Here is a 72,089-nt window from a genome sequence, read left to right on the forward strand (position 1 = left end):
GCAGGCCAAGTCATTGGATATATTTAAAGCAGAGTTTGATAGGCTGTTGATTACTAAGAGTGTCAAAGGTTATGGAGTAACGGCAGGGGAATGGGATTGAAAGGGAGTAATAAATCAGCCATGATTGAACGATGGAGCAGACCCGATGAGTCGAAAGACCTAAATCTTCTCCAATGTCTTATGGTCTTGTGCTCTAAAATGAACTGAGAAAATAGATTCAAAGTTGGCTGCCATTTAAGGAGATATTTCAAATCTGTATTCCACTGAGGAAGACTAGCTCCAGAGGAAGCATGTACCATTTGTGACATCCTAAACAAGTTAAGGATGATACCAAATTAAAAGAAAAGCTAAATAAAATTGCCGAGAATAATGATGGGTCAGAGGATTGGAAACTTCTCTGAAGCCAACAGACAATGACCAAAGCATTTACAAAGAAGAAGGACAATAATAAGAATTAATATTATCAGACAATAAAAGATCCCGCAGGTAAGCAAAAATTGAGAATGTACTTCAAGTAAATATTGACCCTTGAAGGATGGACTGAAGAATTAATAATGGGAAATAAAGATAACCACTGAAAATCTAAGCAATTAATGCAGACACGAGGAAATATGAAGATGCTGGAATTTCAAGCAACACACACAAAATGCTGGTGGAACACAGCAGGCCAGTCAGCATCTATAGGGAGAAGCACTGTCGACGTTTCGGGCTGAGACCAATTAATGCAGATTAGTCTTTCTAGTAGAAGACACTGAAGGTAGGAAAACCACAAAGGTAATTCCCCATTCAGGGAAAGAGAGAGGTGGAATGCAGGAAATCAGAGGCTTTTGGGGAAATGGCGGACTTTATTATTTATGCGGAGCTAATAGCATATTTAGAACATCATAATTCAACCAAGTAGAGCCAATTAGATAAAGAACAGGAAATTATGTTTCAGCAACTTGTAACTCGGGTACCATTAGGACACAGAAAAGGAAATATGAGTTGGAAGGGATGAAGAGACTGAATAAGACAAACCGTGGTAAGGCAAGCTGAGAGAGGAATGTGAAGACTTGTTAATTGCCGGTCACCTGAAACATTAACAAGTCTGACCTGATGGGTGTTTCCAATATTTTGTGTTTTTAATTTTATATAAATAAAATTAAGTCTTAACACATGCAATTGGGAAGAAAGCACATCAGTGCCTTTGCTTCCTTAGGAGACTGTGGAGATTCAGCATGACATCTAAAACTTTAACAAATTTTTTTATATGCGTAGTGGAGAATGTGTTGACTGGCTGCAGAATGTCCAGGTACGGAAATACCAATGCCCTTGTATGGAAAATCAAACGAAAGGTAGTGGATTCAGACCAGTACATCACAGTAAAGTTCTTCCAACCATTGAGCACATCTATATGAAACATCAGAGATCCCCACCACCCAGATCACTTGTTCATCATGCTGCTGCCTTCAGGTCAAAGGTACAAGAGCCTCAGGACTCACACAAGAACAGTTACTACCCCACAACCATCAGGCTCTTGAATAAATGTGGATAACTACACTCATTTGCCCATCCATTGAGATGTTCTCACAACCAATGATCTTACTTTAAGGACTCTTTATAATGTTATCTCATTACTTATTGCTATCTATTTATATTTGCATTTGCACAGTTTGTTGTCCTCTGCACTCTGACTGATCTTTCATTGATCCCGTTATAGTTACTATTCTATACATATGCTGAGCATGCCCGCAGGAAAATTAATCTCAGAGTTGTATATGGTGACATTATATACATACTTTCATAATACATTTACTTTGAACTTAGAACTTTAAAGTAAAAACCGACCAGGTTGTGTCATGCTTTGAAAATGCTTTATTGTTCCACTTCTTAATTACAGCTAATATATTTCTTTGCAACAAATTAATGGAAATAGAGCAAACGGACAAGTAAATTTAGTTAAAATTTGTGTTCCAGTTGGGAATTATAATAAACGACATACATTCATAAATAATCTCAAGAACCAAGTTAATTGCTTAGGATAAACTTAGAGGTAACTTTGATCATCTTTTGACATTCGTGCAAGTATGGTTGCTGTATAATTAGTTCGGAGTGTTCTGGATCTAATCAGGTCGACAATCAATTAAAAGCAGCACTTCACAGTAGAATTCCACATAAAATGTAAAAGATGTTCATGAAAACATTTTTTTTTGCAGATTCCTGAATTATTCTACCACAATGGCATCCAGTGGTGAAACAACTCCAAACAGAGCCAGCAGAGGCAGGATAAATGGTAAATTGGATTGGATATTTGTCTATTCAGCCTTGTCCGCATCTTTTCCAGATCTGAAAGACATTACAATTTAGTACTTCCAAGGCCGTATCTATGCAAAAGGAAAAGCTGCTCAGAAAATACCATGTTTGGCTCACCTGAATTTTCATAATATCATTAATCTCCTTTGAGTTCAATTGGTCCCAACATTACATCAATATTTCCCTTAGATGAAGCTGTGGCCCTCTTTTGCCGAGACATGCACCCACGGTAGCAGCGCGAGGAGTAATCATAAGCTTCACATATTACAAGTTTACAGCGCAGGTAAACCGAGGAATATGTGTTCAGGAATTTAAAGGCACTGAACTGGAATCGTGCGATGTCGTTGGTTGGTGAGGGCAATGTGTCATATGTCTCATCCCTCACACACCTATAAAACAAATATTTCAGGATTAGTTCCTTTAATGAACTCAGGCCAAAGCAGAGTTCAAGATTCAGGATTTAAGATTGTCATTCTTCGGTACGTAAGTGTAAAGGAGAACGAGATAATAGTTACTCCAGATCTGATGCAGCATAACAACATAATAAGCATAAAGAACACTTTACAAAAGGGGGCAGAGTACAGTGTCATGATATACCTTTACAAAATTGTCCACTTCTCCCCTAACCGATTCTTTCTTCTCCAGCCCTTGATCTTTCCCATCCACTTGGCTTCACTTATCATCTTCCAGCTAGCCAATGTCCCACCCCCACCCCCCAAATTTTATTCAGGCATCTTCCCTCCTTCCTTCTCAGTCTTGGCTTGAAACGCTGACTGCCTATTTATTTCCAGAGATGCTGCCTGACCTGCTGAGCTTTCTAGAATTGTGTGTGTGTTGCTTTGGATTTCCAGCATCTGAAAACCTTTTCATGTCTATAGAATACTAACTTGGTTTGAGCTGTAGGAACATGACTCAATTCTGAAAAGATGTAAGGATTAGGAAAGGATGCAGAAGAGATTTATTTAATTGATTCCGGGTATGAAGGACGTGTGTTCTGAGGATATTCAGGAGATAGCAAGGTTGTTCACCTTGAACAGAGTGGAGGAGGCTGCAAAGACATCTGCCGACTAACTAACAACATATGTGCACAGTGGTCACCTTGTTATAATTTGTCGCCTTTGATAATGAGGCAGGAAGATTAATTCTTAAAGTTTAGCCAAGCTTACCCATTCTTGATGAGATAATAGGTTACTGATGTCCAGTTGAAATTATAGGGCGATGCGGTGCAGGTATCCACAAAAACTTTAAGATGGGCATCAGAGCTGTTCAAGTTAACCTGTACAAAAAGACTCTGCAGGAGATCCACGTAGTAAGGTGAATCTGACACCGGTGTGGCAAAGTGTGATGATTCATAAAAATTCATGTTGGCTCTAAAGTTGCCATATTCTGTTATATTATGAAGTATTTCAAGTGCTGAGTTTTCATTTACCAAATACATGGCCTTAACCATTGTATCCTGTTGCATTTCACAGCCAATATTAATCTGCAGGTATTGCGTACGGACTATAGTGGAGTTAGAAGCTGAAGATCGGATGGTATTGGAATAAAAGATGGTGTCATTGTTTACCTAAGAGAGCAAAATGAAGATTAGAATTCAAATATTTTGTATGATGAAGTTTTTTCTATAATATCAACAAACTAGTTTTCTTCATTTAAGAAATAATATAATTATGGCAAAATACAATTTATCAAGGAGGAAAAACAGCTGTTCCATGTGACTAAACACACAATTTCAAAACTGAGATACTTTAAGGAGGACAACGATGTGTAGAATCTTGTATTTGTGATTTATATGTAGCAATAAAAAATAGAAGGGCACCAATATAGTAGCAAACGAGAGAAAAAACTAAACAATTTGTGAACGTGACTACTGACAATGCTTTTTCAATTATCCTGTCCAAGTGTGGAAGTGCAGTTCAAGAAAAGTATTCCTAAATATTTGACAGTCCAGAATTGAGTAAGCCTAGGTCTTAACTGGACTTAAAATATTCATGTAAACCGCTAGAATGAAAAATAATCTCCTTTTCTTGCCTCAGCAAAAAGGTAGAAACAAGAAACAAGACACCAACACATTAAAATTAGAACAGAATAGTAGAATTGTCAAAGAAATTTTTTTTGGATCTAATGGCTATTTTATAATGTATGTGTTTGAAGTGAAAATATGAAAGAATACATATCCATTCTACTGAGCAAAGAAAAACAAGTTATTGAGAGTGTGAATGTAATAAAAATTGATTTTTCTGAGGAAGTAGATGAATGTGGAGTTGAATAAAAAGAATAAGAGTAGGGGGAATGCATTGATGTAAAGAAGCACTGAAGACCACTAACACAACACCCATAAATTGCTGGAAGAACTCATTAGACCAGGCAGCATCTATGGAAAAGAATAAATAGTCAACATTTTGAGCCGAAACCCTTCATCAGTCCTGAGGAAGGATTTCAGCACAGAATGCTGACTGTCTACTCTTTTCCATCAATGACGTCTGGCCTGCTGAGTTCCTCCAGCATTTTGTGTGTGTTGCTTTGGATTTTCAGTATTTGCAGATCTTCATGAGTTTGAGACCACTAACACAATGGGATCAATGGAAAACAAGTCAAAGAATAACTAATTTTTGCCAAGAGATAGATAGATTTCAATAAAAGTGGTCAAGATCAGAGCTAGGAGAACATTATCTGAGAAGGTTTGGCACAGTCACATCTGCAGACATTCAAATAATTTAATTCAAAAATTCACCTTAGTCTGAGAGCAGAAAGGTCATGCCAAGATCAAAAGTAACAATTAATTTCAATGTTACCAATTGAATATACACTCAGTGGCCACTTTCTTAGGGTTAGGGGAGGAACCTGGTGTGGTCTTCTGCTGCTGTAGCCCATCCGCCACAAGATTTGATGTGTTTGCATTCAGAGATGCTTTCCTGCACACCACTGTAGTAATGCATGGTTAATTGAGTTACTGTCGCCTTCCTGTCGGTGTGAATCAGTCTGGCCATTCTCCCCTGACCTCTCTGATTAACAAGGCGCTTTTGTCCACAGAGCTGTACCATTCTCTGTAAATTCTAAAGACTGTTTTGTGTGAACACCCCAGCAGATCAACACTTTCTGAGATACTCATTCCACAATCACTTAGATCACATTTCTTCCCCATTCTGATGTCTGGTTTGAACAACAACTGAACCTCCTGACCATGTCTGCATGCTTTTTTATGCAAATAAGTTCTTGCCACACGATCGACTTCTTAGACATTTGCATTAATGAGCAGGTGTACCTATTAAAATGGCCACCCTGTATATTACTTCAGAATTTAATCAAAGGCAAAAGTGTGGCATTGAATGAATACAAGAGATGACCTTAAATACTTCTACAAGTATTTTGTCATGAAGAATGGAAAGTTTGTTGTATTTGTTTTGGAACCAATCTTGCCACAATTTTTTTTCTTTACCTCCCGTATTGTACCACATTGATCAAGTTGTATCTTGAATTCCACTTTATCATCTGCTACTATTGGCGTGCAGCTTTGGTCATTCAAGTGGAGACTGGACTCATCAAAACCCAGTTTGCTGAGATACGATCTATCAATTTTTGCATCCATATAATTTGTTGTACAGGTTAAAATTGCTAGAAAAATTAAAAAAGGTGAAGTTTAATCTCATGGATCCTACAAATTAGTTATACAAGTCATTTATTTATTTATTTATTTATTTATTGACATACAGCGCAGAATAGACCCTTCTGGCCCTTTGATCCACGCCATCCAGCAAACCCTCGATTTAATCCTAGCCCAATCCCGGGATAATTTACAATGACCAATTATCTGACCAATCGGTATGTCTTTGGACTGTAGGAGGAAACCAGGGCACCTGGAGGAAACCCATGCAGTCATGGGAAGAACGTACAAACTCCTTACAGGCAGCGGAGGGAATTAAACCCAGGTCATTGTTACTGTAAAGCGTTGTGCTAACTATTACGCTACTGTGCCACCCGTTTTCCCATGTCTTTCAACTCTTTCTGCCTCATCTGCACAGAGTACTTAAGTACCTGAGGTGGACCATAGCTCTCAATTATGAATAGCAAATGGATTTCCAATGTATAAATGATTTCAAATGTATAAAAATAGTACATAATGTGGTAAATTTCCAACTGGCTATTTTTAAACTTTATAGCTTTGTTTGTTGTAAGTGCTTGTTAAGATAATTTAAATGCCTAATATCCTTCAATTCCTAATTTCTCCAGTAATGCAATTTTGAGACAAATATTTTAATAAAGCTAACCGTAATTGCTGGGCAGAGTGTGGTAGTTTGCACTGAAGCCACGTCTGGTTACACTGCCATCTGTCCGGAAATAAACTGTCATACTGTTGGATGATGATGTGAAAGCTCCATTTAGCTCACGACAAAACTTGGCAAGCAAAGGAGAATTTCTTGTAGGTCCATCATACACAGCAATAAAATCATATGGGCAATTTGATGGAGCCTCAAGCCTGTCAAGAAAATAACCAGAGTTAATAAGTGAGGCAAAATAGTTATAAAAGAGCATAAGAAAAAAAACTGGCTAGAGTTTGATACCCAGTCCATTCCTTAGGTATATTTGTATTAACAAAAATTTTAACATTTTCGCTTGCAAAATCACTTTTCTAATGCTTCAAGATGAATCAGCATTTGCCAGAATATTATCCAGCTTCTCCTCTGATTACTTACCACAGCCTTCTTCCTTCCCAAATATTAATATTGTGCTCCTTAGCTTTCTACTCTCAAATCAGATTAAATAGCTTCTTTATAGACTGAATATGCCTCCTGATATTAACTCCAACTTTGTGACATAACCAAGCATAGAATAACTAAGGCTACATATGTGGATAGTAAGGTTCATGCCAGCTGGGTATGCAGCAGTCCAGTTAGTTCCAATCCTCCCCACTTCCCCTTATGCCTGCAATTCTCTTTCTCGCCTGGCTGTCCAATTCCCTTATGAAAGCCTGCCTTGACTCACTTTCCACCAGTGAGCTCAGAATCTAAAACACACGTTTGTTAAAAAATATATCTTTACTTCACATACTCACTGCAACTATTACCCATCAATCTCTATATCTGAATCATTCCCTTAAGAGATCAATTTTGTTTGATTTGAAGGGGGGGGGCTTCGGGGCTTCAATGTTTCTATCACTCAATTTATGGGGTTCTTGTTTTGTGATATCTGTGAATTTCAGGATGTTTACTGTATACATTTGCTAATATTAAATATTGAGCCTTTAATATATCCAAACCAACTGTAATCTTTATTCTAGATTTATTTCATCCAATGAATTCTCTAGTTACCATTATCCTCTCAACCTCATCTCACCACCTCATTGGTCCAAAACACCCCCCACCCCAGAGAATAGTCCAGTAACTTAGCATTCATGCTACCATACCACTCCTGACTGGGTTATCCTCAAATCCAGTAGTTTTCTAGGTAAAGAACATCCATATTCAATGAACAGTTACCACATTCAAATCAGTTTGCTTTAGAAAGGGAGGGTGACATGAAAATCAAAACTACAGGACAGTGTACTTAACACTAGTCATATGGTAAAGGCTAAAACCTCTAGCTAAAGATATTTTGGCGGCGCAATTAGACACATTCAGAGAAATCAAACACAGTCAATATGCTTTGTAAAAGTTGAGAGTCATAAGCTCCAGCATAGCTTCTTTTGCACACAAATTCAAATGATTCATCCCATGTTCAGAAATAGTTACTACCCCTCAACCATCAGGCTCTTGAACCAAATGAGATAACATCACTCAACTTCATTTATCCATCACTGAAGTGTTCCCACAACCAAGGGACTAATGTTTAAGGACTCTTCATCTCATGTTCTCAATATTTAATGCTTATTTATTTATTATTATTATTTATTTCTTTTTGTATTTGCACAGTTCGTTGTCTTCTGCACTCTGGTTGAATACCCAAACTGATATGGTCCTTTGTTGATTCTGTAAATGGTTATTATTCTATAGAGTGATTGATTATGCCCGCAAGAAAATGAATCTCAGGGTTGTATATGGTGACATATATGTAGATTGATAATAAATTGACTTTGAACTTCATAAAATAAAAAAATTATAAAAAGAAGGTGACAGCAACTTCACTTACTCTAAGTCAGTGATCCGCAAATATATTACTTCTGAGCTGTTTGTTCTTATGTACCAAGTGCATTCTACACTATTTGGATACAAGTTTGGATAATTAGGACTCATAATGGATCCAAAGGGTTCATCAAGGAAACCTCCACACGAGTAACCTGTGACCAATAAGGAAATAGATATGTATAGGTAAGAAAATACAGCAAAAATATTTGTTCTTTGTCTTTCCCCTAAAACTTTCATTAATTTCATTGTTCAATTCAATTACTCTTCATTGCAATAATTTTCTAAAGCAGCCAGTCAGTATGTCCTACTGGTGATTAGCTGAACCTTGACAATGACAATAAAGAGTCTCAATGAATTGTTAGATTGCATCCCTTCTAATCTGGATGCTGTGGCCAATTATAACACCCTTTCCTCTGCCCTTCCAGAGTGAAGGTACTTCAAAAGGGTATAGACTCTGGAAATTTCCTACCTTAAAATCACACTTACTGACTGGATGGGATAAACTTGCCACAATGTAACTTATAAACACAAAAAACTTGTACATTGCAACCTTCCCTCAATTTTTTACAGCTGCATGAACCAACCATTGCTCCGAGCAGGATTTTTTTTTACACACAGCCTGAAAACTACATAGCACTTTAAATGATTTTTTTTTTGTTACATGCATATCGAACAAACAAACCGCAATTCACAACACAAAGTATGTACGTCAAGCAAACAAAACAACTGACAGGCATAATGGCAAAAATAAAATGTTTTGACTAGATGGCACTGGCATTCAGCAGGCTGGTGGTTTACTAACTATGAACTATCAGCTTCCATTCAGTGTTTACTAATACAATTTGTAATTGTGTTGTAACGTGAAACAATGGCAATGCAAATACGTTGAAGCTCTAAAATGTTTCAAAGTTAAGGACATTGTACATTTATTATTTATAAAATTTGTGGATTAGATTCATTACCACATAGTTACAGGGTATTTCACAATTATATTAACATAGATTTCAAAATTTAAAATGTGCATGATTTAAAAATTATATTAACATTATATTAAAGTCCCTCTAAGCTGTTTGGGAGCAAATGCTTTGAGCACAAGAGCATTTCAGTTACTGCATAGCTATGCAGCTTAGAGGGAACAGTGATTGTAAGATGTTTAGAATTAACAAAATAAGGTACATGTAGTGTTGGCTCTTTGTCTTATGGTAATTAACATCAAATGTCCTGTGTCCTTCTATTGTGTGCACCCCATATGTACAATGAATCACATTACAACCTCCTATAGTACACCATGACCACCCTCCTCTCCTGTCATATTCATTCTTCTCCAGCCCTTGACCTTTCCCACCCTCCTGGTCCCACCCATCACCCTCCAACTAGCTTCTTCCCCCCCCCCCCACCCTTTTCATTTCCGCATCTTCCCCCTTCCTTTTCAGTCCCGAAGAAGGGTCTTGGCCTGAAACATCAAATCTCTGACCTGATAGAGGTGTACAAGGTGATGAGAGGCATTGATCGTGTGGGTAGTCAGAGCGGTTTTCCCCAGGGCGGAAGTGGCTAGCACGAGAGGGCCCAGTTTTAAGGTGCTTGGAAGCTGGTACAGAGGAGATGTCAGGGGTAAGTTTTTTTATGCAGAAAGTGGTGAGTGCATGGAATGGGCTGCCGCCGACGGTGGTTGAGGCGTATACGACAGGGTCTAAGAGACTCCTAGATAGGTACAGGGAGCTTAGTAAAATAGAGGGCTATGGGTAACCCCAGGTAATTTCTAAGTTAAAGACATGTTCAGCAGAGCTTTGCGGTCTGAAGGGCCTGTATTGTGCAGTAGGTTTTCTATGTTTCTATGTCTCTTCATTTCCATAGAAGCTGCCTGATCTGTTGAGTTCCTCCAGCATCTTATGTGTCTTAAGATCTTAAAGCACATTAGGCATTTGCAAGATTCTTGTTTTATAATTTCTGCAGTTATCTCTTTTCTGAATTTTTGGATTTTTTGAATTCAAAACAATTTAGGTTATATCATGATCCATTTCCTAATCTTTCTAGTATGGAACTTTGAACAAGTAATTTCAGAAAGCTCACCGTTATTGATGGGCAGAGAGCGGTAACTTGCAGCGAAACCACGCCGAGTTACACTAGAATCTGTTCGAAAATGGACTGTCATACTGTTGGATGTTGATGTAAATGTTTCACTTGAAGCATGGCAGAGTTTTTCAAGCAAGTTATAAGATGTAGAAGGTCCGTCATATATTGCAACATAATCAAATCCACAAGTTGGTGAAACTTCCAAGCTATTAAGACAATGATCACAGTTTGAAAATGAATTTCACAATAATTGTCATTTATCTATTTGTTTATTTATTTATTAACTTTTTTTAAAAAATCAGGCAATGATGGATGCTTCTACTTTTAAAACAATTGCAAAAATTATTTGAGTAACTCAGCAAAAGATATAAAATGATAGAGCACTACAGCACAGAGACAGGCCCATCTAGTCCATGCCAATCTGCTTTTTGCCTGGTCCCATTGACCTGCACCTGGACCATAGCTCTCCCAGTCTCCCATCTACGTACTACTCTTAAATGATGTAATCGAACCCACATCTACCACTTCCACCGTCAGCTCATTCCACTTGCCTCAATGAAGAAGATCCTCCCATAGGTTCTCCTTAAGTATTTCTCCTTCACCCTAAACTTACATCCTGTAGATCTAGTCTAGGCTCAAAGGGCTGAATGGTCTACTTCTGTACCTATTGTCTATTGTCTATAGTCTCACCCAACCTCAGTGAGAAAAGTCTGCTTGCATTTACCCTACCTATACCCCTCACAATGTTGTATACCTCTAGTATGTCTTCCTTCATTCTCCTGCCTTCCAGTGAATAAAATTAAACGTTTTCATATGACTCAGGTCTTCAAGACCCGGCAAAATCCGTGTGAGTTTTCGCTGTGCTTTTTCAATCTTATTGATATCTTTCCTCTAGGTAGGTGACTAGAACTGCACACAATATAGGTCCCACCAATACAACCTCAACATAAAAACGCAACTCTTGTATTCAGTACCCTGAGTTATGAAGGCTAAGGCCATAAGAAAATACTGGACTACTCTTAGATATCTATACCTTCTGGGCCATGCATTATGATACCATTTATCTTCTGACAAAATCTAACAAACTTATTCATAAAATCAATCACCTGACTTCCCACGTTTATAAAGCATATACTCAACTGGAGACCTGATTTCAACTCACATTATACACACAGTTGTAGTTGTTCCTATGCACATCTTGTGGCTCATTGGGTGGCAACCTTGTTGTTACTTTAGCATTTTGTCTGTTTTGTACACCGCTGAGTTGCTGGCTTGATGATCAATCCAGCACAGATGGAAAGCCTGTAAAGGGCCACCAGTTTCAAACTCAGGACCACTTGCCTCAAAGTCCAGTGCAGATGCCATTATGTCACCGGCTGGCTAATCCAACACAGTCCCCACACTCAATAGCTTTGCATTCATGGTAAATTCCTATTATTCAAATAAGTCTGCTTCTTCTCTGCATGGAATAAAATTATTCCATGTGTGTCCTTCAATTTTCTACTCTTAATTGAAAATACATAGCTTCCTTACACACTAAAGATGCCTTGTAATATTTACTTCATCTTTTGAGATGCATCCTGGCATTTAAAGAAGAAAGAATTGTTATGGTCCAGGTTCATGTCAGTCATTCAATTCCTTTGCACTTTTCCCCTCTTTATCTATTCCTGCAGTTTATTTTTCTTGTTCTGAAAGCTGAGATTGACTCAGTTTCCAATACCTTTATAATATATCTGAAACAAGGCACTCTGCATAAAAAACTTTGACCTCACAAACTTGGTATAACTATTGTTCCATTATTCTGAATTTACTGTATATTCCTGAATCATCCCCTTTTGGGATTAGGCTTTCTCAATTTACAATGTCTAAGACCATCAAAATCTTTATTCCAGGTTTATTTCGTTCCGTGAATTGCTCAGCTGACATTTGTAAAGTTTTAATGCTCATTTCCGACATACTTGTAACTAAGCTACCACAACATCGTTGATTTCACTCTTCAGTCCCTTCACTTTCAAGGAATACCCATAACCAAGAGTATTTCTTTTGCATTTCAGAATAGATTTTCACATTGTTTTCAGAAAGAAGAGGATGGAACCAAGCAGGAAAATACAGACTCAAGAAAATCTGCACACGCTGGAAATCCAAAGCAACACACACACGCGCACGCACATGCACACAAATTGCTGGAGGAACTCAGTCAGCCAGGCTGCATCTATAAAAAGGAGTAATTAGTCAACGTACAGTATTGGGCCAAGACGCTTCATCAGGACTGGAAAGGAAGGGGAGAAATCCGATAAGAAGGTGGGGGGAGGGGAGGAAGAATTACAAGGTGGCAAGTGATAGGTGAAACTGAGAAGGGGTGTTGAAGTAAAGATCTGGGGAGTTGATTGTTTAACAAGATAAAGGGCTGTAGAAAGGGGGAAATACAGATCAGTTATTAATATCTATCATAGGGAAAATGTGAAAAGCTCTTATAAAAGTGTTTGGGCAATGCCCGTGAAAAAATTCAAGAAAATCAAGCAAAGTTAACATGGTTTTATGAAAAGCAATAAACATATGATTCGACACAGCTTCAAAAGATTGATGGCATGAATCCATTGAGGTAATCTGAAGCAGTCAGGACACGATAGTTATTTGACAACATGAACCTTGAAAGTACACACTTATATAATTAAAAATGAGGGTGAAATCATTTTCACTTACTCAATGTCAGTAAACCACAGATCTATTATATAGCTATGGCTCACTCTTATGTACCAGATGCAGTTTTCATAATTTGAATAGCTGTATGGGTAGCCAGGACTGAGAAAAGATCCATCATGATTATTGAGATAACCTCCACATACACCTATGAACAACAAGGAAATGCATACGTTTAGATGAGACAATATCTAGTAAAAATAAACAACTTATTTGTCTCTTTGTCAGTATTTGCCACCAATTTTCATTTCAACTGTGTTCAGGCAAACTGCCATTCATTAAATAAGCTTCTGCAACTGCCCGTCCACCCTTGCTACATGTTGATCTAATCCTGAACGTTTATGTCCTTCCAATGAGTGTTCCTGGTCTCAAGTAATCCTTATTTTATCTCTCTTTCTAATCTGGACATTGTGGTCAATTCTAGAGCACGTACATTTGCCCTGCTGGAGTTGGGTTGATTGAAAAGAAAGTCACATATGATTTTCATTTTTTAAAATGTCAGCAACTGGTAGGACAAGACAAACTTGCCACATTGTAAGACATTTACAAGTGATAAAACAATAATTTCCATCTGTTACACTGGTCATGTGTGTATTGAAGGAACCCACAAGACATTTTGCAGATGCTGGATACTTTGAGAGAATAGGGCAGTGTTTGCACGATGGTATTGCAGAGCCAGGCATCAGAGTTTGAAGTTCAGTTCCAGCATTCTTTGGTCAGAGTCAGTACATCCCTCCTGTGGAGTGCGTGAGTTTTCAGCGGGTGCTCCCGTTCCCTCCCAGTCTAAAGACGTAGCATTAGGTAGCTTAAGTGTTCATTGTATGTTGTCCAATGATTAGTGTAGGGTTGAATTTGGGTTTCTAGGACCGTGCAGCTCAATGGGCAGAATGGCAACGGAGTACCGCATTGTTTCTCTAAATGGCCGGGTAAGGATATATCCATTCTTTGGGAATGTGTGTACTGACGATGGAAGAATGCCAGTCTGATCTCTGTATCCCTAGGAAGCGTAAGAGGGAGATGCCACAGTCTGCTTATGTCTGTTGGTCAATTCAGTTCCTTAACTGCAAATGTTGTATTAAATAATTGACTGGCTCGTAATAATTGATTTTGCAAAAGTAAAGATTTTTAGAGGGGCTTAAGGATCAGTGGGTGGTTGGAAATATTTCTGAGAAGGTGATGGAAACAGTGACTTTATTACATTCAACAAGCATTTAGATGATTTTGTTAAGTGCCAGGATGTAGAAGACTACTGGGATTGGGATGATTTAGATTAGTACTTGACAATCAGTTATAATGGGTTTAGTCCGAGATTCATGGTCCTATAATACTACAGCACAGAATCAGGACCATCAACCTATCCGGTCCACGCCAGATCATTTAAACAGCCTAATTCCATCGAACTGCACCCGGACCATACCCTCCATTCCTCTCCCATCATAACTTCCCTGAAACGTTGAAATAGAAATTGCAAGCACCACTTGTGCTGGCAGCTCATTCCACACTCACACCAGTCTCTGAGTGAAGCGGTTTCCCCTCATGTTTCCCCAAAATTTTTAATCTTTCATCCATTACCCATGACCTCCAGTCATAGTCACAGAGTTATTTGATGCCATTGGGCTGTGACTTCATGAATAATTATTGCAAAATTTTTATCAGTAAATGTAGATACCTTCTTAAATCACAGTTTCCCTTCAGTAGCAAAGCTGGCCTAATAATCTCTGATGACTGATGTGGTTTACGTAATCAGAGTGAGCAAGATGCTCAGTTAAATTGCACTGAAACAGCAAAGTGAAGAACGAACGATTCTGCTTGGGGAATGATTGCAGTGTATAGGTAGCAATATACACGATTATTCAAACTGAAAAGTCAAATTTTCAATGGTTCAATAGTTCTATTTTATGTCAGAGAATGTATACAGTATACAAACTGAAATTCTTACTCTTCACAGACATACACATAACAGATGTAAAACCCCAAAGAATGTATGACAGAAAAATATTGGAACCCCAAATTCCCCTCCCCACTCCCAATCGTAATCAGCAGGAAAGCATCATCCCTCCCCCTCTCACTCCCTCCTCTTGTTTCAGCAGAACCAATCAGTCTCCCCCCCACCCCCCACACCGCCCATCATGCAGGCAAAAGCAAAGCTCACAGGGAGACCGTGATCTAGAGTCCATCAAAAACCTCTCTTCATCCCAATACCTCGACTCCCACAAACTCTCTCTCACTAACGAGGGAGAGAGAGGTATCACTCCTGCAACAGCGAGAGAGAAGACCAACAGCTCGCTGTCTCGATGTTACAGGCTGCATCTTCACTTAAATTTTCAGGTTCTCACAACTCGAGATCAGCAGTAAACTCTCTCACACTATCGAGGACACACATTGTGAACATTCATTGAATAACAAAGTTTCTGTCAAGGTGTAAAATAACAAATTCAAAAAGCAGTTTGAACTTAAATATCACTGACCTGGTCCAGTGGTGGTAAGACCACAGTATCCTATAAATAAAGATAAAGACATCAGTCATTTGCTGCCTTCAGTCCTTTTTGTCATTCAGTTTCCAGTCATATTCAAAAATATTAATTAAACACACAATAGAAAGGAAATGATCACCTTCAGCTATGATCACGTTATGTACTGCCGAGAAATTTCTCACATCCACTGTGCCTTACTATTCATTGATAAGGTTCTATTATCTGAAAAATTACTGATTTCCCAAGTGTTTCAATTGGGGGAGTGCTTCATCTAGCAACTTCGCTCCATCTGCCAAATGTGGCACATTTCGGTGGCCAGAGGTTTGAATTACCATTCCCCGTCCAACATGTTCACCCATGGCCTCCTCTAGTGCCAAGATGAGGCCACTCTCAGGGTGCAGGAGCAACATGTTATATTCCGTTTCAGTAGCCTACAACCTGATGACATAAACATAAATTTCCCCTTCCAGTTAAAAGAACTTTCCTCTCCCCTCTCTTCTTCTTCAATTCCCTACTCTGGCATCTTACTTCATCTCACTTGCCGATCACCTCCCCCCGGGCCCTCCCCCTTCCCCTATAGTCCACTCTCCTCTCCTATCAGATTCCTTCCTCTGCAGTCTGCAAAGTCTGAAGGGCTAGAAGAATCTATTCCGTGCTGTACATTAATAAAAATAAAAAATGAAGTTTGTATCTGATCAAAATTATTTAACTCATGAATGTCAATGTAAAGCAGTGCATCGCCATTCACTAGGGGAATCAGAACAATTACCATAATCGATGTATGCACAGTAGTCACAGAAATCCGTACAACAGTTGCCACTGTAACGACAGTTGTAATCACAGGAGCAATCAGATGAATATCCCCCACAGTTGTATTGGCAGGAACCGTATGCTGTGATTCGATAAATGAGATTTTGCAATTAACTGAGGTTTGAAAGTTAACAATTTTTAGATAAGTGTAATGAAGTTTTATCTTTTTATTGTTGATCCATATTTCCTCTAAGGATGTTTTAAAACCTGTTCCCTTTATTTCTTCTCAGTGTGCCTCTCAAAATAATAAAGACAGAATTGATGGTTTTGTTCAATCACAAAACTTTGGTCAAAACTTCTGAACAAAGTAATGCAGAAAAGAGCAGGACAGCTAATTTCCATCTGTTACACTGGTCATGTGTGTATTGAAGGAACCCACAAGACATTTTGCAGATGCTGGATACTTTGAGAGAATAGGGCAGTGTTTGCACGGTGGTATTGCAGAGCCAGGCATCAGAGTTTGAAGTTCAGTTCCAGCATTCTTTGGTCAGAGTCAGTACATCCCTCCTGTGGAGTGCGTGAGTTTTCAACGGGTGCTCCCGTTCCCTCCCAGTCTAAAGACGTAGCATTAGGTAGCTTAAGTGTTCATTGTATGTTGTCCAATGATTAGTGTAGGGTTGAATTTGGGTTTCTAGGACCGTGCAGCTCAATGGGCAGAATGGCAACGGAGTACCGCATTGTTTCTCTAAATGGCCGGGTAAGGATATATCCATTCTTTGGGAATGTGTGTACTGACGATGGAAGAATGCCAGTCTGATCTCTGTATCCCTAGGAAGCGTAAGAGGGAGATGCCACAGTCTGCTTATGTCTGTTGGTCAATTCAGTTCCTTAACTGCAAATGTTGTATTAAATAATTGACTGGCTCGTAATAATTGATTTTGCAAAAGTAAAGATTTTTAGAGGGGCTTAAGGATCAGTGGGTGGTTGGAAATATTTCTGAGAAGGTGATGGAAACAGTGACTTTATTACATTCAACAAGCATTTAGATGATTTTGTTAAGTGCCAGGATGTAGAAGACTACTGGGATTGGGATGACTTAGATTAGTACTTGACAATCAGTTATAATGGGTTTAGTCCTAGATTCATGGTCCTATAATACTACAGCACAGAATCAGGACCATCAACCTATCCGGTCCACGCCAGATCATTTAAACAGCCTAATTCCATCGAACTGCACCCGGACCATACCCTCCATTCCTCTCCCATCATAACTTCCCTGAAACGTTGAAATAGAAATTGCAAGCACCACTTGTGCTGGCAGCTCATTCCACACTCACACCAGTCTCTGAGTGAAGCGGTTTCCCCTCATGTTTCCCCAAAATTTTTAATCTTTCATCCATTACCCATGACCTCCAGTCATAGTCACAGAGTTATTTGATGCCATTGGGCTGTGACTTCATGAATAATTATTGCAAAATTTTTATCAGTAAATGTAGATACCATTCTTAAATCACAGTTTCCCTTCAGTAGCAAAGCTGGCCTAATAATCTCTGATGACTGATGTGGTTTACGTAATCAGAGTGAGCAAGATGCTCAGTTAAATTGCACTGAAACAGCAAAGTGAAGAACGAACGATTCTGCTTGGGGAATGATTGCAGTGTATAGGTAGCAATATACACGATTATTCAAACTGAAAAGTCAAATTTTCAATGGTTCAATAGTTCTATTTTATGTCAGAGAACGTATACAGTATACAAACTGAAATTCTTACTCTTCACAGACATACACATAACAGATGTAAAACCCCAAAGAATGTATGACAGAAAAATATTGGAACCCCAAATTCCCCTCCCCACTCCCAATCGTAATCAGCAGGAAAGCATCATCCCTCCCCCTCTCACTCCCTCCTCTTGTTTCAGCAGAACCAATCAGTCTCCCCCCCACCCCCCACACCGCCCATCATGCAGGCAAAAGCAAAGCTCACAGGGAGACCGTGATCTAGAGTCCATCAAAAACCTCTCTTCATCCCAATACCTCGACTCCCACAAACTCTCTCTCACTAACGAGGGAGAGAGAGGTATCACTCCTGCAACAGCGAGAGAGAAGACCAACAGCTCGCTGTCTCAATGTTACAGGCTGCATCTTCACTTAAATTTTCAGGTTCTCACAACTCGAGATCAGCAGTAAACTCTCTCACACCATCGAGGACACACATTGTGAACATTCATTGAATAACAAAGTTTCTGTCAAGGTGTAAAATAACAAATTCAAAAAGCAGTTTGAACTTAAATATCACTGACCTGTTTCAGTGGTGGTAAGACCACAGTATCCTATAAATAAAGATAAAGACATCAGTCATTTGCTGCCTTCAGTCCTTTTTGTCATTCAGTTTCCAGTCATATTCAAGAATAATAATTAAACACACAATAGAAAGGAAATGATCACCTTCAGCTATGATCACGTTATGTACTGCCGAGAAATTTCTCACATCCACTGTGCCTTACTATTCTTTGATAAGGTTCTATTATCTGAAAAGTTACTGATTTCCCAAGTGTTTCAATTGGGGGAGTGCTTCATCAAGCAACTGCGCTCCATCTGCCAAATGTGGCACATTTCGTTGGCCAGAGGTTTGAATTACCATTCCCCGTCCAACATGTTCACCCATGGCCTCCTCTAGTGCCAAGATGAGGCCACTCTCAGGGTGCAGGAGCAACATGTTATATTCCGTTTCAGTAGCCTACAACCTGATGACATAAACATAAATTTCCCCTTCCAGTTAAAAGAACTTTCCTCTCCCCTCTCTTCTTCTTCAATTCCCTACTCTGGCATCTTACTTCATCTCACTTGCCGATCACCTCCCCCCGGGCCCCCCCTTCCCCTATAGTCCACTCTCCTCTCCTATCAGATTCCTTCCTCTGCAGTCTGCAAAGTCTGAAGGGCTAGAAGAATCTATTCCGTGCTGTACATTAATAAAAATAAAAAATGAAGTTTGTATCTGATCAAAATTATTTAACTCATGAATGTCAATGTAAAGCAGTGCATCGCCATTCACTAGGGGAATCAGAACCATTACCATAATCGATGTATGCGCAGTAGTCACAGAAATCTGTACAACAGTTGCCACGGTAACGACAGTTGTAATCACAGGAACAATCAGATGAATATCCCCCACAGTTGTATTGGCAGGAACCGTATGCTGTGATTCAATAAATGACAATTTGCAATTAACTGAGGTTTGAAAGTTAACAATTTTTAAATAAGTGTAATGAAGTTTTATCTTTTTATACTTGATACATATTTTCTCTAAGGACGTTTTGAAGTCAGAATTGTTTGTTTCAGTTCAATCAGAACACTTTGTTCAAAATTTCTGAGCAGCATTAAGGAGAGAAAGTAATGTAGAAAAGACCAGGACAGCCAATATACTTGTGTTACATTGGACATGTGTGTATTGAAGGAACTCCCAAGAGATATTGCAGATGATGGATACTTAGAGAGAATAGTGCAGTGTTTGCACGATGGTATTCCAGTTCCGGGCATTGGAGTTAGAAGTTCAATTCCAGCATCCTCTGTCGGGTGCAAGTACATTCTTCTTGTGGAATGCATGGGTTTTCTCCAGGTGTTCCAGTTCCCTCCCAGAGTCTGGTTGGCTAGAAAAAACTTCAGTCTGATCAAGGTCAGGGGAAGCAGACAACCCAGTTGTCTTTGCTCCTCCACCCGCAACCCCATTTTGTGGACTCTGAACCATTTCTTGTTCTTTGCTAATCCATTCAGATCAATTAAATGTGGACACAGGAAACTTCAGGTATGATCTGCTGAACCCAAGACCATTCTCAAACAAGTAGCCATTTGTTATGTAAAGGGAATGGACTCTGAACTGATCCTTGCTCTGGGACAACCTAATCAGAGCAATATACCTGAGACCATTCTCAGAGGAGTAGTTACTGGCTTTGTAAAATGCCAGACCTGCAATCAGTAATCTTGTTAGACTCTGTCTGGGTTGCCTCATTCAACTGGTTTGGACCAGTCAGAGTGTAAAGACACAAATACACAAGGCTGGGGCGGGCAGAGCCATGAAACGATGTTGGCTGTAGCCCAGTACAATGACCAGTAAGAAGGTGACCCAGATAGGTCAGGGGATGGAGATCCAGTGGTTCAATTGATGAGGAAGAGTGTACGACTCAGGAGCTCCAAATACGCAGAGGCAATAACTCTCCAGCAGCCAGAGACCAACCACCGCGGATAAGGAGGACCCCACAGACACGTGGAGATCGGGACCACGAGGAAGGCCTGGCCAGCGTAGACTGCTTTCCCGGGTAATATCTTTTCCCCATCATTGACTGTTCATGGAGAGTCAGGGGTTCTAATAGGCAGCACACAGGTAGACAAGACTGTGAACCCACCTGCTGTTTCAGTTGAAATAATAAAAGTTAACTGTCGGTATATATAGATTTTCTGTGCCTCACTAATTATTATAACAAGGGGTGATTCTTGTACTAGTCCAAAGACATATCATTTGGTAGGTTAATTGGTCATTGTAGATTGTCCCAGGATTAGTCTAGGGTTGAGTCAAGGGATTTCTAGGGCCGTGCAGTTCGAAGGGCCAAAAGGGCATATTCTGCACTGTATCTCTAAATAATTAAAATCAGGAGAATCTTGGCAGGTCAGGCAGCATCAATGGGGAGCGTCTCCCTCACCTGGTCTCACCTATCTCTGCCTGCTTGTATCCCTCTGCTCCACCACTCTCATTCTGGCTTCTTTCCCCTTGTCGTGCTGAATGGTTCTCAGACTGAAAAGTCAACTGTTTCCATAAGTATTTGATTTAAAGAGGTCTCTTGTAGAACATATTTAAATGATTAATCATTGCATTAATCCAATCATTTTTTTCCAACGATCTGCTCTCAACTTTGATTTCAGAAAAGATCACTGAATCACTGTATCTTCTGAAATTTTGATTTTGAAATTTAAAATCTACAATTATGATGTAAAAATATTATATATTTTTAAGGAGTATCAATATATTCTCAAAGATTGTTTTATTACCTGTCGTCTCCCATATCGGCGTTGTTTCTGTCAAAATAATATAAATAAAGACAGAATCATTTATTTCTGTTGAAGCCTCAAACATTAATCAAACTTTCTGAATAGAAAGGAAGTACAGTAGAAATGGCCAGCTGAGGAAATGTCCATTCATTGGGAATGTGTTTATTGAAGATGGAAGTCTGCCAGTCTGATCTCTGCACACGTAGGAAGTGTAAGAGGGAGATGCCATGGTCTGCATTTGTCAGTTGGTCAGTTCATCTCCTTAGCTGTAAATACTGTATCTAATAATTGACGTGCTCGTAATACTTGATTGCAATCATAATTTATAAGAATTATTGATGTGTTTGTGGTAGTCAGCAGCTCTCACTGTCAGGTCAGTGCAAGGTAAGTGTTATTATTTCACATGTAAAATGGACTTTATTTGTCTTTGTAAAAAATTAACAATCAGTTATAATGGGTTTAGTCCTACATTCATGGTCCTATAATGATACAGCACAGAATCAGGACCATCGACCTATCCAGTCCATGCCAAACCATTTACATGGCCTAATTCCATCGACCTGCACCCAGACCATACCCTCCATTCCCCTCCCATCAGAACTTCTCTGAAACGTTGAAAGCTAAATTGCAAGCACCACTTGTGCTGGCAGCTCATTCCACACTCACACCACCCTCTGAGTGAAGCGGTTTCCCCTCAAGTTTCCCCAAAACGTTTAACCTTTCATCCATTACCCATGACCTCCAGTCATAGTCACAGAGGTATTTGATGTTATTGGGTGTGAATTCATGAATAATTGTTGAAAATTTTTTATCAGTAAATGTAGATACCATTCTGAAATCACAGTTTCCCTTCAGTAGCAAAGCTGGCCTAATAATCTCTGATGACTGATGTGGTTTACGTAATCAGAGTGAGAAAGATGCTCACTTAAGTTGCATTCAAACAGCAAAATGAAGAACGAACTATTCTGCTTGGGGAATGATTGCAGTGTATAGGTAGCAATATACACGATTATTCAAACTTAAAATTCAAATTTTCAGTGGTTCAACAGTTCCACTTTATGTCAGAGAACGTATACAGTATACAAGCTGAAATTCTTACTCTTCACAGACATACACATAACAGATGTAAAACCCCAAAGAATGTATGACAGAAAAACATTGGAACCCCAAAGTCCCCTCCCCACTCCCAATCATAAGCAACAGCAAAGCATTTTTCCCTGCCCCTCTCACTCGCCCTCTTGTTCCAGCAGAACCAATCAGCTCCCCCCCCTCCACCGCCCATCATGCAGGCAAAAGCAAAGCTCACAGGGAGACCGTGATCTAGAGTCCATCAAAAACCTCTCTTCATCCCAATATCTCGACTCCCACAAACACTCTCTCACTAACGAGGGTGAGAGAGGTATCACTCCTGCAACAGCGAGAGAGAAGACCAACAGCTCGCTGTCTCAATGTTACAGGCTGCATCTTCACTTAAATTTTCCGGTTCTCACAACTCGAGATCAGCAGCAAACTCTCTCACACCATCGAGGACACACATTGTGAACATTCATTGAATAACAAAGTTTCTGTCAAGGTGTAAAATAACAAATTCAAAAAGCAGTTTCAACTTAAATATCACTGACCTGTTTCAGTGGTGGTAAGACCACAGTATCCTATAAATAAAGATAAAGACATCAGTCATTTGCTGCCTTCAGTCCTTTTTGTCATTCAGTTTCCAGTCATATTCAAAAATATTAATTAAACACACAATAGAAAGGAAATGATCACCTTCAGCTATGATCATGTTATGTATTGCCGAGAAATTTCTCACATCCACTGTGCCTTACTATTCTTTGATAAGGTTCTATTATCTGAAAAATTACTGATTTCCCAAGTGTTTCAATTGGGGGAGTGCTTCATCAAGCAACTTCGCACCATCTGCCAAATGTGGCACATTTCGTTGGCCAAAGTTTTAAATTACCATTCCCCTTCCAACATGTTCACCCATGGCCTCCTCTAGTGCCAAGATGAGGCCACTCTCAGGGTGCAGGAGCAACATGTTATATTCCATTTCAGTAGCCTACAACCTGATGACATAAACATCAATTTCCCCTTCCAGTTAAAAGAACTTTCCTCTCCCCTCTCTTCTTCTTCAATTCCCTACTCTGGCCTCTTACTTCATGTCATTTGCCGATCACCTCCCCCCGGGCCCCACCTACCCCTATAGTCCACTCTCCTCTCCTATCAGATTCCTTCCTCTGCAGTCTGCAAAGTCTGAAGGGCTAGAAGAATCTATTCCGTGCTGTACGTTAATAAAAATAAAAAATGAAGTTTGTATTTGATCAAAATTATTTAACTCATGAATGTCAATGTAAAACAGTGCATCGCCATTCACTAGGGGAATCAGAACCATTACCATAATCGATGTATGCGCAGTAGTCACAGAAATCCGTACAACAGTTGCCACGGTAACGACAGTTGTAATCACAGGAACAATCAGATGAATATCCCCCACAGTTGTATTGGCAGGAACCATATGCTGTGATTCAATAAATGACAATTTGCAATTAACTGAGGTTTGAAAGTTAACAATTTTTAAATAAGTGTAATGAAGTTTTATCTTTTTATAGTCAATAAATATTTTCTCTAAGGACGTTTTGAAGTCAGAATTGTTTGTTTCAGTTCAATCACAAAACTTTGTTCAAAATTTCTGAGCAGCATTAAGGAGAGAAAGTAATGTAGAAAGACCAGGACAACCAATATACTTGTGTTACATTGGACATCTGTGTATATTGAAGGAACTCCCAAGAGATATTGCAGATGATGGATACTTAGAGAGAATAGTGCAGTGTTTGCACGATGGTATTCCAGTTCCGGGCATTGGAGTTAGAAGTTCAATTCCAGCATCCTCTGTCGGGTGCAAGTACATTCTTCCTGTGGAATGCATGGGTTTTCTCCAGGTGTTCCAGTTCCCTCCCAGAGTCTGGTTGGCTAGAAAAAACTTCAGTCTGATCAAGGTCAGGGGAAGCAGACAACCCAGTTGTCTTTGCTCCTCCACCCGCAACCCCATTTTGTGGACTCTGAACCATTTCTTGTTCTTTGCTAATCCATTCAGATCAATTAAATGTGGACACAGGAAACTTCAGGTATGATCTGCTGAACCCAAGACCATTCTCAAACAAGTAGCCATTTGTTATGTAAAGGGAATGGACTCTGAACTGATCCTTGCTCTGGGACAACCTAATCAGAGCAATATACCTGAGACCATTCTCAGAGGAGTAGTTACTGGCTTTGTAAAATGCCAGACCAGCAATCAGTAATCTTGTTAGACTCTGTCTGGGTTGCCTCATTCAACTGGTTTGGACCAGTCAGAGTGTAAAGACACAAACACACAAGGCTGGGGTGGGCAGAGCCATGACACGATGTTGGCTGTAGCCCAGTACAATGACCAGTAAGAAGGTGACCCAGATAGGTCAGGGGATGGAGATCCAGTGGTTCAATTGATGAGGAAGAGTGTACGACTCAGGAGCTCCAAATACGCAGAGGCAATAACTCTCCAGCAGCCAGAGACCAACCACCGCGGATAAGGAGGACCCCACAGACGCGTGGAGATCGGGACCACGAGGAAGGCCTGGCCAGCGTAGACTGCTTTCCCGGGTAATATCTTTTCCCCATCATTGACTGTTCATGCAGTGTCAGGGTTCTAATAGGCAGCACACAGGTAGACAAGACTGTGAACCCACCTGCTGTTTCAGTTGAAATAATAAAAGTTACTCGTCGGTATATATAGATTTTCTGTGCCTCACTAATTATTATAACAAGAGGTGATTCTTGTACCAGTCCAAAGACATATCATTTGGTAGGTTAATTGGTCATTGTAGATTGTCCCAGGATTAGTCTAGGGTTGAGTCAAGGGATTTCTAGGGCCGTGCAGTTCGAAGGGCTAAAAGGGCATATTCTGCACTGTATCTCTAAATAAATAAAATCAGGAGAATCTTGGCAGGTCAGGCAGCATCGATGGGGAGCGTCTCCCTCACCTGGTCTCACCTATCACTGCCTGCTTGTATCCCTCTGCTCCACCACTCTCATTCTGGCTTCTTTCCCCTTGTCGTGCTGAATGGGTCTCAGACTGAAAAGTCAACTGTTTCCATAAGTATTTGATTTAAAGAGGTCTCTTGTAGAACATATTTAAATGATTAATCATTGCATTAATCCAATCATTTTTTTCCAACGATCTGCTCTCAACTTTGATTTCAGAAAAGATCACTGAATCACTGTATCTTCTGAAATTTTGATTTTGAAATTTAAAATCTACAATTATGATGTAAAAATATTATATATTTTTAAGGAGTATCAATATATTCTCAAAGATTGTTTTATTACCTGTCGTCTCCCATATCGGCGTTGTTTCTGTCAAAATAATATAAATAAAGACAGAATCATTTATTTCTGTTGAAGCCACAAACATTAATCAAACTTTCTGAATAGAAAGGAAGTACAGTAGAAATGGCCCGCTGAGGAAATGTCCATTCATTGGGAATGTGTATATTGAAGATAGAAGTCTGCCAGTCTGATCTCTGCACACGTAGGAAGTGTAAGAGGGAGATGCCACGGTCTGCATTTGTCAGTTGGTCAGTTCATCTCCTTAGCTGTAAATACTGTATCTAATAATTGACGTGCTCGTAATACTTGATTGCAATCATAATTTATAAGAATTATTGATGTGTTTGTGGTAGTCAGCAGCTCTCACTGTCAGGTCAGTGCAAGGTAAGTGTTATTATTTCACATGTAAAATGGACTTTATTTGTCTTTGTAAAAAATTAACAATCAGTTATAATGGGTTTAGTCCTACATTCATGGTCCTATAATGATACAGCACAGAATCAGGACCATCGACCTATCCAGTCCATGCCAAACCATTTACATGGCCTAATTCCATCGACCTGCACCCAGACCATACCCTCCATTCCCCTCCCATCAGAACTTCTCTGAAACATTGAAAGCTAAATTGCAAGCACCACTTGTGCTGGCAGCTCATTCCACACTCACACCACCCTCTGAGTGAAGCGGTTTCCCCTCAAGTTTCCCCAAAACGTTTAACCTTTCATCCATTACCCATGACCTCCAGTCATAGTCACAGAGGTATTTGATGTTATTGGGTGTGAATTCATGAATAATTGTTGAAAATTTTTTATCAGTAAATGTAGATACCATTCTGAAATCACAGTTTCCCTTCAGTAGCAAAGATGGCCTAATAATCTCTGATGACTGATGTGGTTTACGTAATCAGAGTGAGAAAGATGCTCACTTAAGTTGCATTCAAACAGCAAAATGAAGAACGAACTATTCTGCTTGGGGAATGATTGCAGTGTATAGGTAGCAATATACACGATTATTCAAACTTAAAATTCAAATTTTCAGTGGTTCAACAGTTCCACTTTATGTCAGAGAACGTATACAGTATACAAGCTGAAATTCTTACTCTTCACAGACATACACATAACAGATGTAAAACCCCAAAGAATGTATGACAGAAAAACATTGGAACCCCAAAGTCCCCTCCCCACACCCAATCATAAGCAACAGCAAAGCATTTTTCCCTGCCCCTCTCACTCGCCCTCTTGTTCCAGCAGAACCAATCAGCTCCCCCCCCTCCACCGCCCATCATGCAGGCAAAAGCAAAGCGCACAGGGAGACCGTGATCTAGAGTCCATCAAAAACCTCTCTTCATCCCAATACCTCGACTCCCACAAACACTCTCTCACTAACGAGGGAGAGAGAGGTATCACTCCTGCAAGAGCGAGAGAGAAGACCAACAGCTCGCTGTCTCAATGTTACAGGCTGCATCTTCACTTAAATTTTCCGGTTCTCACAACTCGAGATCAGCAGTAAACTCTCTCACACCATCGAGGACACACATTGTAAACATTCATTGAATAACAAAGTTTCTGTCAAGGTGTAAAATAACAAATTCAAAAAGCAGTTTGAACTTAAATATCACTGACCTGTTTCAGTGGTGGTAAGACCACAGTATCCTATAAATAAAGATAAAGACATCAGTCATTTGCTGCCTTCAGTCCTTTTTGTCATTCAGTTTCCAGTCATATTCAAAAATATTAATTAAACACACAATAGAAAGGAAATGATCCCCTTCAGCTATGATCACGTTATGTATTGCCGAGAAATTTCTCACATCCACTGTGCCTTACTATTCTTTGATAAGGTTCTATTATCTGAAAAATTACTGATTTCCCAAGTGTTTCAATTGGGGGAGTGCTTCATCAAGCAACTTCGCAGCATCTGCCAAATGTGGCACATTTCGTTGGCCAGAGGTTTGAATTACCATTCCCCTTCCAACATGTTCACCCATGGCCTCCTCTAGTGCCAAGATGAGGCCACTCTCAGGGTGCAGGAGCAACATGTTATATTCCGTTTCAGTAGCCTACAACCTGATGACATAAACATCAATTTCCCCTTCCAGTTAAAAGAACTTTCCTCTCCACTCTCTTCATCTTCAATTCCCTACTCTGGCCTCTTACTTCATCTCACTTACTGATCACCTCCCCCCGGGCCCCCACCCTTCCCCTATAGTCCACTCTCCTCTCCTATCAGATTCCTTCCTCTGCAGTCTGCAAAGTCTGAAGGGCTAGAAGAATCTATTCCGTGCTGTACGTTAATAAAAATAAAAAATGAAGTTTGTATCTGATCAAAATGATTTAACTCATGAATGTCAATGTAAAACAGTGCATCGCCATTCACTAGGGGAATCAGAACCATTACCATAATCGATGTATGCGCAGTAGTCACAGAAATCCGTACAACAGTTGCCACGGTAACGACAGTTGTAATCACAGGAACAATCAGATGAATATCCCCCACAGTTGTATTGGCAGGAACCATATGCTGTGATTCGATAAATGACAATTTGCAATTAACTGAGGTTTGAAAGTTAACAATTTTTAAATAAGTGTAATGAAGTTTTATCTTTTTATAGTTGATACATATTTTCTCTAAGGATGTTTTGAAGTCAGAATTGTTTGTTTCAGTTCAATCACAACACTTTGTTCAAAATTTCTGAGCAGCATTAAGGAGAGAAAGTAATGTAGAAAAGACCAGGACAGCCAATATACTTGTGTTACATTGGACATGTGTGTATTGAAGGAACTCCCAAGAGATATTGCAGATGATGGATACTTAGAGAGAATAGTGCAGTGTTTGCACGATGGTATTCCAGTTCCGGGCATTGGAGTTAGAAGTTCAATTCCAGCATCCTCTGTCGGGTGCAAGTACATTCTTCCTGTGGAATGCATGGGTTTTCTCCAGGTGTTCCAGTTCCCTCCCAGAGTCTGGTTGGCTAGAAAAAACTTCAGTCTGATCAAGGTCAGGGGAAGCAGACAACCCAGTTGTCTTTGCTCCTCCACCCGCAACCCCATTTTGTGGACTCTGAACCATTCTTGCTCTTTGATAATCCATTCAGATCAATTGAATGTGGACACAGGAAACTTCAGGTATGATCTGCTAAACCCAAGACCATTCTCAAACAAGTAGCCATTTGTTATGTAAAGGGAATGGACTCTGAACTGATCCTTGCTCTGGGACAACCTAATCAGAGAAATATACCTGAGACCATTCTCAGAGGAGTAGTTACTGGCTTTGTAAAATGCCAGACCTGCAATCAGTAATCTTGTTAGACTCTGTCTGGGTTGCCTCATTCAACTGGTTTGGACCAGTCAGAGTGTAAAGACACAAATACACAAGGCTGGGGTGGGCAGATGTTGGCTGTAGCCCAGTACAATGACCAGTAAGAAGGTGACCCAGATAGTAATGCCTGGACAGCGTAGACTGCTTTCCCGGTTAATATCTTTTCCCCATCATTGACTGTTCATGGAGTGTCAGGGGTTCTAATAGGCAGCACACAGGTAGACAAGAGTGTGAACCCACCTGCTGTTTCAGTTGAAATAATAAAAGTTACTTGTCGGTATATTCAGATTTTCTGTGCCTCACTAATTATTATAACAAGGGGTGATTCTTGTACCAGTCCAAAGACATATATTTTTATTTATTATTTTTATTATTTTAATACTTTTATTATTTCAATATTATATATTTTTAAGGATGATCAATATATTCTCAAAGACTGTTTTCTTACATGTTGTTTCCCATGTCGTCGTTGTTTCTGTCAAAATAATATAAATAAAGAGAGAATCATTTATTTTTGTTGAAGCCTCAAACATTTACCAAACTTTCTGAATAGAAAGGAAGTACAGTAGAAATGGCCGGGTGAGGAAATGTCCATTCATTGGGAATGTGTATATTGAAGATGGAAGTCTGCCAGTCTGATCTCTGCACACGTGGGAAGTGTAAGAGGGAGATGCCACGGTCTGCATTTGTCAATTGGTCAGTTCATCTTCTCAGCTGTGAATACTGTATTTAATAATTGATGTGATCGTAATACTTGATTGCAATCGTAATTTATAATAATTATTGATGTGCTTGTGGTAGTCAGCGCCTCTCACTGTGCAAGGTTAGTGTTATTATTTCACTTGTAAAATGGATTTTATTTGTCTTTGTAAAATATTAACAACTACCTCTCTTTCTCCAGTGCTAGCTGTAAAGCTAAGTGGTTTTTCTAGTCAATTGTCTATTTGTTATGTCACGAAAAGGGAAGGAGTACAGGAAATTAGCATGGACTGAATCTCCACAGATGCAATTTAAAAATGGTGTTTCCAAAGATCATGATGTGGGAACGTTGGGAAAGTGGACCAACACCATCCTTTCAATAGTTTGTTTCCACTCTTCCATGACTCCCCTGGCAATGTCATCGTGCACTAGTGATTCACCACTAATTACAGGTGGCACCTTGAATTTGACCAGCTGAAGGGTAATATTGTAAAATGTAACATTTCATCTCAATATCCATGAGGAAAGCGACTGCATTTTCTACAGTCATGACTGACTCTGTGATTGTGAATTCAATTTGGTGAACTTCACTTCTGAATGTCATTTGTTTACTTGTATTGTTTGCACCATTTTATGATTTCTGCACATTGGGTGTTTGATGGTTTTCTTTGTTAATGAGTTCTATTTGGTTTCTTTGTTTTGTGGCTGCCTGTAAGGAGACGGATCTCAAGGTGGTCTGTAGTATACATACTTTGATAATAAGACTACTTTGAACTTTGCTAGTGAACCCTGTCATTCCGTACAATGACCAGTAAGAGGGTGACCCAGGTAGGTTAGGGGATCGAGATCCAGTGGTTCAATTGATGAGGAACATTGTACGACTCAGGAGCTCCAAATACGCAGAGCCAATAACTCTCCAGCAGCCAGAGACCAACCATCGCGGATAAGGAGGACCCCACAGACACATGGAGATCGGGACCACGAGGAAGGCCTGGCCAGCGTAGACTGCTTTCCCGGGTAATATCTTTTCCCCATCATTGACTGTTCATGGAGTGTCAGGGGTTCTAATAGGCAGCACACAGGTAGACAAGAGTGTGAACCCACCTGCTGTTTCAGTTGAAATAATAAAAGTTACTTGTCGGTATATTCAGATTTTCGGTGCCTCACTAATTATTATAACAAGAGGTGATTCTTGTACCAGTCCAAAGACATATCATTTGTTAGGTTAATTGGTCATTGTAGATTGTCCCAGGATTAGTCTAGTGTTTAATCGAGGGGTTTCTAGGGCTGTGCAGCTCGACGGGCCAGAAGGGCCTATTCTGCACTGTATCTCTCAATAAATAAAATCTGGAGAATCTCAGCAGGTCAGACAGCATCGATGGGGGGCGTCTCCCTCAGCTGCTCTCACCTATCACTGCCTGCTTGTATTCCTCTCCTCCACCACTTTCATTCTGGCTTCTTCCTTTCCAGTCCTGCTGAGTGTGTGTCAGACTGAAAAGTCAACTGTTTCCTTAAGTATTTAATTTAAAGAGGTCTCTTGTAGAACATATTTAAATGATTAAAAATGAATAATCCAATCATTTTTTCCCCAACGATCTGCTCTCAACTTTGATTTCAGAAAAGATCACTGAATCACTGTATCTTCGGCAATTTTGATTTTGAAATTTCAAATCTTCAATTTTGATGTAAAAATATTATATATTTTTAAGGATGGATGATCAATATATTCTCAAAGATTGTTTTCTTACCTGTCATCTCCCATATTGGCGTACTTTCTGTCAAGATAATATAAATAAAGATAGAATCATTTATTTTTGTTGAAGCCTCAAACATTTACCAAACTTTCTGAATAGAAAGGAAGTACAGTAGAAGTGGCCGGGTGAGGAAATGTCCATTCATTGGGAATGTGTATATTGAAGATGGAAGTCTGACAGTCTGATCTCTGCACACGTAGGAAGTGTAAGAGGGAGGTGCCACAGTCTGCATTTGTCAGTTGGTCAGTTCATCTCCTTAGCTGTGAATTCTGTATCTAATAATTGACGTGCTCGTAATACTTGATTGCAATCGTAATTTATAATAATTATTGATGTGCTTGTGGTAGTCAGCAGCTCTCACTGTCAGGTCAGTGCCAGGTAACTGTTATTATTTCACATGTAAAATGGACTTTATTTGTCTTTGCACAAAATTAACAACTACCTCTCTTTTCTCTAGTGCTAGCTGTCTGCTTGGTATGTCACAAAAAGGAAGGAGTACAGGAAATTAGCATGGACTGAATCTCCACAGAGGCAATTTGAAAATGGTGTTTCTAAAGATCATGACGTGGGAACGTTGGGAAAGTGGACCAACACCATCCTTTCAAAAGTTTGTTTCCACTCTTTCATGACTCCCCTGGCAATGTCATCTTGCACTAGTGATTCACTACTAATTACAGTGGCACCTTCAATTTGACCAGCTGAGGGGTAATATTGTAAAATGTAACATTTCATCTCAATATCCATGAGGAAAGGGACTGCATTTTCGACAGTCATGACTGACTCTGTGATTGTGAACTCAATTTTGCGAACTTCAGTTCTGAATGTCATTTGTTTGCTTGTATTTTTTGCACAATTTGTTGATCTCTGCACATTGGGTGTTTGATGCTTTTCTTTGTTAATGAGTTCTATTTGGTTTCTTTGTTTTGTGGTTGCCTGTAAGGAGACAGATCTCAAGGTGGTCTGCAGTATACATACTTTGATAATAAGACTACTTTGAACTTTGCTAGTGAACCCTGTCATTCCGTACAATGACAGTAAGAAGGTGACCCAGGTAGGTTAGGTGACCTTCAGCCAATGGGATGGAGATCCAGTGGTTCAATTGATGAGGAAGAGTGTACGACTCAGGAGCTCCAAATACGCAGAGGCAATAACTCTCCAGCAGCCAGAGACCAACCATCGCGGATAAGGAGGACCCCACAGACACGTGGAGATCGGGACCACGAGGAAGGCCTGGTCAGCGTAGACTGCTTTCCCGGGTAATATCTTTTCCCCATCATTGACTGTTCATGGAGTGTCAGGGGTTCTAATAGGCAGCACACAGGTAGACAAGACTGTGAACCCAGCTGCAGGTTTAGTTGAAATAATAAAAGTTACTTGTCGGTATTCTCTGTGCCTCACTGATCATTATTACAGTGCTTCTTGTAACAGTCCAAAAACATACCATTTTGTAGGTTAATTGGTCATTGTAGATTGTCCCAGGATTAGTCTGGGGTTGAGTCGAGGAGTTTCTGGGGCTGTGAAACTCGAAGCGCCAAAAGGGCCTATTCAGCACTGTATCTCTAAATAAATAAAATCTGGAGAATCTCAGCAGGTCAGGCAGCATCGATGGGGGGGGCGTCTCCCTCACCTGCTCTCACCTATCACTGCCTGCTTGTATTCCTCTGCTCCACCACTTTCATTCAGGCTTCTTTCCCCTTGTCGTGCTGAGTGGGTCTCAGACTGAAAAGTCAACTGTCTCCAGAAGTATTTGATTTAAAGAGATCTCTTGAAGAACATATTTAAATGATTAATCATTGGATTAATCCAATCATTTTTTTCCAACGATCTACTCTCAACTTTGACTTCTGAAAAGATCACTGAATCACTGTATCTTCTGAATTGTGCCATTGATTTATATAGATAAATTTTGTTGGTTTTTCAGAATTAGTGTTTTCATTAATAAATTTCCACGAGCTTTTAAGAGTCACAGATGATAACATTTATTTGTTGAAGTCATACATAATCTCTTTTAAATGGATAAATGGACCCAGTCATAAATCATAGCTTTTTTGAAGAAAGATGTCAATTGCTATCACTAAAAAGAAACCCTGTATCCACCTGTTCTTTCTGCCTTACATGCATGTGAAACACACAACTTCCTGACGTACTATATGCACTTTCTCAGGTTCATGAATGTGTTTGGAAGAGCTAAGCAGTAATTTTCAAACGTGTAGATGTTCAATAAGAAAGAGCCCTTTAAAGCAATTTAAACCTGTAATTTGTTTTTATATTTTAAATGATGAAAAATTAATTTTTTGAGGAACAATTTCACAAAGCTCACCATCGTTGCTGGGTAGAGAATGATAGTTTGCAGAGAAACCTTGTCGTGTTACGCTGCCATCCGTTCGAAAGTAAATTGTCATACTGTTGTACAATGATGTATAAGTTTGACTTGGTTGATGACAGATTCTTGCAAGTAACGGATAATTTGTTGATGGCCCATCGTAGATTTCAACGTAATCAAATGTGCAACCTGAATTAACTTCCAGACTGTCAAGAGAATAATCACAGTATGATGATAAATTTCACTGAAATTGCCTTTTATTTGCTTCTTAACATAAAAGGTCAAATGATGATAAATATATCTTTGACAATAATAGAGAGTGGGAGCCATTAGAGGAACTCAACATAGAACATGTGAAAATGCTATGGACGCAGCTCAGCACATTATGAAACCAGCCTCCCCTCCATGCATTCTTTCTACACTTCTTGCTGTCTTGGTAAAGCAGTCAGCATTATCAATACCCCTCCCACACGGGACACACTGTTTAACTTCCCCCACCCTTGCTTTGGGCAGAAGATACAAATGCCAGAAAGCACCCACCATCAGGCTCAAGGAGAGCTTCTATTTTGCTGATACAACAGAATTGAATGGACCTCTTGTAAAATAAGACTCTTGACCTCATAATCTAGCTCTTCCTAGCCTTGCACCTTATTGTCTGCCTGCATTGCACTTTCTTGCAACTATAACACTATATTCTGAATTCCTTTTATTACGAATGAGGAGCAACTCTGATGGGCAGAAGGGTACAGAATCGCCAATGCCTGCCCCACCTTTTTTGAGAATCACAAACTCGCTATTATTTCGGGTCTGATACCCATGAAATGAGAGAAATACACAGCATGTCAGTAATGAGAGAGAGAGAGAGGGACGCAGGATAACAGAAAAGGCAGTTGTTAATGACAATGCTATTGTCTCTTGGAGAAGGAATTGTGTATTGAGTACTGTACTATTCATTGAAACCCCTCAGGGGGCAGCCAGAGTGGTCTGGTTGAGGGATTGTGATCAGTGGGTGGCATTATTACAAAGTGTGTTAAAAGGGAAGGCACAACGGGCATATGCAACGTTGTCTGTGGAAGAGAAGGACTGTTTATCTAGATGCTGAATTGAATGTATAACTGTATTACTCTGGAGTGAAAAACATTTTGTATTGTGTTAGATTCTGAAATTCTGTAAGACTCTGTATTAGTTAATTTTTCCCAGTGGTAAAAATCCTTAGAAGGATGGGGGTGTTACAAATGGGGAGCAACTCTGATGGGCAGAAGGATACAGAATCACCAATGCCCGCGCCACCTTTTTTGAGAATCGCAAACTGGCTATTGTTTCGGGTCTGATACCCAAGAAATGAGAGAGATGCACAGCATGTCAGTAATGAGAGAGAGACACAGGATAACAGAAAAGGCAGTTGTCATTGACAATGCAAGAATACACAAAAGCGGTATGTCTCTTTCTAACAAAAGCGGAACGGAACCACTCATTACTACTATTGTCTCTTGGAGAAGGAATTGTGTATTGAGTACTGTTCTAATCATTGAAACCCCTCAGGGGGCAGCCAGAGTGGTCTGGTTGAGGGATTGCATCATCCCAACCTGATTGACATCTGAGACCCTGTGAGTGGGGATAAAATTAGGGTCTGGGGAACACCCCTCAGGCGCACCAGGAGAGATGCTACCAGACCGGTGGGGGCTTGTGTGTGTGTCCACCATGGCCTGGGTGACGAGTCCACCATGGAACGGTCTAGCTAAAGGATGTGGAGGGGTCATACGTGAATAGCCACAACAACAACGAATTGAAGGATCCAGATCGTAAAAGGAAAGTCAGCAAGTTAATAGCTCTTACTGCATTTTCTCTCTCTCTCTAACAATTGCAACACAGTGATCAACAATGACTGCAGCCTGTATGAACTGAACTGAACTTTATATTTCCATCAGACAATTCATTATCCCCTAGACAACGATAGAGCTTATTTCTTATTGATGATTATTATACCCGCACTTTTAGGTTTAGTATTGATGACGTATATTATCTGTATATTTGCATTGATAATATTTTTGTGTGTTTTTACTAATAAATACTGTTAAAAATAGTATCATCAGACTCCAACGGCTACTCCTATCTTTGCTGGTAAGACACCCAGTTACGGGGTTCATAACACTGTTATATTTCCCTTCTAACGCCTTGATGTATTGAGGTGATGAATTGATCTGTATGGAGAACGTGCACTGAACCTTAGTAAATAGAACACTAATAACAATTACAATGACAATATTGAGCAACTCTTGGCTGCCTAACACGTTCAGGGTTTCTTTACCTTTGCCTCAATTTACAATATAATCTGAAAACTTTACCCATACAATTACTTGCCTAACTTTACACATCCATGGCCACGCACTCAAATATCCACCTGGATGTTAACTCTAGCCTTTAACAGAGGCTGCTTCCTTCCAACATGGGATCATTTTGCATAGGGTTTTAATCAGTTATCTGCTCTAAATTTAGCTTAATTGGCATCATTACGTACTAAATATGCCTCATTCCAGTTTACTCCATCCACACTAACAGATTTCACTTCAAAAATTTAATGCTGAAAACTTCTGTGTCTTCAGCAGTGGGTTTGTGGAAACTTCAGACGGGCAGCAGAATGCAACAGTGAAAAGTACGATTCAGCAATTGGAAACCCAAAGAATATGCTCAGGCATTCTTTTGCATTTCAGTAGTAGCTGGTGCTCAGTTGTCAGGTTAAAATTAAGGTATTCCTGACTTAAAAATCAAATACCTGTGAGATATCTCTTGGAATTTGTGAACGCATACAATTGTTATGAGCCAGGAGACTGGTTCCTTGTTTTGTTGGTGCTAAGCTTTGGTGTTGCTGTTACATGTGTTGTTCAGCTTAATATTACGGTGATTCTACATTGCACTGGAATGTGTTGTTACACTTGTGGGCAGTCCCCAGTTCATCCTTGGGAGTGCTGGTGGTTAACACAAATGATGCATTTCCCTGCATATTTTCATGTACATGTGGTAAATAAATGTGAATCTGTAGCTGACGTTTATTTCTAAATTATCTGCTGACCAATTATTTTAGTTTCAATCTACCTCTCTGTCCCACGTCCCTGCATTTTATCATTTTCTGCATAACTCTGCAGTTTGCTTTTAGAAGCCCACATTGACTCAGTTTCCACCAATTTCACAGGCAGTGCTCCAAATCAGAAGCAGATAAATACAGGTCATTGAAGGCATAGAAGGGTCCCAACTGATTGTGGGCAAGTGGTTAGGTAGAGATGGGCAGAATGGCTGACATGGACATGCTGCGCCACTGAGCCAGATTTCTTGTTGCCACATTTAATTTCTTCACTTCTGCAGAATTTAGACATAAAGATGTAAGTACGTTTCTCTACTGATAACTCTATGGCGAAATTCTGCAGACAAAAGAAAATTAATTGCTTTCGAATATCGCATTAAAATCATTTCTTATTTTCAAAAAGTGATGTAGAACGTTTTGCAGTAGCAGCAACAAAAGTTCAATTCCCGACGTTGCCGGGAGGAGTTTGTATAGTCTCCTCCTGTCCACATCGGTTTTGTCTGGGTATTCCAGTCTCCTCCCACCGTCCAAGGACATATGGGCTGGGAGGTTAACTGGCCATTGTACATTGTCCCCGTGAGGTCTAAGTCGGGGGGATTACTGGCAACGCGGGTCGTAGGAACAGAAGAGCATAGTCGGCGGTCTATCTCAATAAATTAAATGAAATAAGACAAACTTTAATACTAATCCCAGTAACATATTAAGATAATTTGAATGAATCCATCAGCAACAGCCAACTGACAGCAAATGTCTTGTCTCTGCTTACACTATGAAATGAAAAACAATTTTCACTTACTCGAAATCAGTAAACTGCAGATTTATTTTTTGGTTGCTGTTCACTCGAATGTACCAAATGCAGTTGGCATTATTTGGATAGGAGGATGGATAAGCAGGACTGACAAAAGATCCATAAGATTCGTAAAGATAACCTCCACATGGTACAGCTATGAACAATAAGGAAATGGATAAGCTTCAGTGAGAAAAGATGTTGTAAGATAAACAACAATTTATATCTGTTTCCCTCCCAAGTTTTGTTGCCACATTACTTCATTTCTAAGCAATAGTGTCTAACATGGCTAGTCATACTTTGAGCTGACAATGAATATTCATCGGCTACATTAACAGCCATTGCGTTTTAACATCCTCCAAACTCCTTATTGACCTCCCTTTCCATCCGGAAGCATCTAATTCTAGTATCTTGAACATTACTTGAAATTTGAAATCTAGAATTTTGATGTAAAGATATTATATATTTTTAAGGATGATCAATATATTCTCAAAGATTGTTTTATTACCTGTCCTCTCCCATATCGGCATTGTTTCTGTCAAAATAATATAAATAAAGACAGAATCATTTATTTCTGCTGAAGCCTCAAACATTAATCAAACTTTCTGAATAGAAAGGAAGTAGTAGAAATGGCTGGGTGAGGAAATGTCCATTCATTGAGAATGTGTATATTGAAGATGGAAGTCTGCCAGTCTGATCTCTGCACACGTAGGAAGTGTAAGAGGGAGATGCCACAGTCTGCATTTGTCAGTTGGTCAGTCCATCTTCTCAGGTGTGAATGCTGTAACTAATAATTGACGTGCTCGTAATATTTGATTGCAATCGTAATTCATAATAATTATTGATGTGCTTGTGGTAGTCAGCAGCTCTCACTGTCAGGTCAGTGCAATATTTCACATGTAAAATGGACTTTATTTGTCTTTGTAAAAAAATTAACAATCAGTTATAATGGGTTTAGTCCTACATTCATGGTCCTATAATGCTACAGCACAGAATCAGGACCATCGACCTATCCAGTCCATGCCAAACCATTTACATGGCCTAATTCCATCGACCTGCACCCAGACCATTCCCTCCATTCCCCTCCCATCAGAACTTCTCTGAAATGTTGAAAGCTAAATTGCAAGCACCATTTGTCCTGGCAGCTCATTCCACACTCACACCAGCCTCTGAGTGAAGCAGTTTCCCCTCATGTTTCCCCAAAACGTTTAACCTTTCATCCATTACCCATGACCTCTAGTCATAGTCACAGAGGTATTTGATGTTATTGGGTATGAATTCATGAATAATTGTTGCAACATTTTTATCAGTAAATGTAGATACCTTTCGTAAATCACAGTTTCCCTTCAGTAGCAAAGCTGACCTAATAATCTCTGATGACTGATGTGGTTTATGTAATCAGAGTGAGAAAGATGCTCATTTAAATTGCATTCAAACAGCAAAGTGAGGAACAAACTATTCTGCTTGGGGAATGATTGCAGTGTATAGGTAGCAATATACATGATTATTCAAACTTAAAATTCAAATTTTCAGTGGTTCAATAGTTCCATTTTATGTCGGAGAAAGTATACAGTATACAAGCTGAAATTCTTACTCTTCACAGACATACACATAACAGATGTAAAACCCCAAAGAATGTATGACAGAAAAACATTGGAACCCCCAAAGTCCCCTCCCCACTCCCAATCATAAGCAACAGCAAAGCATTTTTTCCTGCCCCTCTCACTCGCCCTCTTGTTCCAGCAGAACCAATCAGCAACCCCCCCCCGAATTTTCCGGTTCTCATGACTCGAGATCAGCAGCAAACTCTCTCTCACCATCGAGGACACACGTTGTGAACATTCATTGAATGACAAAGTTTCTGTCAAGGTGTAAAATAACAAATTCAAAAAGCAGTTTCAACTTAAATATCACTGACCTGTTTCAGTGGTGGTAAGACCACAGTATCCTATAAATAAAGATAAAGACATCAGTCATTTGCTGCCTTCAGTCCTTTTTGTCATTCAGTTTCCAGTCATATTCAAAAATAATAATTAAACACACAATAAAAAGGAAATGATCACCTTCAGCTATGACCACGTTATGTACTGCCGAGAAATTTCTCACATCCACTGTGCCTTACTTTTCTTTGATAAGGTTCTATTATCTGAAAAATTACTGATTTCCCAAGTGTTTCAATTGGGGGAGTACTTCATCAAGCAACTTCGCTCCATCTGCCAAATGTGGCACATTTCGTTGGCCAAAGTTTTAAATTACCATTCCCCTTCCAACATGTTCACCCATGGCCTCCTCTAGTGCCAAGATGAGGCCACTCTCAGGGTGCAGGAGCAACATGTTATATTCCGTTTCAGTAGCCTACAACCTGATGACATAAACATCAATTTCCCCTTCCAGTTAAAAGAACTTTCCTCTCCCCTCTCTTCTTCTTCAATTCCCTACTCTGGCCTCTTACTTCATCTCACTTGCCGATCACCTCCCCCCGGGCCCCCCCTTCCCCTATAGTCCACTCTCCTCTCCTATCAGATTCCTTCCTCTGCAGTCTGCAAAGTCTGAAGGGCTAGAAGAGTCTATTCCGTGCTGTACGTTAATAAAAATAAAAAAAGAAGTTTGTATCGGATCAAAATTATTTAACTCATGAATGTCAATGTAAAACATTGCATCGCCATTCACTAGGGGAATCAGAACAATTACCATAATCGATGTATGCGCAGTAGTCACAGAAATCCATACAACAGTTTCCACGGTAACGACAGTTGTAATCACAGGAGCAATAAGATGAATATCCCCCACAGTTGTATTGGCAGGAACCGTATGCTGTGATTCGATAAATGACAATTTGCAATTAACTGAGGTTTGAAAGTTAACAATTTTTAAATAAGCGTAATGAAGTTTTATCTTTTTATAGTCAATAAATATTTTCTCTAAGGACGTTTTGAAGTCAGAATTGTTTGTTTCAGTTCAATCACAAAACTTTGTTCAAAATTTCTGAGCAGCATTAAGGAGAGAAAGTAATGTAGAAAAGACCAGGACAACCAATATACTTGTGCTACTTTGGACATGTGTGTATTGAAGGAACTCACAAGAAATATTGCAGATGATGGATACTTTGAGAGTGTTTGCACGATGGTATTCCAGTTCCGGGCATTGGAGTTAGAAGTTCAATTCCAGCATCCTCTGTCGGGTGCAAGTACATTCTTCCTGTGGAATGCATGGGTTTTCTCCAGGTGTTTCAGTTCCCTCCCAGAGTCTGGTTGGCCAGAAAAAACTTCAGTCTGATCAAGGTCAGGGGAAGCAGACAACCCAGTTGTCTTTGCTCCTCCACCCGCAACCCCATTTTGTGGACTCTGAACCATTTCTTGTTCTTTGCTAATCCATTCAGATCAATTGAATGTGGACACAGGAAACTTCAGGTATGATCTGCTAAACCCAAGACCATTCTCAAACAAGTTCTGTAAAGGGAATGGACTCTGAACTGATCCTCGCTCTGGGACAACCTAATCAGAGCAATATACCTGAGACCATTCTCAGAGGAGTAGCTACTGGCTTTGTAAAATGCCAGACCTGCAATCGGTAATCTTGTTAGACTCTGTCTGGGTTGCCTCATTCAACTGGTTTGGACCAGTCAGAGTGTAAAGACACAAATACACAAGGCTGGGGTGGGCAGAGCCATGAAACGATGTTGGCTGTAGCCCAGTACAATGACCAGTAAGAAGGTGACCCAGATAGGTCAGGGGATGGAGATCCAGTGGTTCAATTGATGAGGAAGAGTGTACGACTCAGGAGCTCCAAATACGCAGAGGCAATAACTCTCCAGCAGCCAGAGACCAACCATCGCGGATAAGGAGGACCCCACAGACACGTGGAGATCGGGACCACGAGGAAGGCCTGGCCAGCGTAGACTGCTTTCCCGGGTAATATCTTTTCCCCATCATTGACTGTTCATGGAGTGTCAGGGTTCTAATAGGCAGCACACAGGTAGACAAGACTGTGAACCCACCTGCTGTTTCAGTTGAAATAATAGAAGTTACTTGTTGGTATATATAGATTTTCTGTGCCTCACTAATTATTATAACAATGGGTGATTCTTGTACTAGTCCAAAGACATATCATTTGGTAGGTTAATTGGTCATTGTAGATTGTCCCAGGATTAGTCTAGGGTTGAGTCAAGGGATTTCTAGGGCCGTGCAGCTCGAAGGGCCAAAAGGACATATTCTGCACTGTATCTCTAAATAAATAAAATCAGGAGAATCTCAGCAGGTCAGGCAGCATCGATGGGGAGCGTCTCCCTCACCTGGTCTCACCTATCACTGCCTGCTTGTATCCCTCTGCTCTACCACTCTCATTCTGGCTTCTTACCCCTTGTCGTGCTGAATGGGTCTCAGACTGAAAAGTCAACTGTTTCCATAAGTATTTGATTTAAAGAGGTCTCTTGTAGAACATATTTAAATGATTAATCATTGCATTAATCCAATCATTTTTCCCAACGATCTGCTCTCAACTTTGATTTCAGAAAAGATCACTGAATCACTGTATCTTCTGAAATTTTGATTTTGAAATTTAAAATCTACAATTATGATGTAAAAATATTATATATTTTTAAGGAGTATCAGTATATTCTCAAAGATTGTTTTATTACCTGTCGTCTCCCATATCGGCGTTGTTTCTGTCAAAATAATATAAATAAAGACAGAATCATTTATTTCTGTTGAAGCCTCAAATATTAATCAAACTTTCTGAATAGAAAGGAAGTACAGTAGAAATGGCCGGCTGAGGAAATGTCCATTCATTGGGAATGTGTATATTGAAGATAGAAGTCTGCCAGTCTGATCTCTGCACACGTAGGAAGTGTAAGAGGGAGATGCCACGGTCTGCATTTGTCAGTTGGTCAGTTCATCTCCTTAGCTGTATCTAATACTGTATCTAATAATTGACGTGCTCGTAATACTTGATTGCAATCATAATTTATAATAATTATTGATCTGTTTGTGGTAGTCAGCAGCTCTCACTGTCAGGTCAGTGCAAGGTAAGTGTTATTATTTCACATGTAAAATGGACTTTATTTGTCTTTGTAAAAAATTAACAATCAGTTATAATGGGTTTAGTCCTACATTCATGGTCCTATAATGATACAGCACAGAATCAGGACCATCGACCTATCCAGTCCATGCCAAACCATTTACATGGCCTAATTCCATCGACCTGCACCCAGACCATACCCTCCATTCCCCTCCCATCAGAACTTCTCTGAAACGTTGAAAGCTAAATTGCAAGCACCACTTGTGCTGGCAGCTCATTCCACACTCACACCAGTCTCTGAGTGAAGCGGTTTCCCCTCAAGTTTCCCCAAAACGTTTAACCTTTCATCCATTACCCATGACCTCCAGTCATAGTCACAGAGGTATTTGATGTTATTGGGTGTGAATTCATGAATAATTGTTGAACATTTTTTATCTGTAAATGTAGATACCATTCTTAAATCACAGTTTCCCTTCTGTCGCAAAGCTGGCCTAATAATCTCTGATGACTGATGTGGTTTACGTAATCAGAGTGAGCAAGATGCTCACTTAAGTTGCATTCAAACAGCAAAATGAAGAACGAACTATTCTGCTTGGGGAATGATTGCAGTGTATAGGTAGCAATATACACGATTATTCAAACTTAAAATTCAAATTTTCAGTGGTTCAACAGTTCCATTTTATGTCAGAGAACGTATACAGTATACAAGCTGAAATTCTTACTCTTCACAGACATACACATAACAGATGTAAAACCCCAAAGAATGTATGACAGAAAAACATTGGAACCCCAAAGTCCCCTCCCCACTCCCAATCATAAGCAACAGCAAAGCATTTTTCCCTGCCCCTCTCACTCGCCCTCTTGTTCCAGCAGAACCAATCAGCTCCCACCCCTCCACCGCCCATCATGCAGGCAAAAGCAAAGCTCACAGGGAGACCGTGATCTAGAGTCCATCAAAAACCTCTCTTCATCCCAATACCTCGACTCCCACAAACTCTCTCTCCCTAACGAGGGAGAGAGAGGTATCACTCCTGCAACAGCAAGAGAGAAGACCAACCGCTCGCTGTCTCGATGTTACAGGCTGCATCTTCACTTAAATTTTCCGGTTCTCACGACTCGAGATCAGCAGCAAACTCTCTCTCACCATCGAGGACACACATTGTGAACATTCATTGAATAACAAAGTTTCTGTCAAGGTGTAAAATAACAAATTCAAAAAGCAGTTTGAACTTAAATATCACTGACCTGTTTCAGTGGTGGTAAGACCACAGTATCCTATAAATAAAGATAAAGACATCAGTCATTTGCTGCCTTCAGTCCTTTTTGTCATTCAGTTTCCAGTCATATTCAAAAATAATAATTAAACACACAATAAAAAGGAAATGATCACCTTCAGCTATGATCACGTTATGTACTGCCGAGAAATTTCTCACATCCACTGTGCCTTACTTTTCTTTGATAAGGTTCTATTATCTGAAAAATTACTGATTTCCCAGGTGTTTCAATTGGGGGAGTGCTTCATCAAGCAACTTCGCTCCATCTGCCAAATGTGGCACATTTCATTGGCCAAAGTTTTAAATTACCATTCCCCTTCCAACATGTTCACCCATGGCCTCCTCTAGTGCCAAGATGAGGCCACTCTCAGGGTGCAGGAGCAACATGTTATATTCCGTTTCAGTAGCCTACAACCTGATGACATAAACATCAATTTCCCCTTCCAGTTAAAAGAACTTTCCTCTCCCCTCTCTTCTTCTTCAATTCCCTACTCTGGCCTCTTACTTCATGTCATTTACCGATCACCTCCCCCCGGGCCCTCCCCCTTCCCCTATAGTCCACTCTCCTCTCCTATCAGATTCCTTCCTCTGCAGTCTGCAAAGTCTGAAGGGCTAGAAGAATCTATTCCGTGCTGTACGTTAATAAAAATAAAAAATGAAGTTTGTATCTGATCCAAATTATTTAACTCATGAATGTCAATGTAAAACAGTGCATCGCCATTCACTAGGGGAATCAGAACCATTACCATAATCGATGTATGCGCAGTAGTCACAGAAATCTGTACAACAGTTGCCACTGTAACGACAGTTGTAATCACAGGAGCAATAAGATGAATATCCCCCACAGTTGTATTGGCAGGAACCGTATGCTGTGATTCAATAAATGACAATTTGAATTAACTGAGGTTTTAAAGTTAACAATTTTTAAATAAGTGTAATGAAGTTTTATCTTTTTATAGTCAATACATATTTTCTCTAAGGACGTTTTGAAGTCAGAATTGTTTGTTTCAGTTCAATCACAAAACTTTGTTCAAAATTTCTGAGCAGCATTAAGGAGAGAAAGTAATGTAGAAAAGACCAGGACAACCAATATACTTGTGTTACATTGGACATGTCTGTATTGAAGGAACTCCCAAGAGTTATTGCAGATGATGGATACTTTGAGAGAATAGTGAAGTGTTTGCATGATGGTATTCCAGTTCCGGGCATTGGAGTTAGAAGTTCAATTCCAGCATCCTCTGTCGGGTGCAAGTACATTCTTCCTGTGGAATGCATGGGTTTTCTCCAGGTGTTTCAGTTCCCTCCCAGAGTCTGGTTGGCCAGAAAAAACTTCAGTCTGATCAAGGTCAGGGGAAGCAGACAACCCAGTTGTCTTTGCTCCTCCACCCGCAACCCCATTTTGTGGACTCTGAACCATTTCTTGTTCTTTGCTAATCCATTCAGATCAATTAAATGTGGACACAGGAAACTTCAGGTATGATCTGTTGAACCCAAGACCATTCTCAAACAAGTTCTGTAAAGGGAATGGACTCTGAACTGATCCTTGCTCTGGGACAACCTAATCAGAGCAATATACCTGAGACCATTCTCAGAGGAGTAGCTACTGGCTTTGTAAAATGCCAGACCTGCAATCGGTAATCTTGTTAGACTCTGTCTGGGTTGCCTCATTCAACTGGTTTGGACCAGTCAGAGTGTAAAGACACAAATACACAAGGCTGGGGTGGGCAGAGCCATGAAACGATGTTGGCTGTAGCCCAGTACAATGACCAGTAAGAAGGTGACCCAGATAGGTCAGGGGATGGAGATCCAATGGTTCAATTGATGAGGAACAGTGTACGGCTCAGGAGCTCCAAATACGCAGAGGCAATAACTCCCCAGCAGCCAGAGACCAACCATCGCGGATAAGGAGGACCCCACAGACATGTGGAGATCGGGACCACGAGGAAGCCCTGGCCAGCGTAGACTGCTTTCCCGGGTAATATCTTTTCCCCATCATTGACTGTTCATGGAGAGTCAGGGTTCTAATAGGCAGCACACAGGTAGACAAGACTGTGAACCCACCTGCTGTTTCAGTTGAAATAATAAAAGTTAATTGTCGGTATTCTCCGTGCCTCACTGATGATTATAACAGTCCTTCTTGTAAAAGTCCAAAAACATATCATTTGGTAGGTTAATTGGTCATTGTAGATTGTCCCAGGATTAGTTTAGTGTTGAATCGAGGGTTTTCCAGGGCTGTGCAGATCGGAGGGACGAAAGGGCCTATTCTGCACTGTATCTCTAAATAAATAAAATCAGGAGAATCTCAGCAGGTCAGGTAGCATCGATGGGGAGCGTCTCCCTCACCTGCTCTCACCTATCACTGCCTACTTGTATCCCTCTGCTCCACCACTCTCATTCTGGCTTCTTTCCCCTTGTCGTGCTGAGTGGGTCTCAGACTGAAAAGTCAACTGTTTCCATAAGTATTTGATTTAAAGAGGTCTCTTGTAGAACATATTTAAATGATTAATCATTAGATTAATCCAATCATTTTTTTCCAACGATCTGCTCTCAACATTGATTTCAGAAAAGGTCACTGAATCACTGTATCTTCTGAAATTTTGATTTTGAAATTTAAAATCTACAATTATGATGTAAAAATATTATATATTTTTAAGGATGATCAATATATTCTCAAAGACTGTTTTCTTACATGTTGTTTCCCATGTCATCGTTGATTCTGTCAAAATAATATAAATAAAGAGAGAATCATTTATTTTTGTTGAAGCCTCAAACATTTATCAAACTTTCTGAATTGAAAGGAAGTACAGTAGAAATGGCCAGCTGAGGAAATGTCCATTCATTGGGAATGTGTTTATTGAAGATGGAAGTCTGCCAGTCTGATCTCTGCACACGTAGGACGTGTAAGAGGGAGATGCCACAGTCTGCATTTGTCATTTGGTCAGTTCATCTCTTTCGCTGTGAATACTGTATTTAATAATTGACGTGCTCGTAATACTTGATTGCAATCATAATTTATAAGAATTATTGATGTGTTTGTGGTAGTCAGCAGCTCTCACTGTCAGGTCAGTGCAAGGTAACTGTTATTATTTCACATGTAAAATGGACTTTATTTGTCTTTGCACAAAATTAACAACTACCCCTCTTTTCTCTAGAGCTAGCTGTCTGCTTGTTATGTCCCGAAAAGGGAAGTACAGGTAATTAGCATGGACTGAATCTCCACAGATGCAATTTGAAAATGGTGTTTCTAAAGATCATGACGTGGGAACGTTGGGAAAGTGGACCAACACCATCCTTTCAATAGTTTGTTTCCACTCTTCCATGACTCCTCTGGCAATGTCTTCGTGCACTATTGATTCACTACCAATTACAGTGGCACCTTCAATTTGACCAGCTGAGGGGTAATATTGTAAAATGTAACATTTCATCTCAATATCCATGAGGAAAGGGACTGCATTTTCGACAGTCATGACTGACTCTGTGATTGTGAACTCAATTTTGCGAACTTCAGTTCTGAATGTCATTTGTTTGCTTGTATTCTTTGCACAATTTGTTGATCTCTGCACATTGGGTGTTTGATGGTTTTCTTTGTTAATGAGTTCTATTTGGTTTCTTTGTTTTGTGGCTGCCTATAAGGAGACGGATCTCAAGGTGGTCTGTAGTATACATACTTTGATAATAAGACTACTTTGAACTTTGCTAGTGAACCCTGTCATTCCGTACAATGACAGTAAGAAGGTGACCCAGGTAGGTTAGGTGACCTTCAGCCAATGGGATGGAGATCCAATGGTTCAATTGATGAGGAACAGTGTACGCTCAGGAGTTCCAAATACGCAGAGGCAATAACTCTCCAGCAGCCAGAGACCAACCATCGCGGATAAGGAGGACCCCACAGACATGTGGAGATTGGGACCACGAGGAAGGCCTGGTCAGCGTAGACTGCTTTCCCGGGTAATATCTTTTCCCCATCATTGACTGTTCATGGAGTTTCAATTAGCAGCACTCAGGTAGACAAGACTGTGAACCCTTCTGCTGTTTCAGTTGAAATAATAAAAGTTACTTGTCGGTATTCTCTGTGCCTCACTAATTATTATAACAAGGGGTGATTCTTGTACCAGTCCAAACACATATCATTTGGTAGGTTAATTGGTCATTGTAGATTGTCCCAGGATTAGTCTAGGGTTGAATCGAGGGGTTCCTGGAGCTATGCAGCTCAAAAGACCAGAAGTGCCTATTCTGCACTTTATTTCTAAATAAATAAAATCTGGAGAATCTCAGCAGGTCAGGCAGCATCGATGGGGGGCATCTCCCTCACCTGCTCTCACCTATCACTGCCTGCTTGTATTCCTCTGCCCCACCACTTTCATTTTGGCTTCTTCCCCCTTGTCGTGTTGAGTTGGTCTCAGACTGAAAAGTCAGCTGTTTCCATAAGATTTGGACTTAAAGAAGCTTCTTGTAGAAAATATTTAAATGATTAATCATTGGATGAATCCAATCGTTTTTTTCCAATGACCTGCTCTCAACTTTGACTTCAGAAAAGATCATTGGATCACTGTATCTTATGAAATTTTGATTTTGAAATTTGAAATCTTCAGTTTTTATGTAAAAATATTATGTATTTCTAAGAATGATCAATATAATCTCAAAGATTGTTTTCTTACCTCTTCTTTCCCTTGCCATCTCTGTTTCTGTCAAAATAATATAAATAAAGAGAGAATCATTTATTTTTGTTGAAGCCTCAAACATTTATCAAACTTTCTGAATAGAAAGGAAGTACAGTAGAAATGGCCGGGTGAGGAAATGTCCATTCATTGGGAATGTGTTTATTGAAGATGGAAGTCTGCCAGTCTGATCTCTGCACAAGTAGGAAGTGTAAGAGGGAGATGCCACGGTCTGCATTTGTCATTTGGTCAGTTCATCTCCTTAGCTGTGAATACTGTATCTAATATTTGATGTGCTCGTAATACTTGATTGCAATCATAATTTATAAGAATTATTGATCTGTTTGCGGTAGTCAGCAGCTCTCACTGTCAGGTCAGTGCAAGGTAACTGTTATTATTTCATATGTAAAATGGACTTTATTTTTCTTTGCACAAAATTAACAAATACCTCTCTTTTCTCTAGCGCTAGCTGTCTGCTTGTTATGTCCCGAAAAGGGAAGTACAGGAAATTAGCATGGGCTGAATCTCCACAGATGCAATTTGAAAATGGTATTTCTAAAGATCATGACGTGGGAACGTTGGGAAAGTGGACCAACACCATCCTTTCAATAGTTTGTTTCCACTCTTCCATGACTCCTCTGGCAATGTCATCGTGCACAAGTGATTCACTACGAATTACAGTGGCACCTTCAATTTGACCAACTGAAGGGTAATATTGTAAAATGTAACATTTCATCTCAATTTCCATGAGGGAAGGGACTGCATTTTTTACAGTCATGACTGACTCTGTGATTGTGAAATCAATTGTGTGAACTCAGTTCTGAATGTCATTTGTTTGCTTGTATTGTTTGCAGAATTTGTTGATCTCTGCACATTGGGTGTTTGACCATTTTCTTTGTTAACGAGGGGATTTTAGGGCTGTGCAGCTCGAAGGACCAGAACAGCCTATTCTGCACTGTATCTCTAAATAAATAAAATCTGGAGAATCTCAGCAGGTCAGGCAGCATCGATGGGGGGCATCTCCCTAACCTGGTCTCACATATCACTGCCTGCTTGTATTCCTCTGCTCCACCACTGTCATTCTGGCTGCTTCCCCCTTGTCGTGCTGAGTGGGTCTCAGACTGAAAAATCAAGTATGTCCATAAGTTTTGGACTTAAAGAGGCTTCTTATAGAAAATATTTAAATGATTAATCATTGGATGAATCCTATCGTTTTTTTCCAACGATCTGCTCTCAACTTTGACTTTAATAAAGATAATTGGATCACTGTATCTTATGAAATTTTGATTTTGAAATTTCAAATCTTCAGTTTTTATGTAAAAATATTATATATTTTTAAGAATGATCAATATATTCTCAAAGATTGTTTTCTTACCTCTTCTTTCCCTTGCCATCTCTGTTTCTGTCAAAATAATATAAATAAAGACAGAATCATTAATTTCTGTTGAAGCCTCAAACATTAATCAAACTTTCTGAATAGAAAGGAAGTACAGTAGAACTTTGACTCAACTTTGACTTCAGAAAAGATCATTGGATCACAGTATCTTCTGAACTGTGCCCTTGATTAATATAGATAAATTTTGTTGGTTCTTTAAATTTAGTGTTTTCATTATTAAGTTTCCACGAACTTTTAAGAGTCACAAATGATAACATTTATTTGTTGAACTCATACATAATCTCTTTAAAATGGATAAATGGACCCTGTCATAAATCATAACTTTTTTGAAGAAAGATGTCAATTGCCATCACTGAAAATAAACCCTGCATCCACCTGTTCTTTCTGCCTTACATGCATGTGAAACACACAACTTCCTGACGTACTATATGCACTTTCTCAGGTTCATGAATGTGTTTGGAAGAGCTATGTAATAATTTTCGAGCGTGTAGATGTTCACTAAGAAAGAGCCCTTTAAAGCAATTTAAACCTGTAATTTGTTTTTGCATTTTAAATAATTTTGAGGAACAATTTCACACTCACCATCGTTGATGGGCAGAGAATGATAGTTTGCAGAGAAACCTTGTCGTGTTACGCTGCCATCCGTTCGAAAGTAAATTGTCATACTGTTGTACAATGATGTATAAGTTTCATTTGGTTGACGACAGATCCTTGCAAGTAAAGGATCAGTTGTTGATGGCCCGTCGTAGATTTCAACGTAATCATATGTGCAACCTGAATTAACTTCCAGACTGTCAAGAGAATAATCACAGTATGATGATAAATTTCACTGAAATTGCCTTTTATTTGCTTCTTAACATAAAAGGTCAAATGATGATAAGTATATCTTTGACAATAATCCAGAGTGGGAGCCATTAGAGGAACTCAACATAGAATATGTGAAAATGTTATGGACGCAGTTCAGTACATTATGAAACCTGCCTCCCCTCCATGCATTCTTTCTACACTTCTTGCTGTCTTGGTAAAGCAGTCAGCATTATCAATACCCCTCCCACACGGGACACACTGTTTAACATCCCCCCCCCCTTGCTTTGGGCAGAAGATACAAATGCCAGAAAGCACCTACCATCAGGCTCAAGGAGAGCTTCTATTTTGCTGATACAACAGAATTGAATGGACCTCTTGTAAAATAAAACTCTTGACCTCATAATCTAGCGCTTCCTTGCCTTGCACCTTATTGTCTGCCTGCATTGCACTTTCTTGCAACTATAACACTATATTCTGAATTCCTTTGTTGTATTTCCTTTCTAACACCTTGATATACTGAGGTGATGAATTGATCTGTCTGGAGGACGTGCACAGAACCTTAGTAAATAGAACACTAATAACTTAATTACAATGACAATATTGAGCAACTCTTGGCTGCCTAACACGTTCAGGGTTTCTTTACCTTTGCCTCAATTTACAATATAATCTGAAAACTTTACCCATACAATTACCTGCCTAACTTTACACATCCATGGCCACGCACTCAAATATCCACCTGGATGTTAACTCTAGCCTTTAACAGAGGCTGCTTCCTTCCAACATGGGATCATTTTGCATAGGGTTTTAATCAATTACCTGCTCTAAATTCAGCTTAATTGGCATCATGACGTACTAAATATGCCTCATTCCAGTTTACTCCATCCACGCTAATAGACTTCACTTCATAAATTTAATGCTGAAAACTTCTGTGTCTTCAACAGTGGGTTTGTGGGAACTTCAGACGGGCAGCAGAATGCAACAGTGAAAAGTACAATTTAGCAATTGGAAACCCAAAGAATATTCTCAGGCACTTGTTTGCAATTCAAAGGTAGCCAGTGCTCAGTTGTCAGGTTAAAATTAAGGTATTTCTGACTTAAAAATCAAATACCTGTGAGATATCACTTGGAATATGTGAAAGCATACAATTGTTATGACCCAGGAGACTGGTTCCTTGTTTTGTTGGTGCTAAGCTTTGGTGTTGCTGTTACATGTGTTGTTCAACTTAATATTACGGTGATTCTACGTTGTACTGGAATGTGTTGTTACACTTGTGGGCAGTCCCCAGTTCATCCTTGGGAGTGCTGGTTGTTAACACAAATCATGCATTTCACTGCAGATTTTCATGTACATGTGGTAAATAAATGTGAATCTGTAGCTGACGTTTATTTCTAAATTATCTGTTGACCAATTATTTTAGTTTCAATCTACCTCTCTGTCCCACATCACTGCATTTGATCTTTTTCCACATAACTCTGCAGTTTCCTTCTAAAAGCCCACATTGACTCAGTTTCCACCAATTTCACAGGCAGTGCTCCAAATCAGAAGCATATAAATACAGGTCAGTGAAGGCATAGAAGGGTCCCAACTGAATGTGGGCAAGTGGTTAGGTAGAGATGGGCAGAATGGCTGACATGGACATGCTGCGCCACAGAGCCAGATTTCTTGTTGCCACATTTAATTTCTTCACTTCTGCAGAATTTAGACATAAAGTTGTAAGTACGTTTCTCTACTGATAACCGTATGGCGAAATTCTGCAGACAAAAGAAAATTAATTGCTTTCGATTATCACATTAAGATCATTTTTTATTTTCAAAAAGTGACGTAGAACGTTTTGCAGTACCGGCAACACAAGTTCAATTCCCGACGTTGCCTGGAGGAGTTTGTATAGTCTCCTCCTGTCCACATCGGTTTTGTCTGGGTATTCCAGTTTCCTCCCACCGTCCAAGGACATATGGGCTGGGAGGTTAACTGGCCTTTGTACATTGTCCCTGTGAGGTCTAAATCGGGGGGATTACTGGCAACGCAGGTCTAAGGAACGGAAGATCATGCTTGGAGGTCTATCTCAATAAATTAAATGAAATAAGATAAACTTTAATACTAATCCCAGTAACATATTAAGATAATTTGAATTAATCCATCAGCAACAGCCAACTGACAGCAAATGTCTTGTCTCTGCTTACACTATGAAATGAAAAACAATTTTCACTTACTCGAAATCCGTAAACTGCAGATTTATTTTTTGGTTGCTGTTCACTCGAATGTACCAAATGCAGTTGGCATTATTTGGATAGGAGGATGGATAAGCAGGACTGACAAAAGATCCATAAGATTCATAAAGATAACCTCCACATTGTCCAGCTATGAACAATAAGGAGATGGATAAGCTTCAGTGAGAAAACATATTGTAAGATAAACAATAATTTATTTCTGTTTCTCTCCCAAGTTTTGTTGCCACATTACTTCATTTCTAAGCAATAAGTGTCTAACGTGGCTAGTCATACTTTGAGCTGACAATGAATATTCATCGGCTACATTAACGGCCATTGCGTTTTAACATCCTCCAAACTCCTTATTGACCTCCCTTACCATCCGGGAGCATCTAATTCTAGCAACTTGACCAATACTTGAAATTTGAAATCTAGAATTTTGATGTAAAAATACTATATATTTTTAAGAATGATCAATATATTCTCAAAGATTGTTCTATTACATGTCGTCTCCCATATCGGCGTTGTTTCTGTCAAAATAATATAAGTAAAGACAGAATCATTTATTTCTGTTGAAGCCTCAAACATTAATCAAACTTTCTGAATTGAAAGGAAGTACAGTAGAAATGGCCGGCTGAGGAAATGTCCATTCATCGGGAATGTGTATATTGAAGATGGAAGTCTGCCAGTCTGATCTCTGCACACGTAGGAAGTGTAAGAGGGAGATGCCACGGTCTGCATTTGTCAGTTGGTCAGTTCATCTCCTTAGCTGTGAATACTGTATCTAATAATTGACGAGCTCATAATACTTGATTGCAATCATAATTTATAAGAATTATTGATGTGTTTGTGGTAGTCAGCAGCTCTCACTGTCAGGTCAGTGCAAGGTAAGTGTTATTATTTCACATGTAAAATGGACTTTATTTGTCTTTGCACAAAATTAACAACTACCTCTCCTTTCTCTGGTGCTAGCTGTCTGCTTGTTATGTCACGAAAAGGGAAGGAGTACAGGAAATAAGCATGGAATGAATCTCCACAGATGCAATTTGAAAATAGTGTTTCCAAAGATCATGATGTGGGAACGTTGGGAAAGTGGACCAACACCATCCTTTCAATAGTTTGTTTCCACTCTTCCATGACTCCACTGGCAATGTCATCGTGCACTAGTGATTCACTACTAATTACAGGTAGCACCTTGAATTTGACCAGCTGAAGGGTAATATTGTAAAATGTAATATTTCATCTCAGTTAACTTGAGGAAAGGGACTGCATTTTCGACAGTCATGACTGACTCTGTGATTGTGAACTCACTTTTGCGAACTTCAGTTCTGAATGTCATTTGTTTGCTTGTATTGTTTCCAGAATTTGTTGATCTCTGCACATTGGGTGTTTGATGGTTTTCTTTGTTAACGACGGGATTTTAGGGCTGTGCAGCTCGAAGGGCCAGAAGGTCCTATTCTGCACTGTATCTCTAAATAAATAAAATCTGGCGAATCTCAGCAGGTCAGACAGCATCGATGGGGGGAGTCTCCCTCACCTGCTCTCACCTATCACTGCCTGCTTGTATTCCTCTCCTCCACCACTTTCATTCTGGCTGCTTCCCCCTTGTCGTGCTGAGTGGGTCTCAGACTGAAAAGTCAACTGTTTCCATAAGTTTTGGACTTAAAGAGACTTCTTGTAGAAAATATTTAAATGATTAATCATTGGATGAATCCAATAGTTTTTTCCAACGATCTGCTCTCAACTTTGACTTCAGAAAAGATCATTGGATCACTGTATCTTCTGAATTGTGCCCTTGATTTATATATATAAATTTTGTTGGTTTTTTAAATTTAGTGTTTTCATTATTAAGTTTCCATGAACTTTTAAGAGTCACAAATGATAACATTTATTTGTTGATCTCATACATAATCTCTTTTAAATGGATAAATGGACCCAGTCATAAATCATAACTTTTTTTGAAGAAAGATGTCAATTGCCATCACTGAAAATAAACCCTGCATCCACCTGTTCTTTCTGCCTTACATGCATGTGAAACACACAACTTCCTGACGTACTATATCCACTTTCTCAGGTTCATGAATGTGTTTGGAAGAGCTAAGCAGTAATTTTGAAACGTGTAGATGTTCACTAAGAAAGAGCCCTTTAAAGCAATTTAAACCTGTAATTTGTTTTTGTATTTTAAATAATGAAAAATTAATTTTTTCAGGAACAATTTCACACTCACCATCATTGATGGGCAGAGAATGATAGTTTGCAGAGAAACCTTGTCGTGTTACGCTGCCATCCGTTCGAAAGGAAATTGTCATACTGTTGTACAATGATGTATAAGTTTCACTTGGTTGATGACAGATCCTTGCAAGTAAAGGATCATTTGTTGATGGCCCGTCGTAGATTGCAACGTAATCATATGTGCAACCTGAATTAGCTTCCAGACTGTCAAGAGAATAATCACAGTATGATGATAAATTTCACTGAGATTGTCTTTTATTTATTTCTTAACATAAAAGGTCAAATGATGATAAATATATCTTTGACAATAACAGAGAGTGGGAGCCATTAGAGGAACTCAACATAGAAAATGTGAAAATGCTATGGACGCAGCTCAGCACATTATGAAACCAGCTGCCCCTCCATGCATTCTTTCTACACTTCTTGCTGTCTTGGTAAAGCAGTCAGCATTATCAATACCCCTCCCACACGGGACACGCTGTTTAACCTCCCCCACCTTTGCTTTGGGCAGAAGATACAAATGCCAGAAAGCACCTACCATCAGGCTCAAGGAGAGCTTCTATTTTGCTGATACAACAGAATTGAATGGAACTCTTGTAAAATAAAACTCTTGACCTCATAATCTAGCTCTTCCTAGACTTGCACCTTATTGTCTGCCTGCATTGCACTTTCTTGCAATTATAACACTATATTCTGAATTCCTTTGTTATATTTCCCTTCTAACACCTTGATATACTGAGGTGATGAATTGATCTGTCTGGAGAACGTGCATTGAACCTTAGTAAATAGAACACTAATAATTTAATTACAATGACAATATTGAGCAACTCTTGGCTGCCTAACACGTTTAGGGTTTCTTTACCTTTGCCTCAATTTACAATATAATCGAACACTTTACCCATACAATTACCTGCCTAACTTTATACATCCATGGCCACGCACTCAAATATCCACCTGGATGTTAACTCTAGCCTTTAACAGAGGCTGCTTCCTTCCAACATGGGATCATTTTGCATAGAGTTTTAATCAATTGTCTGCACTAAATTCAGCTTAATTGGCATCATGACGTACTGAATAAACCTCATTCCAGTTTACTCCATCCAAACAAACAGATTTCACTTCATAAATTTAATTCTGAAAACTTCTGTGTCTTCAGCAGTGGGTTTGTGGAAACTTCAGACGGGCAGCAGAATGCAACAGTGAAAAGTACGATTCAGCAATTGGAAACACAAAGAATATTCTCAGGCATTCTTTTGCATTTCAGTAGTAGCCGGTGCTCAGTTGTCAGGTTAAAATTAAGGTATTCCTGACTTAACAATCAAATACCTGTGAGATACCTCTTGGAATTTGTGAAAGCATACAATTGTTATGACCCAGGAGACTAGTTCCTTGTTTTGTTGGTGCTAAGGTTTGGTGTTGCTGTTACATGTGTTGTTCAGCTTAATATTACGGTGATTCTACGTTGCACTGGAATGTGTTGTTACACTTGTGGGCAGTCCCCAGTTCATCCTTGGGAGTGCTGGTTGTTAACACAAATCATGCATTTCACTGCATATTTTCATGTACATGTGGTAAATAAATGTGAATCTGTAGCTGACGTTTATTTCTAAATTATCTGTTGACCAATTATTTTAGTTTCAATCTCCCTCTCTGTCCCACGTCCTTGCATTTTATCCTTTACTGCAATACTCTGCAGTTTCCTTCTAAAAGCCCACATTGGCTCAGTTTCCACCAATTTCACAGGCAGTGCTCCAAATCAGAACCATATAAATGCAGGTCAGTGAAGGCATAGAAGGGTCCCAACTGAATGTGGGCAAGTGGTTAGGTAGAGATGGGCAGAGTGGCTGACATGGACATGCTGTGCCACCGAGCCAGATTTCTTGTTGCCACATTTAATTTCTTCACTTCTGCAGAATTTAGACATAAAGTTGTAAGTACGGTTCTCTACTGATAACTGTATGGCGAAATTCTGCAGACAGAAGAAAATTAATTGCTTTCGATTATCATATTAAAATCATTTTTTATTTTCAAAAAGTGATGTGGAACGTTTTGCAGTACCAGCAACACAAGTTCAATTCCCGACGTTGCCTGGAGGAGTTTGTATAGTCTCCTCCTGTCCACATCGGTTTTGTCTGGGTATTCCAGTCTCCTCCCACCGTCCAAGGACATATGGGCTGGGAGGTTAATTGGCCATTGTAAATTGTCCCCGTGAGGTCTAAGTCGGGGGGATTACTGGCAATGCGGGTCTAAGGAACGGAAGATCATACTCGGCGGTCTATTTCAATAAATTAAATGAAATAAGATAAACTTTAATACTAATCCCAGTAACATATTAAGATAATTTGAATTAATCCATCAGCAACAGACAACTGACAGCAAATGTCTTGTCTCTGCTTACACTATGAAATGAAAAACAATTTTCACTTACTCGAAACCAGTAAACTGCAGATTTATTTTTTGGTTGCTGTTCACTCGAATGTACCAAATGCAGTTGGCATTATTTGGATAGGAGGATGGATAAGCAGGACTGACAAAAGATCCATAAGATTCGTAAAGATAACCTCCACATGGTTCAGCTATGAACAATAAGGAAATGGATAAGCTTCAGTGAGAAAAGATATTGTAAGATAAACAACAATTTATATCTGTTTCCCTCCCAAGTTTTGTTGCCACATTACTTCATTTCTAAGCAATAGTGTCTAACATGGCTAGTCATACTTTGAGCTGACAATGAATATTCATCGGCTACATTAACGGCCATTGCGTTTTAACATCCTCCAAACTCCTTATTGACCTCCCTTTCCATCCGGAAGCATCTAATTCTAGCAACTTGACCAATACTTGAAATTTGAAATCTAGAATTTTGATGTAAAGATATTATATATTTTTAAGGAGTATCAATATATTCTCAAAGATTGTTTTATTACCTGTCGTCTCCCATATCGGCGTTGTTTCTGTCAAAATAATATAAATAAAGACAGAATCATTTATTTCTGTTGAAGCCTCAAACATTAATCAAACTTTCTGAATAGAAAGGAAGTACAGTAGAAATGGCCGGCTGAGGAAATGTCCATTCATTGGGAATGTGTATATTGAAGATGGAAGTCTGCCAGTCTGATCTCTGCACACGTAGGAAGTGTAAGAGGGAGATGCCACGGTCTGCATTTGTCAGTTGGTCAGTTCATCTCCTTAGCTGTAAATACTGTATCTAATAATTGACGTGCTCGTAATACTTGATTGCAATCATAATTTATAAGAATTATTGATGTGTTTGTGGTAGTCAGCAGCTCTCACTGTCAGGTCAGTGCAAGGTAAGTGTTATTATTTCACATGTAAAATGGACTTTATTTGTCTTTGTAAAAAATTAACAATCAGTTATAATGGGTTTTTGGTTTTTTAAATTTAGTGTTTTCATTATTAAGTTTCCACGAACTTTTAAGAGTCACAAATGATAACATTTATTTGTTGAACTCATACATAATCTCTTAAATGGATAAATGGACCCAGTCATGAATCATAATGTTTTTTGAAGAAAGATGTCAATTGCCATCACTGAAAATAAACCCTGTATTCACCTGTTCTTTCTGCCTTACATGCTTGTGAAACACAAAACTTCCTGACGTACTATATGCACTTTCTCAGGTTCATGAATGTGTTTGGAAGAGCTAAGCAGTAATTTTGAAACATGTAGATGTTCACTAAGAAAGAGCCCTTTAAAGCAATTTAAACCTGTAATTTGTTTTTGTATTTTAAATAATGAAAAATTAATTTTTTGAGGAACAATTTCACACTCACCATCGTTGATGGGCAGAGAATGATAGTTTGCAGAGAAACCTTGTCGTGTTACGCTGCCATCCGTTCGAAAGTAAATTGTCATACTGTTGTACAATGATGTATAAGTTTCACTTGGTTGACGACAGATCTTTGCAAGTAAAGGATCATTTGTTGATGGCCCGTCGTAGATTGCAACGTAATCATATGTGCAACCTGAATTAGCTTCCAGACTGTCAAGAGAATAATCACAATATGATGATAAATTTCACTGAGATTGTCTTTTATTTATTTCTTAACATAAAAGTTCAAATGATGATAAATATATCTTTGACAATAACAGAGAGTGGGAGCCATTAGAGGAACTCAACATAGAACATGTGAAAATGCTATGGACGCAGCTCAGTACATTATGAAACCTGCCTCCCCTCCATGCATTCTTTCTACACTTCTTGCTGTCTTGGTAAAGCAGTCAGCATTATCAATACCCCTCCCACACGGGACACACTGTTTAACCTCCCCCCCCCACTTGCTTTGGGCAGAAGATACAAATGCCAGAAAGCACCCACCATCAGGCTCAAGGACAGCTTCTATTTTGCTGATACAACAGAATTGAATGGAACTCTTGTAAAATAAAACTCTTGACCTCATAATCTAGCTCTTCCTAGCCTTGTACCTTATCGTCTGCCTGCATTGCACTTTCTTGCAACTATAACACTATATTCTGAATTCCTTTGTTATATTTCCCTTCTAACACCTTGATATACTGAGGTGATGAATTGATCTGTCTGGAGAACGTGCACTGAACCTTAGTAAATAGAACACTAATAACTTAATTACAATGACAATATTGAGCAACTCTTGGCTGCCTAACACGTTCAGGGTTTCTTTACCTTTGCCTCAATTTACAATATAATCTGAAAACTTTACCCATACAATTACCTGCCTAACTTTACACATCCATGGCCACGCACTCAAATATCCACCTGGATGTTAACTCTAGCCTTTAACTGTGGCTGCTTCCTTCCAACATGGGATCATTTTGCATAGAGTTTTAATCAATTGTCTGCACTAAATTCAGCTTAATTGGCATCATGACGTACTGAATAAACCTCATTCCAGTTTACTCCATCCACACTAACAGATTTCACTTCATAAATTTAATGCTGAAAACTTCTGTGTCTTTAGCAGTGGGTTTGCGGGAACGTCAGACGGGCAGCAGAATGCAACAGTGAAAAGTACGATTCAGCAATTGGAAACACAAAGAATATTCTCAGGCATTCTTTTGCATTTCAGTAGTAGCCGGTGCTCAGTTGTCAGGTTAAAATTAAGGTATTCCTGACTTAAAAATCAAATGCCTGTGAGATATCTCTTGGAATTTGTGAAAGCATACAATTGTTATGACCCAGGAGACTAGTTCCTTATTTTGTTGGTGCTAAGCTTTGGTGTTGCTGTTACATGTGTTGTTCAGCTTAATATTACGGTGATTCTACGTTGCACTGGAATGTGTTGTTATACTTGTGGGCAGTCCCCAGTTCATCCTTGGGAGTGCTGGTTGTTAACACAAATGATGCATTTCCCTGCAAATTTCCATGTACATGTGGTAAATAAATGTGAATCTGTAGCTGACGTTTATTTCTAAATTATCTGTTGACCAATTATTTTAGTTTCAATCTACCTCTCTGTCCCACGTCCCTGCAGTTTATCTTTTCCTGCATAACTCTGCAGTTTCCTTCTAAAAGCCCACATTGGCTCAGTTTCCACCAATTTCACAGGCAGTGCTCCAAATCATAAGCAGATAAATACAGCTCAGTGAAGGCATAGAAGGGTCCCAACTGAATGTGGGTAAGTGGTTAGGTAGAGATGGGCAGAGTGGCTGACATGGACATGCTGCGTCACCGAGCCAGATTTCTTGTTGCCACATTTAACTTCTTCACTTCTGCAGAATTTAGACATAAAGTTGTAAGTACGGTTCTCTACTGATAACTCTATGGCGAAATTCTGCAGACAGAAGAAAATTAATTGCTTTTGATGATCATATTAAGATCATTTTTTATTTTCAAAAAGTGACGTAGAACGTTTTGCAGTACCGGCAACACAAGTTCAATTCCCGACGTTGCCTGGAGGAGTTTGTATAGTCTCCTCCTGTCCACATCGGTTTTGTCTGGGTATTCCAGTCTCCTCCCACCGTCCAAGGACATATGGGCTGGGAGGTTAACTGGCCATTGTAAATTGTCCCCGTGAGGTCTAAGTCGGGGGGATTACTGGCAATGCGGGTCTAAGGAACGGAAGATCATACTCGGCGGTCTATTTCAATAAATTAAATGAAATAAGATAAACTTTAATACTAATCCCAGTAACATATTAAGATAATTTGAATTAATCCATCAGCAACAGCCAACTGACAGCAAATGTCTTGTCTCTGCTTACACTATGAAATGAAAAACAATTTTCACTTACTCGAAACCAGTAAACTGCAGATTTATTTTTTGGTTGCTGTTCACTCGAATGTACCAAATGCAGTTGGCATTATTTGGATAGGAGGATGGATAAGCAGGACTGACAAAAGATCCATAAGATTCGTAAAGATAACCTCCACATGGTTCAGCTATGAACAATAAGGAAATGGTTAAGCTTCAGTGAGAAAAGATATTGTAAGATAAACAACAATTTATATCTGTTTCCCTCCCAAGTTTTGTTGCCACATTACTTCATTTCCAAGCAATAGTGTCTAAAGTCGCTAGTCATACTTTGAGCTGACAATGAATATTCATCGGCTACATTAACGACCATTGCGTTTTAACATCCTCCAAACTCCTTATTGACCTCCCTTTCCATCCGGAAGCATCTAATTCTAGCAACTTGACCAATACTTGAAATTTGAAATCTAGAATTTTGATGTAAAGATATTATATATTTTTAAGGAGTATCAATATATTCTCAAAGATTGTTTTATTACCTGTCGTCTCCCATATCGGCGTTGTTTCTGTCAAAATAATATAAATAAAGACAGAATCATTTATTTCTGTTGAAGCCTCAAACATTAATCAAACTTTCTGAATAGAAAGGAAGTACAGTAGAAATGGCCGGCTGAGGAAATGTCCATTCATTGGGAATGTGTATATTGAAGATGGAAGTCTGCCAGTCTGATCTCTGCACACGTAGGAAGTGTAAGAGGGAGATGCCACGGTCTGCATTTGTCAGTTGGTCAGTTCATCTCCTTAGCTGTAAATACTGTATCTAATAATTGACGTGCTCGTAATACTTGATTGCAATCATAATTTATAAGAATTATTGATGTGTTTGTGGTAGTCAGCAGCTCTCACTGTCAGGTCAGTGCAAGGTAAGTGTTATTATTTCACATGTAAAATGGACTTTATTTGTCTTTGCACAAAATTAACAACTACCTCTCTTTTCTCTAGTGCTAGCTGTCTGCTTGTTATGTCCCAAAAAAGGAAGGAGTACAGGAAATTAGCATGGACTGAATCTCCACAGAGGCAATTTGAAAATGGTGTTTCTAAAGATCATGACGTGGGAACGTTGGGAAAGTGGACCAACACCATCCTTTCAAAAGTTTGTTTCCACTCTTCCATGACTCCCCTGGCAATGTCATCGTGCACTAGTGATTCACTACCAATTACAGTGGCACCTTCAATTTGACCAGCTGAAGGGTAATATTGTAAAATGTAACATTTCATCTCAATATCCATGACGAAAAGGACTGCATTTTCTACAGTCATGACTGACTCTGTGATTGTGAACTCAATTTTGCGAAATTCAGTTCTGAATGTCATTTGTTTGCTTGTATTCTTTGCACAATTTGTTGATTTCTGCACATTGGGTGTTTGATGGTTTTCTTTGTTAATGAGTTCTATTTGGTTTCTTTGTTTTGTGGCTGCCTGTAAGGAGACAGATCTCAAGGTGGTCTGTAGTATAATATTAAGACTACTTTGAACTTTGCTAGTGAACCCTGTCATTCCGTACAATGACAGTAAAAAGGTGACCCAGGTAGGTTAGGTGACCTTCAGCCAATGGGATGGAGATCCAGTGGTTCAGCTGATGAGGAACAGTGTACGCTCAGGAGTTCCAAATACGCAGAGGCAATAACTCTCCAGCAGCCAGAGACCAACCATCGCAGATAAGGAGGACCCCACAGACACGTGGAGATCGGGACCACGAGGAAGGCCTGGTCAGCGTAGACTGCTTTCCCGGGTAATATCTTTTCCCCATCATTGACTGTTCATGGAGAGTCAGGGGTTCTAATAGGCAGCACACAGGTAGACAAGACTGTGAACCCACCTGCTGTTTCAGTTGAAATAATAAAAGTTAACTGTCGGTATTCTCTGTGCCTCACCGATGATTATAACAGTGCTTCTTGTAAAAGTCCAAAAACATATCATTTGGTAGGTTAATTGGTCATTGTAGATTGTCCCAGGATTAGTTTAGTGTTGAATCGAGGGGTTTCCAGGGCTGTGCAGCTCGAAGGGCCAGCAGGGCCTATTCTGCACTGTATCTCTAAATAATTAAAATCTGGAGAATCTCAGCAGGTCAGGCAGCATCGATGGGGAGCGTCTCCCTCACCTGCTGTCACCTATCACTGCCTGCTTGTATTCCTCTCCTCCACCACTCTCATTCTGGCTTCTTCCCCCTTGTCGTGTTGAGTGGGTCTCAGACTGAAAAGTCAACTGTTTCCAGAAGTTTTGGACTTAAAGAGGCTTATTGTAGAAAATATTTAAATGATTAACCATTGGATGAATCCAACCATTCTTTTCCAACGATTTGCTCTCAACCTGACTTCAGAAAAGATCATTGGATCACTGTATCTTCTGAATTGTGCCATTGATTTATATAAATAAATTTTGTTGGTTTTTTAAATTTAGTGTTTTCATTATTAAGTTTCCACGAACTTTTAAGAGTCACAAATGATAACATTTATTTGTTGATCTCATACATAATCTCTTTTAAATGGATAAATGGACCCAGTCATAAATCATAACTTTTTTTGAAGAAAGATGTCAATTGCCATCACTGAAAATAAACCCTGCATCCACCTGTTCTTTCTGCCTTACATGCATGTGAAACACACAACTTCCTGACGTACTATATGCACTTTCTCAGGTTCATGAATGTGTTTGGAAGAGCTATGCAATAATTTTCAAGTGTGTAGTTGTTCACTAAGAAAGAGCCCTTTAAAGCAATTTAAACCTGTAATTTGTTTTTGTATTTTAAGTAATTTTGAGGAACAATTTCACACTCACCATCGTTGATGGGCAGAGAATGATAGTTTGCAGAGAAACCTTGTCGTGTTACGCTGCCATCCGTTCGAAAGTAAATTGTCATACTGTTGTACAATGATGTATAAGTTTCACTTGGTTGACGACAGATCTTTGCAAGTAAAGGATCATTTGTTGATGGCCCGTCGTAGATTGCAACGTAATCATATGTGCAACCTGAATTAGCTTCCAGACTGTCAAGAGAATAATCACAGTATGATGATAAATTTCACTGAGATTGTCTTTTATTTATTTCTTAACATAAAAGTTCAAATGATGATAAATATATCTTTGACAATAACAGAGAGTGGGAGCCATTAGAGGAACTCAACATAGAACATGTGAAAATGCTATGGACGCAGCTCAGTACATTATGAAACCTGCCTCCCCTCCATGCATTCTTTCTACACTTCTTGCTGTCTTGGTAAAGCAGTCAGCATTATCAATACCCCTCCCACACGGGACACACTGTTTAACCTCCCCCCCCCCCCCACTTGCTTTGGGCAGAAGATACAAATGCCAGAAAGCACCCACCATTAGGCTCAAGGAGAGCTTCTATTTTGCTGATACAACAGAATTGAATGGATCTCTTGTAAAATAAAACTCTTGACCTCATAATCTAGCTCTTCCTAGCTTTGCACCTGATTGTCTGCCTGCATTGCACTTTCTTGCAACTATAACACTATATTCTGAATTCCTTTGTTATATTTCCCTTCTACACCTTGATATACTGAGGTGATGAATTGATCTGTCTGGAGGACGTGCACAGAACCTTAGTAAATAGAACACTAATAACTTAATTACAATGACAATATTGAGCAACTCTTGGCTGCCTAACACGTTCAGGGTTTCTTTACCTTTGCCTCAATTTACAATATAATCGAACACTTTACCCATACAATTACCTGCCTAACTTTACACATCCATGGCCACGCACTCAAATATCCACCTGGATGTTAACTCTAGCCTTTAACAGAGGCTGCTTCCTTCCAACATGGGATCATTTTGCATAGAGTTTTAATCAATTGTCTGCACTAAATTCAGCTTAATTGGCATCATGGCGTACTGAATATGCCTCATTCCAGTTTACTCCATCCACACTAACAGATTTCACTTCATAAATTTAATGCTGAAAACTTCTGTGTCTTCAGCAGTGGGTTTGTGGGAACTTCAGACGGGCAGCAGAATGCAACAGTGAAAAGAACAATTCAGCAATTGGAAACTCAAAGAATATGCTCAGGCATTCTTTTGCAATTCAGTAGTAGCCGGTGCTCAGTTGTCAGGTTAAAATTAAGGTATTCCTGACTTAAAAATCAAATACCTGTGAGATATCTCTTGGAATTTGTGAAAGCATACAATTGTTATGACCCAGGAGACTAGTTCCTTGTTTTGTTGGTGCTAAGCTTTGGTGTTGCTGTTACATGTGCTGTTCAGCTTAATATTACGGTGATTCTAAGTTGCACTGGAATGTGTTGTTACACTTGTGGGCAGTCCCCAGTTCATCCTTGGGAGTGCTGGTTGTTAACACAAATCATGCATTTCCCTGCATATTTTCATGTACATGTGGTAAATAAATGTGAATCTGTAGCTGACGTTTATTTCTAAATTATCTGTTGACCAATTATTTTAGTTTCAATCTCCCTCTCTGTCCCACGTCCTTGCATTTTATCCTTTACTGCAATACTCTGCAGTTTCCTTCTAAAAGCCCACATTGGCTCAGTTTCCACCAATTTCACAGGCAGTGCTCCAAATCAGAAGCATATAAATACAGGTCGGTGAAGGCATAGAAGGGTCCCAACTGAATGTGGGCAAGTGGTTAGGTAGAGATGGGCAGAGTGGCTGACATGGACATGCTGCGTCACTGAGCCAGATTTCTTGTTGCCACATTTAATTTCTTCACTTCTGCAGAATTTAGACATAAAGTTGTAAGTACGGTTCTCTACTGATAACTGTATGGCGAAATTCTGCAGACAGAAGAAAATTAATTGCTTTCGATTATCATATTAAAATCATTTTTTATTTTCAAAAAGTGATGTGGAACGTTTTGCAGTACCGGCAACACAAGTTCAATTCCCGACGTTGCCTGGAGGAGTTTGTATAGTCTCCTCCTGTCCACATCGGTTTTGTCTGGGTATTCCAGTGTCCTCCCACCGTCCAAGGACATATGGGCTGGGAGGTTAACTGGCCATTGTAAATTGTCCCCGTGAGGTCTAAGTCGGGGGGATTACTGGCAATGCGGGTCTAAGGAACGGAAGATCATACTCGGTGGTCTATTTCAATAAATTAAATGAAATAAGATAAACTTTAATACTAATCCCAGTAACATATTAAGATAATTTGAATTAATCCATCAGCAACAGACAACTGACAGCAAATGTCTTGTCTCTGCTTACACTATGAAATGAAAAACAATTTTCACTTACTCGAAATCAGTAAACTGCAGATTTATTTTTTGGTTGCTGTTCACTCGAATGTACCAAATGCAGTTGGCATTATTTGGATAGGAGGATGGATAAGCAGGACTGACAAAAGATCCATAAGATTCGTAAAGATAACCTCCACATGGTTCAGCTATGAACAATAAGGAAATGGATAAGCTTCAGTGAGAAAAGATATTGCAAGATAAACAACAATTTATATCTGTTTCCCTTCCAAGTTTTGTTGCCACATTACTTCATTTCTAAGCAATAAGTGTCTAACGTGGCTAGTCATACTTTGAGCTGACAATGAATACTCATCGGCTACATTAACGGCCATTGCGTTTTAACATCCTCCAAACTCCTTATTGACCTCCCTTTCCATCCGGAAGCATCAAATTCTAGCAACTTAACCAATACTTGAAATTTGAAATCTAGAATTTTGATGTAAAGATATTATATATTTTTAAGCAGGATCAATATATTCTCAAAGATTGTTTTATTACCTGTCGTCTCCCATATCGGCGTTGTTTCTGTCAAAATAATATAAATAAAGAGAGAATCATTTATTTCTGTTGAAGCCTCAATCATTAATCAAACTTTCTGAATTGAAAGGAAGTACAGTAGAAGTGGCCGGGTGAGGAAATGTCCATTCATTGGGAATGTGTATATTGAAGATGGAAGTCTGCCAGTCTGATCTCTGCACACGTAGGAAGTGTAAGAGGGAGATGCCACGGTCTGCATTTGTCAGTTGGTCAGTTCATCTCCTTAGCTGTAAATACTGTATCTAATAATTGACGTGCTCGTAATACTTGATTGCAATCATAATTTATAAGAATTATTGATCTGTGTGTGGTAGTCAGCAGCTCTCACTGTCAGGTCAGTGCAAGGTAAGTGTTATTATTTCACATGTAAAATGGACTTTATTTGTCTTTGCACAAAATTAACAACTACCTCTCTTTTCTCTAGTGCGAGCTGTCTGCTTGTTATGTCCCAAAAAAGGAAGGAGTACAGGAAATTAGCATGGACTGAATCTCCACAGATGCAATTTGAAAATGGTGTTTCTAAAGATCATGACGTGGGAACGTTGGGAAAGTGGACCAACACCATCCTTTCAAAAGTTTGCTTCCACTCTACCATGACTCCCCTGGCAATGTCATCGTGCACTAGTGATTCACTACCAATTACAGTGGCACCTTCAATTTGACCAGCTGAGGGGTAATATTGTAAAATGTAACATTTCATCTCAATATCCATGAGGAAAGGGACTGCATTTTCTACAGTCATGACTGACTCTGTGATTGTGAATTCAATTTTACGAAATTCAGTTCTGAATGTCATTTGTTTGCTTGTATTCTTTGCACAATTTGTTGATCTCTGCACATTGGGTGTTTGATGGTTTTCTTTGTTAATGAGTTCTATTTGGTTTCTTTGTTTTGTGGTTGCCTGTAAGGAGACAGATCTCAAGGTGGTCTGCAGTATACATACTTTGATAATAAGACTACTTTGAACTTTGCTAGTGAACCCTGTCATTCCGTACAATGACAGTAAGAAGGTGACCCAGGTAGGTTAGGTGACCTTCAGCCAATGGGATGGAGATCCAGTGGTTCAACTGATGAGGAACAGTGTACGCTCAGGAGCTCCAAATACGCAGAGGCAATAACTCTCCAGCAGCCAGAGACCAACCATCGCGGATAAGGAGGACCCCACAGACACGTGGAGATCGGGACCACGAGGAAGGCCTGGTCAGCGTAGACTGCTTTCCCGGGTAATATCTTTTCCCCATCATTGACTGTTCATGGAGTGTCAGGGGTTCTAATAGGCAGCACACAGGTAGACAAGAGTGTGAACCCACTTGTTGTTTCAGTTGAAATAATAAAAGTTAACTGTCGGTGTTCTCTGTGCCTCCCTAATTATTATAACAAGGGGTGATTCTTGTACCAGTCCAAAGACATATCATTTGGTAGGTTATTTGGTCATTGTAGATTGTCCCAGGATTAGTTTAGTGTTGAATCGAGGGGTTTCCAGGGCTGTGCAGCTCGAAGGGCCAGCAGGGCCTATTCTGCACTGTATCTCTAAATAATTAAAATCTGGAGAATCTCAGCAGGTCAGGCAGCATCGATGGGGAGCGTCTCCCTCACCTGCTGTCACCTATCACTGCCTGCTTGTATTCCTCTCCTCCACCACTTTCATTCTGGCTTCTTCCCCCTTGTCGTGTTGAGTGGGTCTCAGACTGAAAAGTCAACTGTTTCCAGAAGTTTTGGACTTAAAGAGGCTTATTGTAGAAAATATTTAAATGATTAACCATTGGATGAATCCAACCATTCTTTTCCAACGATTTGCTCTCAACCTGACTTCAGAAAAGATCATTGGATCACTGTATCTTCTGAATTGTGCCATTGATTTATATAAATAAATTTTGTTGGTTTTTTAAATTTAGTGTTTTCATTATTAAGTTTCCACGAACTTTTAAGAGTCACAAATGATAACATTTATTTGTTGATCTCATACATAATCTCTTTTAAATGGATAAATGGACCCAGTCATAAATCATAACTTTTTTTGAAGAAAGATGTCAATTGCCATCACTGAAAATAAACCCTGCATCCACCTGTTCTTTCTGCCTTACATGCATGTGAAACACACAACTTCCTGACGTACTATATGCACTTTCTCAGGTTCATGAATGTGTTTGGAAGAGCTATGCAATAATTTTCAAGTGTGTAGATGTTCACTAAGAAAGAGCCCTTTAAAGCAATTTAAACCTGTAATTGGTTTTTGCATTTTAAATAATTTTGAGGAACAATTTCACAAAGCTTACCATCGTTGATGGGCAGAGAATGATAGTTTGCAGAGAAACCTTGTCGTGTTACGCTGCCATCCGTTCGAAAGTAAATTGTCATACTGTTGTACAATGATGTATAAGTTTCACTTGGTTGACGACAGATCCTTGCAAGTAAAGGATCATTTGTTGATGGCCCGTCGTAGATTGCAACGTAATCATATGTGCAACCTGAATTAGCTTCCAGACTGTCAAGAGAATAACCACAGTATGATGATAAATTTCACTGAAATTGTCTTTTATTTATTTCTTAACATAAAAGGTCAAATGATGATAAATATATCCTTGACAATAATAGAGAGTGGGAGCCATTAGAGAAACTCAACATAGAAAATGTGAAAATGCTATGGACGCAGCTCAGTACATTATGAAACCTGCCTCCCCTCCATGCATTCTTTCTACACTTCTTGCTGTCTTGGTAAAGCAGTCAGCATTATCAATACCCCTCCCACACGGGACACACTGTTTAACCTCCCCTACCCTTGCTTTGGGCAGAAGATACAAATGCCAGAAAGTACCCACCATCAGGCTCAAGGAGAGCTTCTATTTTGCTGATACAACAGAATTGAATGGATCTCTTGTCAAATAAAACTCTTGACCTCATAATCTAGCTCTTCCTAGCCTTGCCCCTTATTGTCTGCCTGCATTGCAATTTCTTGCAACTATAACACTATATTCTGAATTCCTTTGTTATATTTCCCTTCTAACACCTTGATATACTGAGGTGATGAATTGATCTGTCTGGAGAACGTGCACTGAACCTTAGTAAATAGAACACTAATAACTTAATTACAATGACAATATTGAGCAACTCTTGGCTGCCTAACACGTTCAGGGTTTCTTTACCTTTGCCTGAATTTACAATATAATCGAACACTTTACCCATACAATTACCTGCCTAACTTTACACATCCATGGCCACGCATTCAAATATCCACCTGGATGTTAACTCTAGCCTTTAACTGAGGCTGCTTCCTTCCAACATGGGATCATTTTGCATAGAGTTTTAATCAATTGTCTGCACTAAATTCAGCTTAATTGGCATCATGACGTACTGAATATGCCTCATTCCAGTTTACTCCACCCACACTAACAGATTTCACTTCATAAATTTAATGCTGAAAACTTCTGTGTCTTCAGCAGTGGGTTTGCGGGAACGTCAGACGGGCAGCAGAATGCAACAGTGAAAAGTACAATTCAGCAACTGGAAACTCAAAGAATATTCTCAGGCATTCTTTTGCATTTCAGTAGTAGCTGGTGCTCAGTTGTCAGGTTAAAATTAAGGTATTCCTGACTTAAAAATCAAATACCTGTGAGATATCTCTTGGAATTTGTGAAAGCATACAATTGTTATGACCCAGGAGACTAGTTCCTTGTTTTGTTGGTGCTAAGCTTTGGTGTTGCTGTTACATGTGCTGTTCAGCTTAATATTACGGTGAATCTACGTTGCACTGGAATGTGTTGGTACACTTGTGGGCAGTCCCCAGTTCATCCTTGGGAGTGCTGGTTGTTAACACAAATGATGCACTTCCCTGCATATTTTCATGTACGTGTGGTAAATAAATGTGAATCTTTAGCTGATGTTTATTTCTAAATTATCTGTTGACCAATTATTTTAGTTTCAATCTACCTCTCTGTCCCACGTCCCTGCAGTTTATCTTTTCCTGCATAACTCTGCAGTTTCCTTCTAAAAGCCCACATTGACTCAGTTTCCACCAATTTCACAGGCAGTGCTCCAAATCAGAAGCATCTAAATACAGGTCAGTGAAGGCATAGAAGGGTCCCAACTGAATGTGGGTAAGTGGTTAGGTAGGGATGGGCAGAATGGCTGACATGGACATGCTGCGTCACTGAGCCAGATTTCTTGTTGCCACATTTAATTTCTTCACTTCTGCAGAATTTAGACATAAAGTTGTAAGTACGGTTCTCTACTGATAACCGTATGGCGAAATTCTGCAGACAGAAGAACATTAATTACTTTCGATTATCATATTAAGATCATTTTTTATTTTCAAAAAGTGACGTAGAACGTTTTGCAGTACCGGCAACACAAGTTCAATTCCCGACGTTGCCTGGAGGAGTTTGTATAGTCTCCTCCTGTCCACATCGGTTTTGTCTGGGTATTCCAGTCTCCTCCCACCGTCCAAGGACATATGGGCTGGGAGGGTAATTGGCCATTGTACATTGTCCCCGTGAGGTCTAAGTCGGGGGGATTACTGGCAATGCGGGTCAAAGGAATGGAAGATCATACTCGGCGGTCTATTTCAATAAATTAAATGAAATAAGATAAACTTTAATTCTAATCCCAGTAACATATTAAGATAATTTGAATTAATCCATCAGCAACAGCCAACTGACAGCAAATGTCTTGTCTCTTGCTTACACTATGAAATGGAAAACAATTTTCACTTACTCGAAACCAG

At 39.4% G+C, this 72,089-nt stretch overlaps 1 protein-coding gene across 1 annotated transcript; it reads right to left on the minus strand.

Moving 5' to 3' along the window:
• Positions 1-2,428: 2,428 nt before the first annotated feature.
• On the minus strand, positions 2,429-38,115 carry LOC132379712 (deleted in malignant brain tumors 1 protein-like). Its single transcript, XM_059948001.1, has 9 exons — positions 38,073-38,115; positions 37,783-37,930; positions 31,579-31,605; positions 10,485-10,693; positions 8,419-8,566; positions 6,561-6,769; positions 5,732-5,907; positions 3,459-3,859; positions 2,429-2,681 (listed from the first exon to the last, which is right to left on the minus strand). Exons 1-9 carry the CDS (start codon positions 38,113-38,115, stop codon positions 2,429-2,431), a joined length of 1,614 nt encoding a protein of 537 aa, XP_059803984.1.
• Positions 38,116-72,089: the final 33,974 nt, after the last annotated feature.

This window comes from Hypanus sabinus, chromosome 22 (genome assembly GCF_030144855.1).
Source record: "Hypanus sabinus isolate sHypSab1 chromosome 22, sHypSab1.hap1, whole genome shotgun sequence".
Lineage (NCBI taxonomy): Eukaryota > Metazoa > Chordata > Chondrichthyes > Myliobatiformes > Dasyatidae > Hypanus > Hypanus sabinus.

Bases quoted from the DNA above. Each gene is read 5' to 3' on its own strand.
- LOC132379712 (XM_059948001.1), bottom strand. From the start codon at position 38,115: ATGGCTGTTAATGTAGCCGATGAATATTCATTGTCAGCTCAAA. The intron at 37,931-38,072 runs GTATGACTAGCC...TATTGTTCATAG, and splicing joins ATATTCATTGTCAGCTCAAA to CTGTACCATGTGGAGGTTAT. The intron at 6,770-8,418 runs GTAAGTGAAGTT...TTTTCTTGACAG, and splicing joins TTGCGGATCACTGACTTAGA to GCTTGAGGCTCCATCAAATT.